Below are 72,089 nucleotides of genomic sequence, written 5' to 3' on the forward strand. Positions count from 1 at the left end.
TCCAATATCCATTTCATTACATATATAAAAGTTATCCTTTCTGGTTTTTCAGTTTTTCCATGGCTTTTATGAATGGTCTTTCTTCTACCTTAACTAATATGGACTTTCTCTTGTTTTCATTTCTCAGATTCCATAATTAGTATTAAGAATTTTTTTCCCATATATCTATTTCATTCTTATCAGTCATCGTTATATCTAACTCTTCTTTTAAAAAAATAAGTATTTTTCTACTTTTCTGCTTAATTCATATTTCATCTCTGCTTTAATATTTTAATAAAATTGATGCCTACATTTAATATATTTTATGATACAGCTTGTTTGTGCCACAGATGACTTTAACACATTCAGAATCGGAGCTTCGAAGGGCTCAGTTGAGGTGAAATTTTGTAGTTAATTTGGTTGCAATAATTGGGGATATTTTATGAATAAAATTATCACACCATCAAAAAATGTTTTAAATGGGTAACTTTGTTTTAACTTAAATTGACATAAGGGAGTCTATGAGCTGGCCTAAGATTCATAGCATTTTTTCTCTAGGAGAATCCCAAGAGGTCAGTTTATAAACAAGTAATTATTGAACACACCCAGGAGAATCTGGATCTTATTCCCAGATCTGCCATTAAGCAAATTGCTTAATACCCTTGTCTTCATTTGTACAAGGTTGCACTGAGGATAAAGTTAGAGACAATAGATGAAGCCGTACCTCAGAAAGCAAAAGAGTGTGCAGTGATAATTTGTCACATTAATAATAATAACGTTATTACATGATGCTTCTCATGCATAATTTACGTGATGTAAATCTAAATCATATTTTCATTGTGGAATTTCTTTACAAGGCTAACAGCCCTATTGCAGCATATATAATGAAAGTCTTCTTATTTCATGACCTGTTTAGAATCGTCAGCTTATTGCAAGGAGGGTTTGGCTTAATGGGGACCACTCTGTCCCCTTGTTCATATGATAGGGTACATTATTAAAGAAACTACAGTCTTTTCTTTGATTCTTTTTTGTTGCTGTTCATTAAGACTACAGTTTGGTGAAAAAAAGTAGCAATAAAATAATGAAGTGAATAATACATAAGTGATGTTGGGTAATGATCTTTTTTAAAAGATTTTATTTATTTATTTGACAGACAGAGATGACAAGTAGGCAGAGAAGCAGGCCGAGAGAGAGGAGGAAGCAGGCTCCCCATCGAGCAGAGAGCCCGATGTGGGGCTGGGGCCCAGGACCCTGGGATCATGAACCGGGCTGAAGATAGAGGCCTCACCCGCTGAGCCACCCAGGTGTCCCTGTTGGGTAATGATCTTAGAGACTGCCATTGAAAAAGTGAACATGGCTGAGTGTCCCCTGCTAAGCCAGACTGCTCACATTTGAATCCCAGGCTCACTATCCAGGAGAGGTGTAGTCTTGGACAAATTCTTAACCTCTTCATGTCTGCTTCATAATCTACCCACTGTGGATAACCCAGTGTCTGCCCCTAGACTGCTGTTAGAAATCAACTAGTATGTGTAAAAGCCCTTAGTGCTTGGCACATTGTATTGGGTCTAGAAATGTTAGTGTTTCATGACTAATAAAATAGAAAATAATGGTCCTCTCAAATTTAGCCCTCAAAAATTTAAAGATTAAAAAAATGTTTAAAGTGGGCTGAAATATACATACTACAAAATTAACCGTTTTAACCATTTTTGAGTGTAGAACCCAGTGGCATTAAATACGTTCCCAATATTTTGCAAGCATCACCTTTGTCCATCTCTAGAACCCTTCATCACTCCAAAGTGAAGCTCTGTACCCATGAAATAGTGACACTGATTACCCTCCCACCCTCCCTGCCCATGGCCACCACTCTTCCCCTCTCTGTTTCTATGATTGGGGGTGACTCTAGGTATATCATACAATATTTGTTATTTTGATAGTAACCATCCTACTGTGTGTTTTGAGTTGCATTTCCCTGGCCATGAGGGATGCTGAACAAAAGATGTTTTGACACATGCTTTTTTTTATTTTTTAAAAGATTTTATTTATTTATTTGACAGAGAGAGACCCTAAGTAGGCAGAGAGGAAGGCTGAGAGAGAGAGAGAGAGAGAGAGAGAGAGAGGGAAGCAGGCTCCCTGCTGAGCAGAGAGCCTGATGTGGAACTCCTGACCCTGAGATCATGACCTGAGCTAAAGGCAGAGGCTTAAACCCACTGTATCAGGTGCCTGATACATGCTTTTTGACTATTTATATACCCTCTTTGGAGAAATATGATTTAAGCCCTTTGCCTATTTTAAAGATTAGCTTCTTTTGTTTTGTTGTTGAGTTGTAAAGACTTCAATATATTTAACTGAGAGAAGACTTCAGTTAGCAAGATGCCTAGTAAGGTTTGAGAAAATTCTGTTAAATAGAGGACAGTATCAGTTCTAGGTTCTTGTATTAAACTATATAAATTTCAAAAACAAATATTTTAACAGATATACTTTCTTTTGTCTGCAGTCAGAAAAACTTTTTTTGAAAAAACATTTTATAACACATATCTTCTCAAGTAGCTTGCCTTGATTTACAATTATTTTGAATGTTTAGCCAAAATTAGATGCTACCAAATAAAGCTTTTTTCTTCATTTTCTTTCATTTCTATATTGCATATATATTTGTCCAATAAAATTTTCCATCAAAAGATTCTTTAAGTGGTTGAGGCATCTCAAAGAGCAATTTCAGAATTTCAAATTTTAATCTTGTACACCATATTTATTTTCTTTTTAAAATTCATTCAGCCTCTCATCTACTTTTGTGGGGATGTATTGTGGTGACCTTTCATTTTCAAGAATTACAATCTGAAAAAAAGCTGCAAAAATCTTATATACCTGCTGGGTCAGGTACAGAGAAAAACATGACTTGCTCTTTGTGTTAGAGAATCTAACTACCTAGAGTAACAGGTGGGGTGGGGTGATGAGGAAGAATGTGGCAAAGTAAATGATTATAGGGAAATATGGTAATTAGGACCTACAAATACCGAATTCATGGTAGGAAAAAACATGAGAAACCATTTCTTCGTTTTCTAACTTGGCCTATCTATTGACATGTTATAATCCAGGAAATCCCATCCTTTTTGGAGTGATGATGTCTTTAGAGATTGAAGTTGACTACCAAGTATTACAGATGTTTTATATGAGCTGGGTTTTAGGGAATAGGTTTATGTATGTTAGTATGGAGACTAACACTGGAATGGGAGAGAGAAAAGGCAAGAAAACCATAAGCCTCGCCCTAGAAATGAGCCAGATTTACAATGAGGAGGCATTTCAGCTTTATCAAGTTAAGTGATAGAATTTAACATCCCATTTCAGAAGTGGAGGCAAATGAGGAATGAGGAAATCATAAGCCAAGGCCACTCAGCTGCTTCTTTGCTGGGAAATGTCCATCCTCACCCTCATAGGTTAGGATCTGTGTTTCAAATTGCATCACTTTGGTCAGTGAAGATTGGCCTAGGTCATGGGGACATGTGTCCTTGGACACTGAGAAGCTTCTGAAGGGAGACTGTGGCACACACTTCTTGTAACTGATTTCAAAGTTCTTTGAGGAATGTTCAACTTCTTCACAGCCTCTTTGTCTCTGAAAAGTGTTGTTACCATATATTTATAAAATAAGGTGTTTTTTTTTTTTCGTGAGGAATTGCTTTAGATAGTTTCAACAATTTTGTTTTCCCTAGAACTACCCAAGGTGGCCTCAAAAAAGAAATATAAAATCCAGGCCATTCTAAAGAAATTTCCCAGAACATTTCCTGACAGAAATTTGAATCTAGACCTCGTTATATTGTCACTGCTAATTTGTGACCTGTGAGAAAAAAAAAAAAAAGCATAAAAAGCAAAGTACTGTGTGGTACTCATATATTACTGTACTTTATTATTGATTTTAAACTAGATGTAGAAAATCCTTTGCCAGTGTAGACTAATTTTATGCAAGCCATGAATACATTCATCAAAAAGAAATTTGATTCTAATAGAAAGAACCAGTGGCCAACAGCAACAGAGAACTTTCAAGTTTTAGGCATGAAAATGTCATAGAAGAAAATGTGCTATGTGGCTTGTTGCATCTGAGTCATTAAGCTTAGGAAAAGCCACCCTCTTCATTCCTTCCTCCATCCTCCTACATTTCCTTAGGAATAAGCTTTAGTTACTGTAATTTGACATATATGTATGCTTTTCCCCCTTCCCAGTAAACATATTTGGAAAGTTTTGGCAGCCAACTCTGTGTTGTACCCATCAAATTATTCAGCTTTGCAATACTTGTGAAAAGCAAAAGAAATATAGTTTTCAAATGTGGGGAGATCTGGATTTATAGATGTATTTTCCCAAGGGTTTGTCAATTATTCATAAGCATCAGTAGGCAGTTTTACAAATACGTATGAAAATCAAACCTAAATCTATAAATCTTCAGCTTATTTGCTTAGAATTTGCTGAGCATAGTCCTTACATTGATTAGCTAACTAAAAGGAGAGGAAGAGCACGTATCACATGGCAGTGCCCACTGAACTAGGAGAAAATCTAGAGGAAAAAAAGAGCGGAAGTGGAAATGAAGACAAGTAGAACGACTTGAGAAAGATCAGGAGGTAAGGACTGAACCCTGGGTGGCTCAGTGGTTTAGGCCTCTGCCTTCAGCTCAGGTTATGATCTCAGGGTCCTGGGATCCAACCCCACATTGGGCTCTCTGCTCAGCAGGGAGCCTGCTTCCTCCTCTCTCTCTGCCTGCCTCTCTGTTTACTTGTGATCTCTGTCAAATAAATAAATAAAATCTTGAATTTTTTTTTAAATACAAGAAAATAATAACAGAAGGACGTCCAGCTTGGATACTGAAAAGTGTATTGGTCATATTTCTAAAAACAGGAAGCACATGGGAGAGCAGGTTTAGGAAGAATGACGAGCCCCGTTTTTTCATCTGCTGAGTTTGAGGGGCTCAAAGGATGAAGCAGAGATTTCCAACTAGCCCCGTTACTAAGCATATCTAAAGCTCATAAGAAAGATGTGATCTGGAGGAAAGCACTTGGGCTTCAATAGCTAGTGGATGGTAAATAGTCTTTGGGAATGATGAGATCATCCGGGGGAATATCTAGAGGACAAACAAGAAGGCACAGGAAAGGACCCAAAGAATACCAATATGTAACGGACAGTGGAACAAGAAATGTTAAAAGACACAGAGAAGGTAAGAGGCTAGAAAAGAGGACAAAAACCAGAAGTGGAGGGTTTAAAAAATAAAAACTACAATAGTTTGGGTTTTAGAAAACATAATGCCAAATCACAATAGCACAGGGATTAAAATATTCTTGATCTAAAGGCAATGAAGTGTTCCTTTTCTTGTGTGGATCAGGGATGTATGAAAACCCTTGCTTGATAAATCAGAGTGACCATTTATCATGTTTCTTTTAACATAGTTTTTTTAAAAAGACTTTATTTTATGAGAGAGAGAGAGAGAGAGAGAACACAACAAGGGAGCAGCAGAGGCAGAGGAAGAAGAAGGCTCCCCACTGAGAAGGGATTTCCCCCATGCTGGGCTCGATCCCAGGACCCTGGAATCATGACCTGAGCTGAAGGCAGACACATAACTGACTGTACCACCAAGGCATCCCATTTATCATGTTTCTTAAAGCCACAACACTAAACATGTGTTGAGTAATAACTCACAGATCATGAGTTAATTTATTTTGAAAAAGCCATAATTGACCATGACACCAGAGTACACCTATATGGATTAGACATAATTCCTTCTTTCAGGGAAGTTGCATTCAGGAGGGGACAGTAGACTTGGATAGAAAAGACCCACACAATCTGGAATGTGCAATGACACTTATGTGTGAGGGGGGACGAAAGGAGCATTTTTATGAAGATGATGCTGACCATAATGAACGGGAAGGACTCAGGTCACCACCCAGTCAGGTAGTTGCGCGAACGAGTGACGTCAGAGGGGTTTCTGCTGCGCAATCACCCTACTGCTCCTTTCAGTGCTTTTTTTGTTTGGGGATCATGGGGGACCTGCTTTGGCCCCCACATTCACCCTGACGTTTTTGTGACCCTCAACAGGAGTGTGTTCTCGTTACCCACTGTGAAATCTCACAGCTTGAGTTGCAATACTTATATTCACACAGCTGTGTATTTATCCCAAGGCAAAAGCTCTGTGCAGTTGAACAAAAATTTACCTTTGCTGTCTTGCCTAGGCCAGTTTTATTTAGGAGGGATATAGAAGTTCTACTGGGACCACCTGAGTATTGTCAACAATGTTCCTAGCTTCATAACTTTGGTGTTCCTCTGAAATCTACTGGGGGGGGGGGGGCTCTGGATTTGGGAACAATAGTTAAAAGAATAATGTGAGAGGACTTTTATTCTCTTGCTATCACACCTTTAAATGGAAGACAATCTATTTTGGAAGAGCCATCTTTTCTTTAAGTGTTTGCTGCTTTTTTGAGATTTTCGAGGTTCTACTTATTGTCACAATTGATTTAGACCTTTAGATGTCTTAAACACAGAAAATGTTACGGTAATACACAGCTTTCTGTTTAAAATTGAATCTTTAAGCAACCCTATTTTTCCTCTGCAACCCTGATTCTTCTCTGCTAATTTCCTGTGACAGTGCAGATGGAGAGATTATAGCAACATGAAAAACCAAGCTAAGAGACCACATGTTGCTAGAATCAACAAGAAAGTTTTAATTTTTTTTAAAGATTTTATTTATTTGAGAAAGAGGGAGAGAGAGACAGAATCCTCAAGCAGGCTCCCAGCTAACCAGGGAACCCAAGGCAGGGGCTCGATCTCGTGACCCTGAAATCATGACCTGAGCTGAAGGAAGACGCTAAACCAACTGAGCCACCAAGGTATCCCAAGATCTATAAAAATTCTATAAAATGTAATTATTTTGTATTAGATGCATATTTTAATCCCTAGAACAATAATACACTTTCACCCCCAGGAAGTAAGGAGAAAGGATCCTTGATCTCTACCACACTGTCTACCTTGAGTTCAGAGACTCAGGAAGGAAAAAGGAGAGAGAAAACAGGTACAGTTGGGGAGGGCCATGGACCTCAATATGGTCTTAGTCATGAGAAAGTAGAGGGGGAAGGGTGGAGGGTTGGTCAGTAAGAGACTCAGATCGCATTGCAGCTCTGAAAAATTCACCATGAGGAGGATGGGGTGTCTCGGAGCAAAGATTTTCTATTAGAGCAGGAATGGCCTTGCTTGAGTATCTCCACCATGCTCAGCATTGACTGAGAGGAGTTGGGGAGAGTGTGTCCATGGAGTGGACAGTGCAGCGAGGCCTGAAGTGTGGCAGCTGGAATGTGCCAGCTAAGGACGCTGCAAAAACAACAGGTTCTCCCTGGAACATCCATGGCTGCTACACGGCTGGACACTTTGCTTCTTCAGCTTATTTCCCTTTGCTCTGTTACATGGAGAGAGGAGAGCATAATCTGCTTACATTTCCGAGAGCTTTATGGGAGGTAGTTTGAAAGCTACCGGCCTATATAAAACACGGACAAGTGATGAAGCGGCCCATTCATTTATTTAAGAGATATTCACTGAGCATCTATTGTGTGTGCTAGGCACTTGGAATAAAAAAAAAAAACATGATTCCTACTCTCATGGAATTTATGGTCTAGAGTAAGAAACAGACCATGTATAAGCAAACAAAAGCATAGGCAAAATAATTCAGAAAGCAAGTTATAAATGATGATGATAGAGAGGATATAAATATTTTGATAATAACAGGGAACATAGATTGAAAATTTATTAGGACTGCTTTATATATATTATTACATTGTTTAAATCTTACATTGGCCCTATAAGATGGACACTATTATTCTGGCTGTATTTCAGATGCAGACTGAGAAAGGCTGCCTTGCCTAAGGTCCCCCAGCTACTAAGTGACAGAACAATGATTCAACTCAGGTAGTCTGACTCCTTAGCCCTCTTAACAATTAGCTATAACTTGTCCCTACCCTCTCCCATCCCAAGCACACAGATACAGTGTGTTTCTACTCTGATGATCTGGAAAGGGGGAATTTGTTTTCTCCCCACGGAGATTTTCCAAGTGGTATTCAACCGAGGCCTGAGGGTTTAAAGAAGCAGCCACGCAAATATCCAGGGACAAGGAAGTAAGATTCATTCTCTCCTGCGTATTGGTGATGAAGTAGGTTGTTCACTGGTGGTGTACAAGTGGACAGTCTCCAACCTTCTGGATCTTTCTTCCATGTGGATGACTCTGACAATTTAAAAAAAAAAAATGTGTTATTTGTGGTGATGAGAAGAAATATAAAAAAAAACTAAAGCTGGGTCAGCGGGAGGGAGTGGGAAAAAGGGGCTCTGGGAGCTATTTGAAAGAGAGTTGCCATTGTATGGGGAGACTAGAAGTAGTAGAAAATCAGTGCTGTCCTCACAGCGGCTCTCAGGATTCGTGAATAATCACCCCAGCGACCTCTTTCTTGATCGAGATAGCTCTGAGGTACATGTTCTACATCCTCTCTCCGAGTGTCCCAGTGGGATTAGGCTCCAAATGTCTACAGTGATATACTGTCTGATAAAGTACACTGTCATAGCTCCTATGCATTCTTATCCTACTACCTACCTCTAATATAAAGTACCCTTGAATCCCTGTCAGGGTGTCCTGAATTAAAACAATAAGCAGTACATCTGAAAAGACGCAAAACATTCAGACTAATTTTCTTCAGTTGACCGTGGACTGAAAGAAGAAATTCTGGTGTTTCAAATATTCATTAGGCTCTCAGTATAATTTTCTGTGGAAGGAGAAAGCTTATCCACCATGGTTGAATTGGTGGCAGAACCATGTCGGAGATGTGACTGTGCTCCTTGATTTTTCTTTTTTGCCCTTGACCCCTCATTTCTGTGTTCTACTCAGATTGGTCACATGGATGTGTGGTTGAGTTCTGTTCTGCCTCCCATCGTGTCTGCCATCCACATCTGCGAGCATGCAGTTGGCAAGGATATACAATGTGAACTCCTTCCCTTTACATAGGAAGTTCAATCTGTCCAGCCCCCAAATCTCGAATTTTAGGAATAGAGTATTTTGATCACTTTCTATGCAGCCCTTGGTGAAGGAGGAATCCCCTGACTTCAATGTTATCAGGATGACCAAACATGCAACATTCAGCTCTGGACAGGTGAGAGTAACAGAAGTTTATTCGTCACATGTATTCACAGTCTAGGGAAGGATTGTGCTACATGCCATGAAAAGCCACATGGGGTTACACTCAGGAGTAAAGGGAACCAGAGGGGCTGTGAGATGTAGGCTTTGTAGTAACAAGTGGGCAAGGTGATCTCTGCTTCCTGCAGGTAGATGTGACTGCCTTGTTTGAATAATTTGTGGGCTGGCTGGGAAGTAAAACCCAGGAGACTGAGGACCTGGCAGAGTGGGATGGACCTAGCCTTTGGGAGAACCCAGGTGGGTTGTATGCTTTTCCACTGGGGGCAGCGATGGCATATCTAGCAAGAGTGGCTCAGTGGGTTAAGCCTCTGCCTTTAGCTCCGGTCATGATCTCAGGGTTCTGGGATCGAGCCCTGCATCAGGCTCCCTGCTCAGTGGGGAGGCCTGTTTCCCCCTTCCCCTCTGCCTGCCTCTTTGCCTACTTTTGATCTCTCTCTCTCTGTCAAATAAATAAATAAAATCTTTGGGGGAAAATACAACAATAGAGGAACTCAAGGTTAGGCCTTGGGAGCCTTGTAAACTCAACAATGTCAAGGAAGCACATGAAATTTAAAAACTTACAATACTGAGAGCTATTCAGAGTTTGTTTGAGCTGTAAAAACTCAAATGAAAATGAGCTACGTTTATTAGAATACTCGCTTAAATATGGCAAGGTATAACTTCAAAAAGCTTAGGTGGAATATTTTAATTTTTTCCATATTTGTTATTTTAAATCAAGTCATTGTAGGGAAGGGGGTTGATCTTACACTTTACTATGAAGTTTTTTTTTGTTTTTTTTTTAATGAAGAGGAGGGTGTTTTACTTAGCTTGTGAATATTTCATATTGTAGGTAATCATGATATTCTGTGTTTTCTAATTTTAGTCTAAAGATCCATAAAGATTAGTGTCTATGACATTGAGAAATTGTAAGAGCCTCCAGGGATATTTCAGATCTAAGAAACTGTAGTGAGCCTGTCCGTATAACTGATCACACCTCAACCTGGCTGCTTATTCAGAAATCAATGCCACACACAGATACAGCGGTATGATTTCTGATGAGAAGGGATTGGAATAAAAGATATGCTCTAGATATTTGGAACATTTAGATTTACATATGATAGTTAAAATGGGTGCTGCAATACCTTCCAATAGGGAGAGAAAGCAGGTCTGGGTAATTGTCCCCACCACTTTGGTTTATTTGCATAGAGAAGTACATGAGCAGAGCAAAAGAGTATAATAAAAATCAACAATTGATTCAAAGTCTTTACCCCAATATTGCAACCATATAAAGTTGAGCTGTCTGAATTTTTTTTAAAAAAAGACATCTGGATAGGGTGCCTCTGGTTTTAATCGGATAAGTCGGCTGATTCCCTGATAAAGTGATGACTAACATGGCAATGGCAATAAACATTAGTTCCCTTGCCTCTCCTTCTCCCTTTCAACAGATCGTAACTCCCACAGCTTTTCCCGTACCTACTGGAATTGTAGTACGATTTTAAAATATTTTCATCCATTCATCTCCCATAGATTCCCTGAGACCTTACACGCAAGCACAGGCCTCCCTAACTGTGCACGACAAATGTGCTTCTGAGAAGTTATAAATTGAAAGATACTTTAAATGCACTCAGAAAACTAATTATTTGAAGGCACGCTGTGGTGAATTCTTTTGTAATTCAACTGTTATGTAGGCTTGTGCAACCGTGCATTGGATTTTATTAAAACAGGGCATTCTTAGTGCTAGCACCGATGAGAGGAATAATTCACAGTAGACTCTAAATGTTCAGTGGAAGTAATTGAAGTGCAGAGTATTTAAATAATAAAAGGAAACTTTCACCTTTAAAAGATGTTTAAACACCTGCTTGTATCATAAAGGAGACAAAGTCAAGTTCAGGTTTACATTCAGCCTTCCCAGCTTTGAAAAGATAACTTTCTCAGTGGGTTTATATATAGTCCTCACAAAGCAGGGGCTTGTCCCATGTGACTTTATCTCACCGTGTTTTGTAATTTTACCACGGTTTGGAGAAAGAAGTTTTTTAAGAAGACTTCTTTTCACACAGGGCAGAAAAAATGAAACCATGCCTCACCTTCTAACATGGTACCTAAAGGAATCTTTTTAAAAATTTATTGCCCTCATTATTATCACTTCACCCCCGTTTAATTGACAAAATGAATGTTTTGTTGCAATTAGATTTCAAGGCACCTTAAAAAGTAGCAACAAGCACTTTCAGAACTTTGTTTACGAAAGGACCGGAAGCTACTAACCAGCTTGCACAATGCTACAATGAAGGACAATGGATTTAGGGAAGATGTTTTTAAAACTCTAATATTACATCCTTTCACATTTATCTTACCAATAGGTTGTAAGAGATAGAAGTGAATTATAATTGCAACCTAAGGGGTCACTTTATTCACAAATTTTTCAATTTAAAATTTCTTTCTAAAGGAGACTATATCCATCCATTCAACAAATAATCATTTAGGGGAGTCTGGGTGGTTCAGTCGGTTAAGCAACTGACTTTGGCTCAGGTCATGATCTCAGGGTCCTGAAATCGAGCCCTGTGTTGAGCTATGTGTTCAGCAGGGAGTCTGCTTGTCCCTCATCTCTCTTTGCCTGTCCCCCTGCTTGTGCTCTCTCTGTCTCTCTCTCAAATAGATAAATAAAAACAAACTTTTAGAAAACCCCAAAAACAACCATTTTATTTCTGCCATGTCATTTGTTAGATACTGTGGATCACACAATGATGAATATGGCATGGTACGTACCTTCAGAGCACATGCATTCAGTCTACTGGTGTATTGGCAGAAAGAAAGCACCTACACGAATAATAACACTTTACTGCTATTAGGGGGTGTAAATAAAGTGCCAGAGAGAAGGAAAAAATTATCTGCATCTGCAGGAGACAGGAAAGAGTTCTCACATCGGTGGGGTAAACATTCTCTGTGGAGAACATCCTATGGGCAAAGGCTTAAGACACATAAAGCAAGGGTCCTGCAGAGAGTGTAGATGTTTCTGATTCCCTGGTGTACAAACAGGTGGGGGAAGTGGGAGAAAATTCAGATTATACAGGACCTTGAATGGCGAAATGAATAATGTAAACACCTTCCAGTGTGGCGGGAAGTTATAGAAGGTTTTGAGCCAGAGAGGATCATGGTTACATATATATTTCAAGAAAATGAATCCTACACTGCATATGACGTGGATGGAGAAAAAAAAAAAAAAAAAAAAAGAGAGAGGCTCAGAGGTAAAGAGACAGATAGGAGATGCCACCACCATTTAGGTGTGAGGAAATGAGACCTTGAGTAGGGATAGGCTGGATAAATATCCAAAGAATTAGGTGTTAAGGGGCATAAAAGCATGTTACAGGGAAGTTGGAGGGCAAAGCTAAAGACATTTAAACATTCATTTCCACACCTGGGAGAGTGAGAGAGGCACGACATTAATAGAAATGGATAAAACAGGGCTTGAAACAGGCTTGGGAGTGAAATAGTAATCTTACGAATTTGTAATCTTCGGTCACATGTGCTACAGAATGATTGATGTGGGTGTTTCATATTGCTGGAAAAAATAATGATTTTCATAATTTGTCATCCAAGCATTTACATGTTTAAGCAATATTTTTCTTTCCAAAATTATGTGATGATTGCTTTAATTTGCTAATTTGTATTGCTGGAATATGGCAATTCCCAAATATTGGGAACTAATATTATTACTCTTCACAGATACTCATTCCCACTCAATGCCCCAAATCCCTAGCAACTAAACTCTTTAATTAGAGAAAATAATAAAATGAGTATAGATCATATCCTATTTTTTGAAACTCAGTAATCTATGTGATTACTGATTTTGGAGTATAGACCAAGAAGAGGCTGGAAGGCAGCCCAAGGTATTTATTTGAGGTCTTAGAGATCACAATCCACGAGACAAAGAGTTGACATGGAAACATGTCATGGAAAATGAGCTCCAAATTGCCAGCAGGCAAGTCAGGCTATAAAGACAAAGAACCACATGGTTACAGAGCTTGTTCTGAGAGAATTTTGATTGGTATGGGCAGGGTTTAAACTACCTTATACACTACTGACCATTTAGCTAACAGAGGTTACATTTTCTCTATTTCAGCCCAAAGTGGAAGGATGTGTTCCAGAAGGTAGAGCTGCAATGGACAAGTTGTAGCTTAAAAAAGTGGAGGTTCCTGGTGTTCTAAGAACAGAAAGAGATTTGCAAAGGCCTTAGTTCCTTGATGTCTGCCGGAATCTTCAACATCTTTCTGTAAAGGGACTAATATTAGTTTCTCTGAAATTTTTTTTTTGATGAGTGAAAAATAGAATACAAGATTAAGAGTATTGATTATATATGTAATTTTTGCATATAGATTCATCCATGAATTTGTTGATCATTAATATTGCTGAGTTAAGTCTAAACATTGGGCATAAATTTACATGTCACTTTGCACAAAAATAATAAAGATGATAGTAAATATCCATTTACTCAGCAGAAAGCCCAAGGAGCTATTTAAAAAAGTCTGGCTAAGCATATTTAAAAAAAAATTAATATTTTTAAATACCCTTATGTATAACCCTAACATAATTAAGTAAATTGGAAGTTTAGGATTATGATTCTTCATTTAGATAGGATAAAATACAATCATTATTGATCATGATAGACTAGCTTTGTCCTTTTCTTTATATTCTTCTTATTTCCTCTTATTTTCACACATTTTTTTTCTACTGTAGAGGCCAAGGGCAGGTTATCACTAAATGTGCCACTTTGGCATATTAATTATTCTAAATAAGAGTTATTTAAGAAACAGAAGGAACAGGACACTCAGATTCTCCTCTGTCCTCCTGAAAACAGGAAACAAATCTCCCATATGAAAAATACCCTCCCTGTACTAAGAGATAAAAAGACATCCTTATCCCCTGAGATAGGGACTTTAAAGCCAAGAAAGCTGTAGAAACAAAAGTTGTTACTTTTTTCCTACTCTCTTACCTTGGCCCAAATTCTGCTTAGAATTCCTCATGAATTAAAGCTCTGAAATGTCTGTTTCTTTTACCAGTCAATTACCCACAAACTTCTTGTCTCCTTGTCGAAAGAAGAAGCATAAAAACTGTCCACCTTAATCATTTCTTCAGGTCTCAGTTTCATTATTGGGCCTCCATGCACAGAGAAAAGCGTTTCCCATCCTGTTTATCTTTCTCATATAAACTTAATTCTTAGTCCTGCTGGAAGAACTGGAGGGTAGGAAGAATTATCTCTTCCTTTTACCATCTTCCCACCCCCCCCCCCACTTCTTTTGCTGTTGTGAACATGTACTGACTTCAGATGATCAGGTTCTATCACTGGTTCTTTTGCAGGAAACAGATGTAAATTACAAGACTTTCCTAACCTTAGCCCTGATCTATAGACCATGTAGTCCAATTCGATGGGTCTACTTTGAGACATTTCACAAAACTCTCTGAGCCACAGGAGTGACATTTATAGGATCTTCCAAGTACATTTGCTGTCTTAAGACAAGTGTCCCCCTGAGCAGATTAAGGAGGGCACTTGTGATAAGCATCAGGTGTGGCATCAAAGTGTTCAATCACTCTATGGGACACCTGAAACTAATATTGCACTGAACATTAACTAAATGGAATTTAAATAAAAACTTGAAAAAAAGACAGTGCCTCCCACCCAAAGATATACTTTATGATAATTGGGGAAAATAGCCCTATGTGGTACATCTGGCTCTGGAATGTCTTTGTGTGGAGTTCCTGAGAATTCACAGATATTTTACAACTAACCTCATGGAGAGAATATGGAAACATGATCTCTTACTCACTTTGGGAACCTTGGATTGACACTGCATTAAAATTGACTAAAACAAGCTCTCACTTATTAAGTGCCTAACTTTTTGTAGTAAATGCCAAAAACAAAAAACAAAAACAAAAACAAAAAACTGGAATAATGATGTCCACCGCACCCTGAAAAGCTTACCAACTACTCTTGTAATGTACAAAATCTGATATGTTCCATAGATAATGTATTTCGTTGCTGAAATGCAGTTGATCTATCTGAACATAATTCAATGAATGTGATACTATTTTTCTACTATTTCAATTATATTTTAGTACGGAAAGAAAAGTGTGAGACTTAGTCAATTCTGCCATGATTAAAACTTAATTCCATATATTAATAGCCATTGTATTCTATTAAATCTGGTAGAAAAGATTTATACTGCCATTTATTTCCATTCTTACTCATTAGCATAAAAGAGAACATGCTTCTTAAAATACCCTTGGATTATGAATTAAATACAAAATTACAACAAAAAGAAACAGCACAGGAAGATGTTTTTAAACAGTTCATTATAAAATTAACAAAGAGAAAATAATAAGGCAGTGATGGTCTGAGGTTTGATTTTTTTTTTCTTCCTTGACCTCTTTCTTCTTTCCCTGAAAACGATTCCAAACTCTCACAGTGTGATGTAGTATGTTCTAGAAGTAATATATCACACTACTTAGCTATTACTTAGGCAACAAATAGAAATCATTGCACTTGTTAATTTTTTATTTTTTATAAACATATATTTTTATCCCCAGGGGTACAGGTCTGTGAATCACCAGGTTTACACACTTCACAGCACTCACCCAAGCACATACCCTCCCCAATGTCCATAATCCCACCCCCTTCTCCCAAACCCCCTCCCCCCAGCAACCCTCAGTTTGTGTTTGTGAGATTAAGAGTCAGTTATGGTTTGTCTCCCTCCCAATCCCATCTTGTTTCATTGATTCTTCTCCTATCCACTTAAGCCCCCATGTTGCATCACCACTTCCTCATATCAGGGAGATCATATGATAGTTGTCTTTCTCTGCTTGACTTATTTCGCTAAGCATGATACACTAAAAAAAAAAAGATAATAATACTTCTTGATCATCTAGCATAGTTCCACAAATGGATTTTTATGTATACTGTTTTCATGTATATTATTTAATGCCTAAAATTACAGAGTTCCTTTATTATTTTTCTTTGCTTTATAAGTCAGTAATTCAATTAAAAAGTATCAGAAAATTAAAAAAAAAAAAGAAATCATTGCACTTGGCTTTAGACACATTGAAAAAAATAATGGGGTTATAACTGGCACATATAATTTTTTTATTTAGCTTTTAAATTTTGAAATAATTGTAGATTCCCATGCAGTGTGAGGTGTAATAAACACAGGTCCCATGTACCTTTTACCCAGTTTCCCCCAAAGGTAACATTTTACAACAAGATAGTACACTCTCACAGTCAGGGTGCTGACACTGATTCAATCAAGACAGAATATTTTCATCACTACAAGGACTCCCTCATAGCCTTTTTTTTCTCCATTTCCCTCTCACCCAGACTCTCTTCTTTATCTCTGTAAGCCACTAGTAATGTGTTTATTTCTATATATAAAAGATTGAGCTTTGGAGAAATTAAATAACTTACACATATGTATGTTGAATTGGAATTCAGATCAGCCATGACTTGAAAGCTCTTGCTCTTTCTCTTATATCATGACTAGAGAAATATTAAAAATATCACCAATAACTCCCAGCCTTGCTAGATCTTTTTCTACACCATAGGATTAGTGTCCCCAAGTTTTCAACCCAAGGACTAGGCAACTCTAGACTACATAGTTTAGAGGCTCATTAAAGAATATTCTAATTTTGCTGTCACAGGGCTAAGGACAGCATAGAAGGGAAATCCTCCAATGGAGAGATTGAGAACATCACTATTTTGTGAAATAAAGAGGCAAATCTCTCAGTCAAGAGATATAAGCTACTTGGGAGAAAAAAAAAATAAAAACAAAACCAAAAAGACTCCTCTGGGGGGGGAAAATAAAAAAGAAGGGAAGAAATGAGATGTAGGGAATTGGCAAATTCAGTAGGCATACAAGAGATAAAGAACCCTCTAAATGTAGTCAGCATTTTGGCAATTATTTTCAACCTTCAGAGATGTGCTCATATCTGAGCACACAGAGTAAAGAAGCCCTGTCTCTCAGGCCAGCTCTGAATGGTCCAATATGCCAGGTAGGCTGAAAGAAGAAACCCAGTATAGCTTCAACCCTTATTCCCCACAAATATCTACTCAAATATTTTAAGGGCCACCATTTAATAAAATACAGGGAGAGATAAAAACACTACACTTGTCAATGTCACTATATCTATTTCTTCTTCAGTAATACAAGATATTATATCCATTTTTAAAATTTATTTTGATTTTTTATTAACATATAATGCATTATTTGTTTCAGGGATATCGATCTGTGATTTATCAGTCTTACACAGTACACAGTGCTCCCCACAACACATACCCTCCGTGGTGTCCAACAGGCAGCCACCCCATCCCTCCCACCCTCCTCCCCTCCAGCAACCCTCAGTTTGTTTCCTGAGATTAAGAGTCTCTTATGGTTTGTCTCCTTCTCTGGTTTCATCTTGTTTCATTTTTCCTTCCCTTCCCCTATGATTCTCTGTATTATTTCTCAAATTCCTCATATCACTGAGATCATATGATAATTGTCTTTCTCTGGTTAACTTATTTTGCTTAGCATAATACCCTCTAGTTCCATCCAAGTCTTTGCAAGTGCAAGGTTTCATTTTTGATGGTTGCATAATATTCCATTGTATATATCCATTGTATACATCCAATACAATATTCCACTATATATATACATCTTCTTTATCCATTCTTCATTTTATTTTAAAATGACATAATTACATAAAACTTTTTGTCTTTTGTGGGAAATATACAGTTTGAATTAAGTGTTACTGCATACACCCCCCCCAAAAAAAAGAAAAAAAGAAAAGAAAGACTCCAAGAAAAAAAAAAAAAAATCCTAGAAGTAGAAAGGATTTGATTTTTTCTTAAAAAAAAAAAAAAAATCAGACTGAGCACCTTTTATGAAATCATTGGTTTCCTGCTATCCACCCAGGCTCTTCCTAGCTTCCTACATTGTCACTCTCAGCATGTGGTTTCAAATCACAAGACTGCCTCATAGTTCAAGGTGGCTGCTGAAGATATGGCTATCATATCCACATTGAAGACACCTGGAACGGAGCAGCAAAAGGGGAAAAAAAACCCAAAACAAAAGAAGACAAACAAACATTAAACAAAAAGCATGAACTAAGTCAGCTCCTCTTTTTAAAGGAGACTTTTCAGCAGTTTCGTAGCACCTGCAGAATGACAAATAACCTATGGTATGGATCAAGAGTTAGTCCTTTGTTTACATCTCACTGCAAGATGTACAACATCCACAGTTCAGTCACTGAGGAGAAAGAGGTCTTGGCTATTGAGTGGACAGCTAGCATTTCTGACAATGGGGACATATGTGGTTAACGTTAATAAATGCAAAGTTTCTCATAATTTAGTTATTACCTATTTATTCTTACTCACCACCAGAAATAGCCACATGTACTGTTTGGTTAATACTCGGTTAATGACATGCATATGATGAATATAGTTTAAAAAAAGTACAATTCCACATTTCAAAATTCACTTAGTTTTTGTATGTTCTGATTTTACTTTTTCAACAAAGATAAGACTGGCTTTCCAATTCTAACAATCCACTTTCTGTTAAATGGAACAGCATGAAGTTTCATTTTAGAAGCTCAGAAAAAAAAAAATATTTAAAAAGGCTTTTGTGTGTTTGTGGTTCACATTAAGTAAGTGAAGACTATATTTTTCCATTGATTATTGGCATTGTTCAAGCAATTGAATTATAACAGTCTCATCTATCATGTAACATACTCGGGTTTATAGAAGAAAAGGTCAAGTCCAGACAGACAATGGATAAATATAAAATTTTTAAAATAACCAAAGCACAAAGTCAAATCCACAAATAAGAAAAATAACAATCACCTGATTGTTCTGAACCATCTGAATTTAGTTTTTTAGATATTGTACTCTGAATAGACAAAAAATGAAATGACTCCTGGGGTAAGAAAAGAAGCAATAAAATCGAATTTTTTTTTTTTTTTTTAGATCCATTCATTGACAGAAAGAGATCACAGCAGCAGGCAGAGAGGCAGGCAGAGAGACAGAGAGAGAGAAGGAAGCAGGCTCCCTGGAGCAGAGAGCCCGACGCGGGACTCGATCCCAGGACCCTGAGATCATGACCCGAGCCGAAGGCAGCGGCTTAACCACTGAGCCACCCAGGCGCCCCAATAAAATCGAAATCTTAATCAACTGTTGTTGGGCTGGCTTTATTGGAACGTTCAGAAAGTTATTTATTTATTTTCTCCAGGTCTCAAATGTTGCTTTAAAGACCTCATGCAGGATATAATTATATTCAATAATCTCATATTGCTAGAGATTCGAAGCTAATAACAAATATTTTTTATCCTCTTTCTAGATGAAGAATAATATTTTCATTGATTGACAAAAGGGATTCTTCTGAGCATGGATTATGCCTTGAGGCCCTAGAACGATGTCTTTTTAGTGTCTACATACAAACTTTAGTTGAAATCACAGCCCTAATTGACAGAACTTTTAAATTAGAGCGCCCACAGGCCACTTTGCTACATGGTACATGGTCATTTTCTTCTACATTGAATTAATTTTCAATCAGCATTGTTTAAAAAAAATGAGCAAGAGTAGAAACAGGCAACCAATGCTCTAACGTTATTTCAAATCCCGAAGCACAAAGATTAATTAAGAACCAATTAATATGGAGCGTATACGTCAAAAAGAGGATAGAGAAGATAAGATGAGGTCAAGAGAAAAGTCATTTTTGTTTTCTTCTTTCAAAGCTTAGATATATCACAAATAAGAAATTGAGGAGAAAATAGAACATATTAAATTGCTAAGTCTGTATTCCATTTAAGAAATACAGTAGATTACCTTTGATGTTATTTACTCATAAAATCATCACAGAAGAGAGAGCAACAGAAGCATCCAAGAAACACCTTCTATACTTTCATAGGGAATCAGCATAGTGGAAACCCTGGAGAGAAACTACCCTGGCTCAAATTTGTCTCCACCTATGTGATCTGGGGCAAGTATCATAACTTCTCTGTGCCTTGGTTCTTTACTTGTAAATGTGCTCTTAGTTTTTGTACCCAGAGTCTTTGTGAGAATTGAATGGGATATCCATGTGAAATATTCAGAAAAGAACCTGGAATACAGTAAAACCCAATAAATATTATTCTTGTTAATTAATTCCAAAATACGGACTTAATGAGGACTGTCTAAGGATATTACATTCTGTTGAACCAATTGCCCTGCTTTCAGAAGGGCTAGATTTATTATCATTTTATTAAAAATTTAATTCATTTTAATTAAATTTACCATATCTGAGGTAATGTGAAAAATACATCATCCTCTTGTCACATTTAGGCAAACAAATAAGAAAATGGTCCAGTATTAGTTTGGCAATTCCACTTCTACTGTATTTATTTGTTACAGGCAAGTTTGCAAGGTAAAGTGCAAAACTGGGGAAATCTGTCTCAGATTGTGATATCATGCATGGCATAAAATGGAAAAAAGCACCATTGGTGGCAAATAATAGCGAAGCAGTCATCATTTTAAAAGAAGAAAATAAAGGAATTGAGGAGATATCAGATAAAAATGAGATTGAAATGTAAAAGAAAACTGCATTTGGGTATTCAATTTGTGAACAGAAATGGTTAAATCTTTAGACATTAATGGGTGGCAGACATTCTGTCTGATCAGCGGAGATTCCATCTGTCTTCACAAGAAGAGCACTAGACTGACAACAATTGGGGGATTCGAGTTGTATATGTGGATAAGGCAGCTCTCTGAACCCCATGTTTTGTTTTGTTTTTTTTTTAAATCTGTAAAGCAAGACTAGTTCACGTCATAATTTCTAGGATTTACTATTTCAACTGGAAAAGAAAAAAAGAATGGAAATGTTGATGCATAATCATATCCTTGCTCCTTCTCCCTTTTTTTTTTTTGAAACTTGTCAGCTTTGAGGATGATCTTCCCGGACATCCGGTTTCTTAAATGGCCCTTCAGGAGCCGCTAGGTTATTTTGCTCACCAAGAGCTTCAGCAATAGTGGTGGTAATGGTGGTGGTAAAATGCGGGGCTGAGAATAGCACCAGGATGCCGAGCATCAAGACACACTCTGTTAACTTACTAGAGAGGGTGGCCCCACTTCTGACCATAGGTAACTCTAGATCCAATCTGAAATCAACCTCACTCTTGTCACCTGACAAGCCATCTTCATACATCACTATGTTTATGTGGTATAAAGCCAAGAAGGGCTTTTTCCTTGAGTTCTTTTGGCTTGAGAGTACATTGATGTTTCATTATAAAGCATGTAATTATAGTGTAGCAAAACCACAAGTCCAGCCACATTGGCCTGTGCTTGCCCTTGGTTGATGCATCTTCTCTCTTTTATTCCCGGTACTCAGTGCTATCTAGTTGCCTCTTTATACGTTCCCTTCCTAAATGGTCTCTAGCAAAAATCTCGGAGGGTGGATAAAAGTACATTTAAGTCCTTGTATTTTCCGCTTCCCTTGGTGTTGCTAAATTTAGTCAGCCATTCAACAGATACGTACTGCACATTGTCTTCTTGATACTATTGTTTTTAAAGATTTTATTTATTCATTTGACAGAGAGAGAAATCACGAGTAGGCAGAGGGGCAGGCAGAGAGAGAGGAGGAAGCAGGCTCCCTGCTGAGCAGAGAGCCCGATGCGGGACTCGATTCCAGGACCCTGAGATCATGACCTGAATTGAAGGCAGAGGCTTAACCCACTGAGCCATCCTGGAGCCCTTCTTGATATTATTTAAGTTGTACCAAGGAGTTGATTTTGAGTTGACATGTGGAAGGTGAGTAGGAAGTTGCTAAGTAAAGAGAAGGGGGAAGAGCTCACCGGACTGAGGAAACAGTGCCACGTCCCCGTGGTAAGAGGCTGCAAGGCAGCTTTGAGGAAAGGAAAATTAGATACCGAGGTGGGAGGACCTAGGGTGAGAGGGAAGGTGACAGACCATGAATGAGAGTCCGGAGACAGAGACCAGAAGGTCATGTGGAGGAGGTTGGTCCTTATTCTAAGATTAATACAAAATCACTAAAACATTTTAAGCAGTGGAGTGATATGAACAGAATTGGGTTTTTCAAAAGTCTCTGTCTGGCTGTGAAGAACAAAATGAATGGCAAGTGAGGACAGGATGGGCGGGGGTGGTTGCAGGGTTGATGAGGGGTTGCAGTTTTTCAGGACAGAAATCAAGCTAGTTTGGTATAGAGTTTGGTTATAATATTGCAGCAAACAATGTATATTATTGAGGTGTATTTAGATGGCTAAATCGGTAGTGCTAGATGGAGTTGATACAAACATCAAAAAATTTTTAAAGATTTTTATCTATTTATTGGCACGAGAGAGAGATAGTGAGCAAGAGAGCAGGAACAGGGAGGAGAGGGAGAAGCGGCCTCCGTGCTGACCAGGGAGCCCAATGCAGGACTCGGTCCCAGGACCCTGGGATCATGACCTGAGCTGAAGGCAGGCACTTAACTGACTGAGCCACCCAGGTGCCCCAATAAGCATCAAATTTAATTTCTCCATATTTGATAAATCTCAGTCATCATTGAGAAGGGGTATAGTCCCCTTAGTTTGTTTTAACTCGTTTATCTGTTTTGTTGGGAGGAATTTCTGGATGCTCCAAAGCGTTTCACTGAGGGAAGAGGGACTCCTGACACTGTCTGTGTGCGAGTCATACATTTTGTGATGCAGGTAGAAACACTAAGGAGCAGTTCTTCTGACAGTGGAACCACTTCCCTAGTGACTGATGTGGCACAGGTGATGGGGTTGCCCTACAGACCCAGGGAGGTGGGAAACTGAGGAAGAGGTAAAATGCCAAGAAAGTGAGAGAAGGAATTTGGAAGTTTTCTAGTGAAATCAAAGGGATTAGACCACTCGCCAATATAAAATTATCAATTCTTCCTATCATTGTGTTTAAGACATACTAGATTTTTTAAGAATCTTGAAGTCTTGGGGCACCTTGGTATCTCAGTCATTCAGCGTATGCCTTCGGCTCAGGTCACGATCCCAGATGGAACTCCACATCTGGCTCTCGGCTCAGTCGGGAGTCTGCTTGTCCCTCTCCCACTCCCGCTGCTTATGTTCCCTCTCTGGCTGTGTCTCTCTCTGTCAACTAAATAAATAAAATCTTTTTTTTTTTTTAAGATTTTATTTATTTGACAGACAGAGATCACAAGTAGGCAGAGAGGCAGGCAGAAAGAGGGGAGGAAGCAGGCTCCTCTTGGAGCAGAGAGCCCGATGTGGGGCTTGATCCCAGGACACCGAGATCTTGAGCTGAGCCGAAGGCAGAGGCTTTAACCCACTGAGCCAACCAGGCACCCCCAATAAATAAAATCTTAAAAAAAAAAAAAAAAAGAATCTGGAAGTCTTCCTGAGAGTGATCATGACATGAGTTTTTTTACAACCAATTTGGCAACTTAATTTGCATTTAAGAACTATTTCATCGCAGTGTACCATAAAATTGGATTGCAAAGGTTATTTTCTATAGAGACAACACTCAAAGGTATATTTAGTTCAGCTTTTTATTATATTTTATTTTGTATTTGTGTCATTAATATTGGTGATGTTACTTTTCTGACAGGTCAATACCTAATTATTTTCTTTGTGTTGACTCTCAGAATCTAGGCTCTCACAAACGAATGTGAACATTTTAATTGTTACTTTTTAGATAAAGGTTAGTTTAAATAATGTTGAAGTGTGTGTGTGTGATACCATAGATGAAAATTGTTTTCCTGAGTTTGCATGAGGAATAACTAGGGCATAAGATTTGAGGCTGTGATAAGATACATTTCTTCCTATATACTTGTGCACTGTGGACAATGGTAAACATATAAACTTAACAAATGAATTATATTCTAAGTTCTTATCACATTCTAAGTGTGTTTATCACAGAAAATGAGAGCCAGATGCCCAGAGTATCTCTTAAATTTGGGAAAGTGTATAATCACTTGACAAAAATTCTAGCAGATTCCTATGACTGACTTCAAATTAGTTTCAGTATAATAGAATTTAAGTTTGTACAAATTTTAAAAAGTTACAAACTTTTGTTCCTTATAGTTCTTATATATCTATAAAATCATAAACACTATAAATAATAAAAATCACAAAACTCTAAATCAAATTTATATAATACTATGAAGCGATAGTACTTGAATTGCTAAGATTTATTCAGTATGGAAGATAATGCCATTCTGCTGAGACTAAATCACATTTTGCAATGTGAACATGGAAGTGGGTGATGGTACAGAAGTTCTTTCAAGTTTGACATACTTGTGTTTGCTAGTGGTGAATCGATTCTCTCTCCCTTTTGGTCTGCTGGAACAACTATGGGACCTAAATATTTGTTCTGTGTTGCCATGTCCTTTAGCCATCACTTGGGCTTAAGTTCCATATTAAGTGCACCTCTGTTCTTATCTTTCTAACTGTGACAATGAAGGTGAACATATGTATTGTCGATGAGCTTTTCAATGCAGAAAAAAATGAAAATCAAATGAGTGTGGTGAATTCAAAGTCAAATGAAGAAAATGTTTTAAGGGATTGGGAGCAATTAAATGTACCATCTAGTATGATAAATCCTGAAAATCCATTGGTTTCAGAATGTGGAGATTAGCACTGAATTTGAGCCATTTGGATAGAGTAGAGAAGGAAGTGATAAAACTTAAGTGTAGTGACTGAGCTAGAGAATGGGAAGAGACAATTTAGGGACAGAAAATGCAGACATCTTTTCTGAGGATTTTGCAGCAAAGTGATCAGAGAAGAGTTGGCTGTTGAAGAGAGAATAGGGAGAACAGAAGATGGGAATAATGGCATGTTCGTAGGTTTGGTGGAGAGGAAAATAATTCAGTAGAGAGGGAAAAGTGGTTGGTACAGGAAAGAGAGGGTCAAATTACTAGAACAATGACTTTGAGTGGGCCTAAGGGGAGGGTATCTAGACTACAAATGGAGGCGTTGGTTCGAAGTGATTAATTGATAGTTCACCCATGGTACCAGAAGGAAAAGCAGAGGACACGCCAACGTAAGCTAGTTTGTGAGTAGATGTGGATGTTCTCCTCTGAGCGATTTAATTTCTTTTTTTTTTTATATTTTATTTATTAATTTGACAGAGATCACAGGTAGGCAGAGAGGCAGGCAGAGAGAGAGGGGGAAGCAGGCTCCCTGCTGAGCAGAAAGCCCGATGCGGGGCTTGATCCCAGGACCCTAAGATATTAAGGCAGAGGCTTTAACCCACTGAGCCACCCAGGTGCCCCTGAGTGATTTAATTTCTAAGTGAAAATCTCAAACGTCATCATCCGTTAGCAGTGAGGATGGAGGAGGTGCTGTGAGAGGGTTGAGGATCAAAGGGAAGTTAGAAAAGAGTTGTCTAGGGGAACTTGAGAATGAATGGACAAGGATAGGGGGTTTGGTTTCAGAGCTAGATGACATTAAAGGCACAACTGAGTTTTGTAGCTGTCCATTTAATGCAGGGGTTGGTAAAGTTTTTCTTTCTTTCTTTCTTTCTTTTTTTTTTTTTTTAAGATTTTATTTATTTATTTGACAGAGATCACAAGTAAGCAAAGAGGCAGGTAGAGACGGGGGGGTCGGGGGGAAGCAGGCTCCCCGCTGAGCAGAGAGCCCGATTCGGGGCTCCATCCCAGGACCCTGAGATCATGACCTGAGCTGAAGGCAGAGACTTAACCCACTGAGCCACCCAGGAGCCCCAACTTTTTCTATAAAGAGCCACACAGGAGACGTTTAGGCTTTGTAGTCCCTACAGCCTGTGTTGTAACTACTGAGCTCTGCTGCTGCAGTCTGAAAGTCAGCAGAGGCAAGAGGTAAACCAGGGCTGCCATGCACCATCCATAAGCTGTGGCAGAGAGAGATCTTTCTTTGGGACCCAACTTAGATGTCAGTACCTTATTAAATTGTTGCAGACTGTGGCTGTGTTTACTGTTCAATTAATTTTTCTCTTTTCTCTAACTACAGGATTGTGGTGGATGTAGTACATGCCAAAACCTGTTGAATAATATTTGACATGTTCTATTCTTTCCCTAATTAAAATTTGAAATCCACAAAATTTCTTCCAGTTTATTTATCTACCCCAAAGTCACTATTAACACAGTATACCAATCCATACCTACCAGGACAAAGGAAGGCATTAGGTGTTTGTGAGATTAACCTCACATTGGTTTTGAATTTATTCTGTTGTTGTTTTTTTTTCCTGAATTGACTTTTTATTTTAATCATTTATTGCCCAACTGGCTCTATCATCATTTGCCTGGACATATATATGTGCTTCATGTCTTGATGGTATGGTTCACAGTCTTTAAGAACATAAGGTTTGGAGCCAGAATATCTCCTGACATTGGGAAAGTTGCTAAACATGCTGTTCTCATTTGTATAGTGGGGATAAAATGGTATCTACTTTGTAGGGTTGCTGTGTAAATTAAATGAATTAATCCACATAAGACACTTAGAGCAATATCTTAACAATGTTAGAGTGAATTTTCATTATTAACTCATATTCCAGGCTTCCACTTTCCTGTCCAAAGTCCACCCTTTACAAAGCATCTGGAGTGACCTTTAGCAAACAAAAATTGGATCACATGATTCCTCTGCTTGAAAACCACTGATTATTTAATCACGCTGAGAATAAAAATCCACTTTCTTTTTCATGGACTATAATCCTTATATGATCTGCCCCTTTGTCATTCTCTATACTGTGCCCCTCTGATTCCCATAAGCTTTACAGATATGGTTTTCTTCCTCTCCTTGAATGTGCTAAGCCTTCCTTCTAGCTAGGCTCCCTTTGTCTGGAATAGTTTCTTCCTAGAGCTAAGCCTATCACTTCTTCTCGTTATTCAGATCTTGGTCCAGAAAGGGGTTTCCAGAGAGATCTCTCCTGAGCACTCTTTGCAAAGGAGCTCAACTTACTGTCATTGCTCTCGATCACATCTTCCTGGTTTATGGCCTTTATGCCATTTATTCATCTATCAGTCATATTTATTTGTATTTATTTGCTTCCTTTATTTTTGTCTTTCTTTCAACTGGATATAAATTCCAAGAAAGTAACATTTATATTATATACCTATATTTTTCATAGCTGAATATTTGATGCCTAGAACAGCATATCTCAAAAATTATTATAGGATTAATAAGTGACAGGGATAAATGCATATATTATCTTGCTCTTCTAATTTAAAAACTGAGTTGATCAGCATGGCCTATTTTGATAAATAGCATCATTGTCTATCTATTGCAGAAGCCAAAAATCTTTGTGTCATTCCTTTTCCTTCATCATCCAAATAATCAACTCTTATGTTTTGTCCACACTGATCCTAAAACAGCTCATGAATCCTCTACTTCTTTCTTTTTTTTTTTTTTTAATATTTTATCGATTTGACAGAGAGAAATCACAACTAGGCAGAGAGGCAGGAGGAAGCAGGCTCCCTGCGGAGCAGAGAGCCCGATGTGGGGCTCAATTCCAGGTCCCTGGGATCATGACCTGAGCTGAAGGTAGAGGCCCTAACCCACTGAACCACCCGGTCACCCCTCCTTTACTTCTTTCTATCTAAAAATTATTTTGTTTGGGTTTCTGGTTGTCTCCTACCTTGCTCAGGTTTGATCTGTTCACTTCACGACAACCAGAATAAACTTGCCAAATCACAATTCTGACTGTGTCCCTTCATTGCTTAAAGCCCTTTAATATTAAAAGAGTTCTGTGGTGTTGCAGAATTATTAATACCCGCAACCCACCCTGTATCATTCATACCCACCTGAGTTGCTTGAAGTTGGGGACAGTTTCTGGCAAGCCATTAACTTCTAATGACTTTCCATATCAGGTGTATGATCTGTATCTCTCTATTTCTCTGGTACCATTTCACTTGCTCAAAGCTCAGCAAGTCCTTCAGAGCATCCCTCAGACAATGGGTGGTGGCATCAGTGGATAAATGTCCCAGCCATCCTGGCTTCCACAGTGTCCAGTGAGATGATTCTCAGATCATTAGAGGCTAAACCACTCAAAGTGGTATACCATGCAGGATTGAGGCCCATTGCCCACAGCCATACCTAACTCATTAACAGACATTTTTCTGGATTTTCTTTCTTTATGTCTTCCTGATTGTGCATCCTGAAAGCAACCTCTAGATGTACCTCTACCTGTATCCAAGACCTCATCTCAGAGTCCATTCTTTGGGGAAAGCAACCTCTAGATGTACCTCTACCTGTATCCAAGAGCTCATCTCAAGAGTCCATTCTTAGGGGAAAAAGTCCATGAAATATTGCTGGTAATATGCCCTTTGATCAGCCTTGACTTTCTTCTACAGGCTGTTTTCCCTAGTTAACAACCACTGTTTGCCCACAGAAATCTTGTTTTTTGGCCATACTAATTCCTTAAGTATATAATGCTTATTCTAACTTTATGTGCTTTTGCTTCCTTTTGCCTACACCTTAAATGTTACCTTCATTTCCCAGTGGCTAACCAAGTGCCCTTGTTCAAGCAAGAGTCCAATGAATAATCAAATAACTAGAGTCTAAAATTTATTCCTGCTCATGTACTTCCACAGAGGAGTAAAATTATTTGTATATTTTTACATAATATGTTATGGGACTATTGCTAAAATCTGAGAAGATATAAAAGCAAAATAGTAGCAAACAGTAATTTTAAAAATTCCAGATACATATTTTTCTTTTTTTTAATCAGCTTTAAATTAACCAGGTGCAAACTATCAACTATTTTCATTTGGAAATAATGGAACATCCAGCTCTTCAGAGAATACATCTGTTTGAATAACATAGGTTTTAATAAGCCAATACTAACTGTAATTTTTCTTTTTCTAACAAGTCAAGTTCTTTTTGTGGTAGATTATCGCATTACTATTCTTAATAATGGCCCTTTTGTCAAAAATGTTCCCTGAAAGTAGCATTTGCTTGGTTTTAAATAAATGTTTAAGTTGTAGCAGCAAAGTGCTGATAGAATTAAACTCAGTATGCTTTTATTTTATTATAATACTCTTAGCAAGAGATGTATCTGATCTGAGCATATAATTAGAGCATTTGAAGTAATCCATGCTTTAACATGATTTGAGATGATAAATACCAGTTACAACAAAACATGTTACTGCTCCTTTTACTGTTACTGTTACTACTTACTTCCTTTTCTCTTTCTCACAACTAATCACTCACTCACTAATAACATGGGTGTCTTTTTCAACAATGCTTTAATTTTGATAAGATTAGCAAAAATCCAGAGTTTCTGAAAACCAGTAATATCTATTGATTTGATGAGATTTGGAAAAACAGATGGTTTGCTTGCTCTCAGGTAAAAATCCACTAACAATATTACTTATACAGTAAGTACACATATTTTGTATTATATATATTATATAACTATAACATATAAATAATATATAAATATATAAATTATATATATATATGTGTATGTGTGTGTGTGTGTGTATATGTAAGTTTTAATTTTTTCATTCAATTTAGGTCTGAATAATTCCCACTTATTGTTCAGAACTCAATGAAACATTCTATGGTGTCCTGCTCTAGAATACTTGTGTTTCCATGCACTATGAATTTCTTTCTCACAGTCTATTTTAGATACTGGTAATTTTGCCTTTTTAAAAAAGATTTAATTCATTTATTTGAGAGAGAGAGCAGAAACAAGGGGAGAGATAGGGGGAGAGGCAGAGGGAGACAGAGAAGCAGATTCCCTGATGAGCAGAGAACTCAGCACAGGGTTTGATCCCAGGACCCTGAGATCAAGACCTGAGCCAAAGGCAGGCACTCAGCCCACTGAGCCATCCAGGTGCCCCTGTAATTACGTCTTAATGAATCTCTTCTCCACTAGAGCTACAAACTAAGTGAGGATCCAAGCCACATCTGTGTTTTGCATCACTCTATCCCTAGTTCTTAGCATAGAACCTGATGCATGGTAAGTACTAAAAAATGTTTGAAACTTCCTCCAGGATACACCTATTCTTATTTTTCCAGCATACTTAGAATTTCAGTTAATAACTTCATTCATCCATACATTCAAGCATTTAACTTTACTTAAATATCTATTTATTCTGCAAACTTTCATTAAGCTCCCAGTGTATGCTAATGGATTAGGCTATGTACTAATACCTTAGAAATAAAAGACAAAATCTTTTTTCTTTTTTCCAGAGACAGAGGCGAGTGGGGGGCATAAGGGGCATTGTAGGGAGGGACAGTGGGAGAGGAGAGAGAGAATCCCAAGCAAACTCCCTGCTGAGCACAGAGACTGCCCTGGAGATTGATCTCAAAACCCCCAGATCATGAGCAAGCCTAAACCAAGAACTGGCTGCTTAGCTGACTGAGCCACCCAGGTACCAAAAAATCTCTTTTTTAAAAAAGGAGGGAAATAGGTAAATGTTAATTAAAATACAGTAAAATAAGGAAGGAAGCCAAAACAAACTAAGCACAAAAACAAAAACCTGTTTCTAACTTCTTTTTCTCTTCTGATTCAACTATACAGATTCAATGTCATCTTTGTTTTCAGTGTGGGTTTTGGTTTAAAGTAAACAACAGTGACTAACTGCTACACACAGTTTAAATAGGAAAAAGAAGGAATACTTCGCTGAGACATTTCAGAAATATTGAGAAGAATGGCGACATAGTCTAGCTTATTTTTATGGACAGGGGTCTCCAAAGTGGATTTACCTTGTCAAAATGTGCTGGAGGAGACACATCCCCTGAGAAGTTGTTAAAAATGCAAATATTAGGCCCTTCTCCAGACCTACTGAGTCACAGACTCCAGGGGAGGGGCCTAGAACTGTGACTTAACAAGTCCTCCCAGAGGGGCGCCTGGGTGGCTCAGTGGGTTAAAGCCTCTGCCTTCAGCTCAGGCCCTGGTCCCAGGGTTCTGGGATCAAGTCCTGCATTGGGCTCTCTGCTCAGCGGGGAGCCTGCTTCCTCCTCTCTCTCTGCCTGCCTCTCTGACTACTTGTAATCTCTGTCTGTCAAATAAATAAATAAAATCTTAAAAAAAAAAATAAAAAACAAGTTCTCCCAGAGATTCTCCCATACACTGAAACATTGGAGAACAACTGGTCTAGATGTTGCTCCCCAATACAGATTTCCTCCACTGGCCCATACTAGCAAATCTGGAGTGAATTAAGTAGCTGATACTTTCAGCAAATAGTATGACAGGGTTAAGGTAGTGACATGAATGTGAACCCATTTAAGATTTTGTCAATTTTTACTTTGTCAATTTCAAGGTTCTCCACTATAACTCTAACCCATAACACTCTGTGAATATGTAGCTATAATCAAGATGGGAGTAAACGAATCTGTATACATTAGCACTGATTTGTTACTTCCCGGAATATCCAGCAGACACACACAGTGGTAGACACACACAGTATTTTTGTTCTTTAATATATAGAGTTTTTTAAAAATGTATTTTTGAGTTAGCTTTAAGGTTTTAATAATTGTTTGCTTTGTAATGGGTGGCCTAGAAAATTTTAGTTTTACCACTCTGGAAATTCTGACTTTTCCTTTATTGCTCAATTGTGGTTTTTTAAAGAGGAAAGGCTTGCTCTTTTCCAGCTCAAAGCAAATAAAGTTATGGTATTGTTTTATTTTGTGTACCTCCTCAAAAAATACATTTGATAACAGTTAAATGGTTTCTGAAAATTCGAATACTGAAAGTATAGGAAGGCTTTCAGTGAAAAACACGTTACGTTGTCCTTATGTGAGCTATTTTGTATTTATTAGGATATTATTTAAGGTTGAAAAAATTAATATTAATTCCCTCTAGAGAACACAAATATTTCCATAAAGATCATTGGACTATCTGAGGAAATTCCAGAGAATATCAACCTGTGAATCAATCAATCCATAAATGTTTCTGCCAAGATGCAAGATACACCTCTGGATTCTGGGGTAGAACTGAGGTAGTACTTAAATTGAATGGATAAATATATATGAAAAGCCAAGTAAGAGCCCAGGACCTGATGGATTCCTTGGAGAATTGTATCAAACATTTGAAGAAGAAATAATACCTATTCATACCTATTCTCCTGTAGCTGTTTTAAAAAATAAAATAGAAACAGAAGGAAAAGTTCCAGAATCTTTTTATGAAGCCAGCATTACCCTGATCCCCAAACCAGGCAAAGACCCTACCAAAAAGGAGAATTTCAGACCAATATCCCTGATGAATATGGATGTCAAGATTCTCAACAAGATCCTATCTAATAGGACCCAACAGTACATTAAGAAGATTTTCCACCATGACCAGGTGGGATTTATCCATGGGATGCAAGGTGGTTCAACATTTGTTGTAATCAGTGTGATAGAACAAATCAGTAAGAGAAGAGAGAAGAACCACAAGGTCCTCTCAATCAATGCAGAAAAAGCATTTGACAAGATACAACACCTGTTCCTGATTAAAATCCTTCAAAGTATAGGGATAGAGGGAACATTCCTCGACTTCATAAAATCTATCTATGAAAAACCCACAGCAAATATCATCCTCAATGGGAAAAAGCTGACAGCCTTCCCTCTGAGATCAGGAACACGACAAAGATACCCACTCTTGCCACTCTTGTTAAACATAGTACTAGAAGTCCTAGCAACAGCAGTCACACAACAAAAAGAAATAAATGTATTCAAATTAGCAAAGAAGTCAAACTCTCTTCACAGATGACATGATACTTTCTATGGAAAACCCAAAGACTTCACCCCTGAATTACTAGAACTCATACAGCAATTCATTAATGTGGCAGGATACAAAATCAATGTACAGTAATCAGTTGCTTTCTTATACACTAACAATGAAAATACAGAAAGGGAAATTAGAGAATCAATCCCATTTACTATAGCACCAAGAACCATAAGATACCTGGGAATAAACCTAACCGAAGAGGTAAAGGATTTATCTGTACTTGAGGAACTACAGAACACTTATGAAAGAAATTGAAGAAAACACAAAAAGATGGAAGAACATCCCATGCTCATGGATTTGAAGAATAAACATTGTAAAAATGTCTGTACTGCCTAGAGCCATCTATATTTTCAATGCCATCCCGATCAAAATTCCACCAGCATCTTTCAAAGTGCTGGAACAAACAATCCTAAAATTTATATAGAACCAGAAGAGACCCTGAATTGTTAAGGAAATATTTAAAAAGAAAAACAAAACTGGGGGCATCACATTGCCTGATTTCAAACTTTACTACAAAGCTGTGATTACCAAGACAGCATGATACTGGTACAAAAACAGACACACAGACTAGTGGAACAGAGTAGAGAGCCCAGATATGGGCCCTCAACTCAAAGTTAAAATAATCTTTGACAAAGCAGGAAAAAATATACAGTGGAAAAGGGACAGTCTCTTCAATAAATGGTGCTGGGAAAATTGGACAGCTATGTATAGAAGAATGAAACTTGACCATTATTTTACACCATACACAAAGATAAACTCGAAATGGACAAAAGACCTTAACATGAGGCAGGAATCTATCAAAATCCTACAGGAGAACATAAGCAGTAACCTCTTCGACATCAGCCACAGAAATTTCTTTCAAAACATGTCCCCAAAGGCAAAGGAAACAAAAGCAAAAATGAACTTTTGGGTATTCATCAAGATCAAAAGCTTCTGCACAGCAAAGGAAATAGTCAACAAACAAAGAGGCAACCCACGGAATGGGAGAAAATATTCACAGATGACACTACAGTCAAAGGGCTGATATCCAAGATCTATAAAGAACCCCTCAAACTCAACACACACAAAACAGATGATTACATCAAAAAATGGGCAGAAGACATGAACAGACACTTCTCCAAAGAAGACATACAAATGGCTAACAGACACATGAAAAAATGGTCATCATCACTAGCCATCAGGGAGACTCAAATCAAAACCACATTGAGATACCACCTTACACCAGTTAGAATGGCCAAAATTAACAAGACAGTAAACAACAAGTGTTGGAGAGGATGTGGAGAAAGGGGGACCCTCTTACACTATAGGTGGGAATGGAAGTTGGCACAGCCACTTTGGAAAAGAGTGTGGAGGTTCCTTAAGAAATAAAAAACAGAGCTACCTTATGACCCTGCAATTTCACTAGTGGATATTTACCCCAAAGATACAGATGTAGTGAAAAGAAGGGCCATATGTACCCCAATGTTTATAGCAGCAATGTCCACAGTTGCCAAACTGTGGAAAGAACCAAAATGCCCTTCAATGGATGAATGGATAAAGAAGAAATGACCCAGGGGCTCCTGGGTGGCTCAGTGGTTTAAAGCCCCTGCCTTCAGCTCAGGTCATGATCCCAGGGTTCTGGGATCAAGCCCTGCATCAGGTTCTCTGCTCAGCGGGGAGCCTGCTTCCTCCTCTCTTTCTACCTGCCTCTCTGCCTACTTGTGATCTCTGTCTGTCAAATAAATAAATAAAATCTTTAAAAAAAAAAGAAAAAGAAGATATAGTCCATACATACAATGGAGTATTACGCCTCTGTTAGAAAGGCTGAATACCCAACCCTTTGTATCAAGATGGACAGGACTGAAGGAGATTATGCTGAATGAAATAAGTCAAGCAGAGAGAGTCAATTATCACATGGTTTCACTTACTTGTGAAGCATAAGGAATAACATGGAGGACATTGGGAGATGGAGAGGAGAAATGAGTTGGGGGAAATCAGAAGGGGAGACAAACCACGAGAGACTGTGGACTCTGAGAAACAAACTGAAGGTTTTGGAGGAAAGAGGGTGGGGGGATGGGTGAGCCTGGTGGTGGGTATTAAGGAGGGCACATATTGCATGGATCACTGGGTGTGGTGCATAAACAATGGATTTTGGAACACATGCACAGAAAAATTAAATTAAATAAAATTAAAAAACCACAAAATCTACTATACCATTAGTGTGTTTCCAAATAACCTACCTAAGTACAAACAAATCAACTATGTGATAACAATAAGATTGTTTGACCTCTTCATTTCACTGACTAGTTTTTGTAAAATTTCTCCTAAATAAAGAAAAGCTAAACTATTATATTGATTTAATGACCACTTGGTTTTGTGTAGCTTATTTACTTTATACTCTTTCAGTCTATAATGCAGAGAGGGAAAGAATTGTTATCTTCATTTCTAAAGTAGTAAAACTAAGGCTGAGATTTGCAAACATCAAGTGCCTTACCCAAGGTCATGAATCCCTACTCAAGTGACAAAGCCACGATGAAGACTAGCTATTTGGCCTCCTATTATGGAACTTGTTCTATGACTTCATGTTGCCTTCTATAAAAAACAAACAAAACAACAGCAGTTACCACTATGAGATGGTGCATGATTGGATTTGAGAGTGAATAATACAGTTATATCTGCAAAATGATTTTGGTAGCAGTGCAGATTGTGAACTCTCTCTAATGAAGGAGAAAATGATGCATCTAGTTTTGGGCCAACTGACCTAAGAGTAAAAGAGCCCAGTTTTGGGGAAATGGATGTAGGCAGGCCTACAATGGATCAATAGTCTGCAAAGAATGAATGCACCCTTAGACTTTGGTGGCTATCCCATCATTGCCTAGTCCTGGCCATTTATTTGCAGGGACTCTTGTTAACTGCCAAGGTCTGGTATGGTTCAACCTTGAGGGACACATTAATGCTAACAAAGTGTGGTCAGTTCCAGACAGCTTTGTTTTCTACAATTAAAACAATAAGGCAATGATTCTCCGTCAGAATCTCTTAGGTCTGTTGTCCCTGGATGTTATTTGGTGGTTCTGATTATTTTTAAAATCAGGACTATGACTTTTCTTCCCTGCATGAAGTCAAACCATGTGGTTTGGGTCTCTGCACAGTGAGAAGTAGTGTCGTTGGTGAACATAAAAACAATTGGTCTCAATTAGCATTAAAATTGGACTCTGAAAGGCGTAGATGACTAATGCTCAGGACTCCTGAAAGATTGGTGCAAGCCCTTTTTTCTTTCTTTGGAACACCAGGCATTAGACAGTAGATGGCAGTGTGAGATGGGGAATTTCAGTGTTGGCGGTGATTTGCTTGAAACTAGCTCAGTAAAAATGGCTTTTTGACTTGCGAGCATTTATTAAATGAACCTTCCGTCAGAGTTTTGTCTGGCAGCCAGGAACCCACCCTGGAAGGTGCTGGCAAACCACAGGTGCGGCTGTGTAACTGCTTTGTTTGAACTGGGTCCCTTGCCCTGCTGGGAAGGAAGGTGGGCAGCCTTTGTGCACAATTCATTGTCACAGAGCCAGGTAAACCGCCACTCAACGGTCCTGGCACTCCTGTGCCCCTGGGAGAAGTATGCGCCTCCCCTCATCATCTTTCGGGGAAATTCATTGTATTTAAATGTCGAGGTAACAGCTTTGATATATATAAAAGGTTAATGGTGCTTCAGGTTTTTACATAAGTTTTTCTCCTTCCTTTTGTCCCAAACCTCTTAAAAATCAGAGGCAGGGAGTGAGGGGATTTCCAAACCCAAAAGCAAACTATGACATGAGAGAATTTCTCAGTCCAGCTGAAAAGATACGAATCCCCATGGCTTACCAAATGATGGATTCCATTTAGAATTTGTAAGAAATCCTGGAAAACAGGAAAGGGTTGAAGCTGAGTTGGGCTTCTTTTCTATTACAGACTCTTAGCAGAATTTGGTGTCTATAATTAGTTACCTAAAGTTGTATCCCTTTAGAACACTTTATAATAAGAAATTGTATTTTAAGCAGGGAAGAAATAGCTAAAAACATTTGATTTACTCAACATTTTACTTAATAGAAAAGAGGTCAATAATTCTGTGAGGATCCTTGTTCTATATGCAGTAATTAAAGGATTAAAATAAAGCACATTATCAAAGTATCATAAAATTGTAATTTTTTTCTGCTTCATGGACCTATGTAAATCTATACCTCTTTAATTTTAGGTGTAATTTCTAACTGGTTACATTTTAGCTCTTGTGTGGTATAATATTCATTACTTAACTTCAGTAAGCTCCACTTTTTTCAACTATAAAATGGAAGTACTCATTTGTGTAGCAGGCACTAACCTTTATAATAAACCTTCTACAATAAATATTAGCCATTGTTGTTTTATAGACAATTAATGAATATAGGCATATTTTCAAACAATTTTTTTTTCTCATTTCTCCAAGTAACTAAAAATTTTAGTGAGTACTACTAGTAAAACTCCTAAACAAACAAAATTCGGTAGGTAAATCTGCTTAAAATAGAGTACACACCAAATGAAATGCAGGAAACTTTGGGATCATCTATACAAACAGTAATTTTAATCAACGTGCTTAAAAGGAGAAAGATAAGATGTTACATATGCCTTCATATTTGTATGTGTGCATGTGTGAGAGACAGAGAGATAGAGGAAGAGAGAAAGGATGTGTGTGTGTGTGTGATTTTATTTGAGAGAGAGAGCTCCATTTAGGCACACAACAAGGGGGAGGGGCAGAAGGAGAGGGAGAAGCAGACTCCCCACAGAGCAGAGAGCTCAAGTCAGGCTTGATCTCAGGACCCCGGGATCATGACGTGAGCCAAAGGCAGATGCTTAACCAATGGAGCCACCCAGGCGCCCCTGTGTTATATACTTTAATTCATTACTTAACCAATGCCTTGGTTAACCTGTGACAAGGTACGTTTTCAGGAAGTGGAAATAAAGGTATGAGAATATAAAGTATTTGTCTGAAGTCACAGAGACCTCTTCCTTTTAATAGGCAGAACTTCTTTTAATTATGTGAAAATGGGGAACAGAACTTGAAGGACAAGTGTTTGGACATGAAAATGGTGGTCACCTATGTGAAACTGAAAATTCACATTGAGAGAAATGCTCAGTGAACAAACTTATGTTTATCAAGAGGAAAAGAAAGTTCAGAGGAGTTGACCAATGAGTTGTGTGTAAGCATCAAGAAGCTCTTTGCCAACTTCACCACTTCTTACTTTTTTGTATTTTCAATTTTTTTTTTCATTTTTTTTTGGTTTTGTTTAGATTAACCTTTCCAAGTCTACATATCTGAGTTCTTCTCCTAGCTATGCCATTGCCAGGGTCTGGAATCTTGGGCAAGTTGCTAAATGGGTCTGTCTTCACCTGTAAACCTATGGAATAATAACAATTCAAGTTCTTGTGAGATGAAATGAGGAAATACACAGAACTCTTGCAGCTCTGTGTCAGGATCTAGTAAATCTTCATTTAATGAAAGGCTGAGAAAAAGACCATTCGATTTGACAGTTACAGAATGAGAAAACTATAGAATAGAGTCATGGCTGAAAGAAGCTTAGGATAAATCAAAGCTCCTTATTTTCCAGATAAGTAAAATAATGACTAGAAAGATTTAATAAAGGCTTTGAAGATAATTTAGTATTTTGAACTGAATTGGAAAAGATCAAGAATTTTTCAGGAGAAGGAATTGGGGAGGAATGTTCTAGGGAGAGGGACCAGCAAGGGTAGAGAGACATGCAAACAGACATGGGCTACTGGAAAAATTAGGCAGAGATTAGGAAACAAAAGTAGAAAGTGGAGATTTAAATCTGGGGTAAAAGAATTATAGCCAGATCATGAAGGACTTTACAAATTATTCTAGATATTCATGGCTAGAAGATTTAGTGTCATTTATCTTCTCTCAATTCTAGGAAGGAGGAGATGCAAATGATCTCAAGTTTATGACTGATCAACTGATTAAAAAATATCCAACTAAATACGGACCTTCTGATTTCTGAATCTGTGCACTTAAACTACATTGCAAACAATCCTCGATTTATTTGAACCAATGTTCCAATAAGTCAAATCATAAATAAGAGTTAGTTGCAAAGAGCAAGGATTTTTGCTTAATTTGTTTACTGCTCCATCCACAATTACTAAGGCAGTGACCATTTCAAAACTGGTAGAACCGATGAATAGCAAACATTTATTGAGTCCTTATAAAGTATCAGATTTTTAAAAAATACCTTTATGTGGCTTAACAGATTAAAGCACTATTATGGGATTTTGTTACATTTTGGTGCATTATTTTACAAATTACTGCAGGACATGGAAAGGGTAATATGATATTGAAAGCTCTGGATAACATAATCAAATGTATTCTCAAAAGACTCAGTTTATAGAGATGAAAAGATTTATTTAGAGAGTGAAACTTGTCTTGAAATATTAGAAAACCCATCATGTCAAAGATGTAGACCTATTTTGAAGAATAATCACCAGAGAGTTTACCTGGGATCCATGTGTTGGTATTGTAAGGAGTTAACAATTTGATTTACGATTTGAAGGAATTTTCTAAACTTTCTGACAATTTAATTTAACCAACTATAGAGCTAAGCTAGCTTGGGATGAAATAAGCTTCTGTTTACTCGTGATAGTCATGCGAAAACTTGAGGGCCCATTGATCTTACAGAACAGATTGATTCTTTGAATGACAGATTAAACTATATGATATCCAAGGTTTATGAGTCTACTAGGAATTTAGTAGACCAGTTGGATTATTTTGATTCAAGATTGTAGAGAACCAGTCTACTAACATGTATGTTTAAAAGGAGTTGGCCTGTTTCAAATCAGCTTGGAACATCAGTTAAAGAAAAAAAATCTCTTTGGCCTTTACTCAATGTCCTTTCCAAGTCAAAGCAGATTATTCACAGTTTCCTTTAATGTCTGTTATACTGTTTATGAGGAATGACTCAAGGGAAGTTTTTCTTTAATTCAAAACAAACAGATTGCTTACATGTTGAATGGCTGACTGATAGTTAGATGTTTCCTGAGAATGTTTACTGCTTATCAGGTGTTGTGTTACCTGAACTTTTGGTGACTCATGAGAAGGCATAGACATTAGGTCACGAACTCTTGCTACTGACTTTCAGATCACTCCTTGGGCTAAATACGAATTTTCTGAGGGAAAAAAAATCATTCATAAAGCATCACAAGTAACTGGTAGTGTAGGAAACCATTAAATTGCAAAGTAGACTCTCGTGTCTTAGGGTATTGGTAAGGGAATGATTACACCTCCATTTGGGGAGTTTCTCCAGCGGGAGGTTCTGAATAACAGGGCCATGTTATTTTTCTGAGGAGCTATATGAGCTAAAGGTTATGAAATATCAAGTTTGGATCAGAGCTTCTTTCTTTCTGTTTCCTGTTTTCTCATTTGAGATCTTATTTCAGAAGCTACTGCTAGCCTGCTCCCATTCCTGGCTGAAGGGGATGGAAGCTAAAAAACAGATGCCATTATATCATGTGAACGCCTCAGAGATGGTGACCCTAGGCACTGTTTCTTCTGTTCTGTTCCATGCATGCTGTTAGACGTAGAAGTCAGGATTCCCCAGTCAGCCCAGTTAAATTTCAGTTACTGATAGAGAATGGAGAGCAATGGAGGCCCAGCTAGAGGAGTGTGCTGGTCTCATGGCTTAAGGCTGTATGATTTATGGATTGCTTGGTTGATTTTTAAAAGATTCTATTCATTTGTTTGAGAGAGAGAGAGAGAAAGGGAGAGCATGAGCAAGGGATGAGGGGATCAGAGGGAAAGGGAAAAGCAGGTTCCCCGCTGAGCATGGAGCCCAGCGATGCAGGGCTCCATCCCAAGACCCAGAGATCATGACCTGAGCTGAAGGCAAATGCTCAATCAACTAGCCACTCAGGTGCCCTAGGACTGTCTGGTTTAATAAAGATAACAACTTTCTTCATTGTTTTGGATAAGCCTGTTGGACATTTAAAATCTTTTCTTTTACTTGGAAATTCAATTCTTACATAAGAAAATTTAAAATTCTTAAATTTAATCCCTTTTAAGCTCTAATCAAGATACATAGAGGAAAAAAATCAGAGGAAAATTTAACCCTTGATTTTTGTAGGATTAAAAAACAGAACAAGACTTCTAGTTGGATTAATTAATTAATTCATATAATCAGAAACTATGCACTCTTAGGTCTTTAGAATACTAGGTTTAGGGCCACATGATTGTATTAAAGGGTTATGGTTGGAGTTTGGAAAAGCCATTTTTGGGGCTTGAAGATTAGAAAATCAACAATTCTTAAAAGTCTGTATTTCCCAAATATTTTTTCTATAAATGTAACTTTCACTCGCTGGTTCCTAAAAATAATCTGCTTTATTTTTTGGATACTGTATGACTATTTGGAGGTTAGGATATTGGCTTTTTATCCCCAAAGTCGTTGATAATAGGTGTATCCTTACTTCTGGAGGGAGGGGGCATTCTTTCATGAGTGCAGTTTCTCTGTTAGCAAATAGTCTCATGGATAGACCAGGGAGCATGGATTCAGTGCACGTGAACCCCAGTGTCTTTCCTGCCACCAACAGACAGTGTGACAGGATATAAATCACTACCACTCTGGGCGGGTTTTTTCATCAGCAAAAATTCGAAAGTGAGTATAGATGACTTTTAATCTTCCTGTAAGCTTTAACATCTATGTTTCTATATTAACAGTATTTTTGAAAAATAGTAAAGACACCGCTTGAGAATAGAATGGATTGTATAGCCTTTTGATAAAGGACTCAAAGAATGTGCTTACATTTAAATAAAATTTTAAACAAATAGTCTTTCCAAGTAGTAACATAATATAGAAATAATTAAGTTTGGAGATATATTTCCCTAGATTTGTTCATTTTGTGGGTCTTCCATTTTGTTTTCACATTTTTAGAAAAACAAATTAGTACAAAAAATGAAGGAAGTTAATATCTTTTCAGATCATGTTTTTTTGGTGGAAGTTATGACTGTGGCTTGACAGTTTCTTAAGCTCTACTGCTTTAGCCAGTTTCAGAGAATTTCATTGGCTTATTTCAGGTTTATTTTAGGCCATTCCCTCTGAAAAGGAAAAAAAAAATCAAAAGGAATCAATAAATGTCCAGATACAAACTTCCCCTTGCCTTCCTACATGTTTTAGTTGTTTCTCCTACAATCTTACTTTTTCAAATATGCCAGTGATCTATGCTGAACCTCACTTTTTCCTCCACTGTGGGACTAAGAGCATTGATTGATATTAGCTGAAAGTCTGCCTCTCTGACTTACACAGTATGTGGGTGTGGGTACACAAATGTATCAGACTGCACAGGGTTTGGCCCAAGAAGTAACTGCAAGTACATGACCACCCATAGTTTTCTTTGGGAACATTTTTGAGCCTCTTTTATGGCTTTACGTTCTCTTAAATTTAAGTCTGTTTCTTTCAATTCTCAAATCCCCATTTCCCCTTGGTTGTAAATTGTCACTCAGGTGTCTGGTCTTTTTTGGCAAAACTGGAGCATCACTTTGTACGTGGTGATGGGTGTGACTCACCTGGTATTCTGTCCCCTTTATCTCATGCTGGCTCTAAACACTCCTCCACTTTCTCTTCCTGAGTTTGCCTTAATTCACTCTGAGTTCACATTCTGGCCCATTGCATCTGTTTTCACTTGCCATTTTCACTGTTTTGAGAACAAAATAATAGCTCTGATCCCCATAGGGGTCAATTACCTTCACTGTGTTCACCATCGCATATTTCATTTCCAACCGAAAATGGCATTTTGCACTCGACTTGCCCACGTCATGGTTAGGGGAGGCAATATGGGTCAGAGTCACAAGGGAGGCAAATATTTTGAATAGATTTATACAAATCCATCAGTGCACCTGGAAAAACTGTACAGCACAGTGGACAGAGCATAGGTATTAGAATCAGAAACTAGCATTCAAATCTACGCTTTCCTACTTATTAGCCATTTGACCTTGGATGGTCACATAACTACTATAAATTCAGTTTTTATGCATACATAGGCAATAATCACAATCTTATTGAATTGTTATATGGAACAGAGAAAATGGGATAACATATTAAAAATGCCTTACACTTGAGAGAAGGGTACTATGTAAATATTAATTATGATTATTATTGTACCACAACAAAGTTAATGCATCTCTTTATTTATAAGCTAATGACCTGGTCCTCAATGCAATTTGACAATTATTCATGGATTCCAAGTGGATACTCTAGTCTATGTGTAGGACATATGAGAGGAGTGGAACTCTCTTCAACTTTCCCTCATCATCAGCTCTGCCTACTATACACAGTCCAACATTTCAGTGAAATATTAGAAGTTCTTCTCATCTTGTCAAAGTCTGGCTCTTGGCCAGACTTTCCAGTTCCTACTCTTCCCTTGCACCAACAATCTGTATTCTTGCATTTATCCGGACTGCTCACGTCCATATGCCTCTTTGTGTTTCTTTATGCTGAAGACAGACCAGCACGAGGCAAATCCTACTGATTTGAAGACCCAGCATAAATGTGACTTTCCTTGTGAGTCTTTCTTGAGCTGCCTTTCTACTCCATCTTCACGGGAAGGGTGCCTTATTCCAAACACACAACATATTAAGCCTTTCACAAATCTTGCTCCTTTTCTCTCTTACCTCTCTTACTGATCTTATCTATCATTACTGTAAGTTTCAGCTAGCAAAACTTGTGGCTTAGATGTCTTCTTTGGGAGATGGAGCAAGAAGAAAATTCTGGCTCTAATACTTACTGTCTGTGTGACTTGGATATATTCAGAATCTGTCTTTATATCTCCCAACAGAGGTTCTCAATGCAGTTGGCTCATAGTAAATGATTACTTTTTAAACATGATGATAGTGGAACCTCTCTGTTGATTTCTACATGGTGATGTAGGTTGCCTGTTACTGGATTTGAGCTCATCAAAGCCCAGGTTAATACTTCTTGCTGTAGCTCCATTTTAATCCCAGTGCCTGCCAGCTATTGGCTGAGTGCACCCTTGACTGTTTTCCTTTTCTCCAGAAATCTTGCCTCTCTGGGGGCTTCTAGGAGCTTCAGCTCACATCTAGGTGCCTACATACTTCCTTCTTCAACACAGCATCTCTTCTGGGCTCATAGTGTCCTCTGGCACTTTTGGGTGGCTTTTGATCATTCTTTAAAGCAAAATGAGAGGGTTTAAGATATTCCTCATATTTCCTTTGATGTTGGCCCATTTCCTCCACTGGCAGACCTTCTCTTTGGTTCTCCAGGCAGAATTCATATATCTAATTATCCACCTTCCACTTGATGGAAAACTAAAGTCTTGGTGTAAGCTATGTAATAAGCTGCAATGGAGAAATATAATTCAAAAGCAAAAAAAAAAAAAAAAGGACAGGCTGATTGATTAGCTCATTATAATAGGAAACACTTTGGCAGGGGGGGCAGGACTAGATTTCACTGAAAGAAAACCATACCGTTTTTTGCATCTGTGATTGGTGAGTTTTATGGCTTTGTTTTGGCTTTTACAAGATGATTGCTAATCTAGTAGGAGAATATGTGCAAAACCAGAAAACAAGGAAAATACTGCTAAGAAAATCAAAGACATTTCTAAAAAGATGTTAAATACACAACTTGTCTTTGGTTCGGATATGTTCATTCACTTGAATTGGGTCACACATTTTGAGGATGTCGGAATGTTTTTTCTCTTAGGTGGAATTAATACAAGATCTGGGGCTCTGAAAACCTAGGTAGTTTCCACTCGTATGTTTTTCTTTAAAGGCCTTGAGTTGATTCAATTAATTATGGTGCCCCGCTGAGTTCCATTTTCATCTGAACCCACATGGCAAAGCTGTAAATGGTACGTGCAAATAAGGATCCATCTCTGGGGAGAGCCTCCTTACAGGAATGCCTGCTCTCACTTTGTGAGTTGCCAACCATGTGCTAAGCTGGGTTTCAGGGCTGTGACCCCAAGAAAGGGAGCTTGTCTTGTATTTTCTCTTCTTTTTTGATATTAGTGCCAACATCTTCCATTTTACATAGATTTGAACAAGGGAAGATGTGAAAAATACATTTTTATTAAAATGAAAATCAAAGATTGCCATTGCAGGAATTCTCTTGGGAGTTTATTCTGTTCTATCTTAATAATGCCAAGGGATATATCAGAATGTCTTTACTTTCACTCAGGTGTCATGAAAAAAATCAAGCCTCCGCTCAAATCTTCTTTATTATTGTTTCATTTCAATTAAAATTATATTTCATTAAAATAGGATAGGAGTGTATTTTACCTCAGAATGATTCATGAAAGGCTCTTCTATGGAGAAATATTTTTCAAGACTCAGATAAAATCTTACATCATAAACAAACAAAATCTAATGTTAAATAACCGTCTTTTCCATGCTTCATGGGTCTTTATTTTGATTTTTGGTTTTAGACAGCGCCTCTAATCATGACAGAGAACCTCCAAGTTTCACTTCCTTTTTGACTTGCTAACTCAAATAAATAGCATGATCCTATAGGTATTTCACTGGAGCCCAATACTGGCCTACATTTGTCACTGAATTTAAGGCTGGAATGCTCTTTAAAATATAGTACATACCATAGTGAGCTCTCTTCAAGCCAGGGTTCAAAGCCAGGTCTGCTCCTGGGGAACTCTGAAAACTTTATCAACATTTTATGCCTCCAGGTTTCACTTTTACCGTCATAAATGGGTATATGAATGCCTACCTTGCAGAGTGACTTTGAGAAACAAATATTTTATGATACGTAAAGATTTTCAACTATGCGTGGCACATAGTACCATGTGTATCCCTGGACCAGCAGCAGAAACATTACCTAGGGAGTTTTCAGAAATGCATATTCTTGGCCCCACACCAGATGTACTGACTCAGAAATCTGGGTGTGCAGCCCAAGTATCCTATTTTAACAACCCTTCTAGATGATTCTTATGCATGCTCTCGTTTGAGAAAATTGTCACAGTGTATAATAAGCTATACAAGGACAATTGCTGACTCAGGTAAACAGTAATTTATTTATTTTTTTTAAGATTTTATTTATTTATTTCACAGAGAGAGAGAGAGATCACAAGCAGGCATAGAGACAGGCAGAGGGAGAGTGGGGAAGCAGGCTCCCCACTGAGCAGAGAGCCTGATGTGGGGCTTGATCCCAGGACCCTGGAATCATGACCTGAGCCGAAGGCAGAGGTTGAACCCACTGAGCCACCCAGGTGCCCCGGTAAACAGCAATTTAGAATTATCCTAGAAACTCACTAAATGAGGTAAGTCATTCTTTCTTAAGGAACACTCTTCCTTACAAATACAGCATCTTCAGGTATAAATAACAATATGTAACAATTATTGACAGCTTATTTTCTCCTAGAGCACCGGAGAGGTGCAATACTCCTTATTTTACTTAATCCTCATACAACCTCAAGAGAGAGCTACCATGAGCAGCCACAGTTTACGAAAGTAACTAGGATTACAGAATGTCACTGGTGCATGTAGAGGTAGATCTCTCCCTCAAACAAACTTCAGAAACATAATGCTTAACTACAGTTAGAAAAGTACCTTGTGCAGTCACCCTGCTCATAGAATTTTATTTTGACAATTGCTGAACTTTCACCATTGTATTCCAATTCTTTTAGTTTTTGATTTTTTAATTTTTCAAACAGCTTCGTTGAGCTTTAACTGATATTCAAAAATGCACATATATTAAGTATACCATTTGATGAATTTGGACATATACATACATCCGTGAAAAAGTCAGCACAATCAAGATAAAAGACATATCCCTACCTCTAAAAGTTTCATCGTGTCTGTTTTTCTTTTATGTTTTGTGTTTTGTTTTTGTCTTTTGCTGTTGTTGTTTTAAGAACATTTCAGATGATACTCTCCTAGCAAATTTTTAGGTGTACAAGACAATATTTCATTATATTCCAATTTTCTAAAAACATCAGTTCTATAGAAAGTCATTTTCACCATCTATATTGTATTTCAGTGTTTACACACACAAATATATATTTCTATGCATTTTATTACATATTTACATATGTATGCACATGTACCAAAGTAGAAAATTCTCGAGAGTAGAAACCACATTTATCTTTTCACCCACTGCATTTAAGTGCTTAGTACCTGGCATATAAGTATATAATTTGAACTCAATAATTACTAATTTAATGAATGAAGGAGTGAATCAATGCTCTTCTACTAGTCCTGATAAAAACAAAACAAGACAAAACAAAAAAAATAAAAACAACAAAAAAATCCTACCAAAGACTTACAGCTCTAGAAGCCAGGATATGTTTTTCTAGTCCTGTTGAACTAAAGAAATTGTGGCTATATCTCCATTTAGAAAGCAGATACATTCGTTTTAGTATTTTTAACATTGATACGACCAACCTACTCACAAGTCATTAGATCAATGTGACATTTCACTCAGCCATTAATCATAAAGACATAAATTTTGAGGTTGAAAAAGACCTTAGAGAACATCTAATCTCTCCTTTTGCAGGGTGGGAATTTGGGCCCAGAGGTGAAGTGACTTGTTCAAGGTTAAATGCTGGATAGGGGTGAGGCTGGAAGTGATGCCAGAAATCCAGGTAGGCTGATTGTTGGCCCAGCACTTTGTCACCCTGGATTCTCTTCATATACTTGTGTCTGGCTTTGGCTGAGTTTGGGCAAGTAATACATGAAATGCGATTATATGCTACCCTTCTACAATCTCACATTTAATCCGACTGAAAAATGCAAAAGCAATTTTCTTCTTCTTCTTCTTCTTTCTTCTTCTTCTTCTTCTTCTTCTTCATCTTCTTCTTTTTCTTTTTAAATTAATGTCTTTATTTTAGAGAGAAATGGAGAGAGAGAGAGAGAGTATGCACGAGTGGGAGGAGGGACAAAGGAAGGAATCTCAATCAGGCTCCTCAAAGAATGCAGAGCCTGATGCAGGGCTTAATCCCAGGATCCTGAGATCATGACCTAGGCTGAAATCAAGAGTCAGACGTTTAACTGACTGCACCTCCAAGGCACCCTGGGAAATTTTCTTCTAAACTGGCTTTACCACCAACAAACTGCATAATCACCAACAGATTGACTCAGTGTGCCTCAGTTTCTTCATCTCTAAATCTTAGAAAAAGTATAGTTCCAGCTCCATGAGATAGCTATGAGGATTAAAGGAGATTAAATGAGTAAAATATTTAGAACAGGATGCATCCCGTGGTAAACTCTTTCCATGTGTTAACAATTCTTCCTCTTATTATTTTGGGGAGGAAAGTCTGTTAGTTGGGCATTTTCCTTTGAGCTGGGGTGATAAACAGATAAAGGGAAAGCCTGGTTGAGTGATGATTTCTCATAGGATGCAGACCAGCTAAGTGGCCCCAGTTCCCATCTATGACCAGACAAGCAGGCAACACTCCTTACTCTTCTTCCCACTTAATCTGGTAAATAGGGAGTATTAGTTCATGTTATTTTTTGTAAGTTTGTGACTTGGACAAATGTGACTGAGTACAATTGAGCAGGCTAAATGGAATGACTTAAATTCTTACCGAAAGTTTTGGATTATAAGCACAAATTCAATTTGGAATGATCAATTCACATAAAAGTGATCGATATGTTCAATAATACATAGCTGATACCTGGAGAGGAGAAATCTTCGGGAGGTCTGCAGTTTGTGATGAAGAATAGAAAGGTGACTCTTGCTTGAAGAAATGGTTATGTTCTTGAAAACTTGTTAATAAATTAAATCTTTAAAAAATCAGCTTTTATATATTTCAGTGAAACTTCTTATTTTCCAAAAATCATAATGGAAATGCAGTTTATAGTTTTTTTTTTTTTTTAAAGATTTTACTTATTCGTTTGAGAAGAGGGAGAGAGTGAGAAACAGAGAGACAGAGAGACAGAGAGAGAACAAACAGGGGAAGAGGCAGAGAAAGAGCGAGAAGCAGACTCCCTGAGTGGGGAGCCTAATGTGGAACTTAATCCTGGGACCTGGAGATCATGACCTGAGTCCAAGGCAGACGCTTAACTAATGGAGCCACCCAGATGCCCCACGCACTCTATAGTTTTCTCTCTATTCTAGAGCTAAATCAAATTTAGTCTGTTTGGATAGATTATAAGAGTACCTTTTATGTAGCATCATATATAATATGTAGACTGTGTATATATATATATGTGTGTGTGTATATATATACTTTTATATATGTGTGCATATATAATTATGTATAATATATATAATTCATGTAGTTATTTATTTATAAATATATATATACATATATATGTAATTCAGGTAGTGTATATATATATATATTTATTGTCCATATACATGCACACATATGTATGCTTGTGTTTGTGTCAAATTTTATTTTATTTTATTTTTTTATTATTATTTTTAAAGATTTTATTTATTTATTTGACAGAGAGAGAGAGAGAGAGAGATAAATCACAAGTAGGGAGAGAAGCAGGCAGAGAGAGAAGAGGAAGCAGACTCCCTGCCGTGCAGTGAATCTGATGCAGGGCTTGATCCCAGGACCCTGAGATCATGAGCTGAGCCAAGGCAGAGACTTAACCCACTGACCACCCAGGCACCCCAACAAATTTTAAAATGCACCCATACCCACTGCAAAATAAATTCCTTAAGAGAGCAGAGGCAATGAGCTCATTTCACTGATCACTAAAAATTAGTCTTACAACAAATGTAACAGATTGATGGGGTAGAATTAGAAGACAACAGACTAAAGTTCTCTGGTGGCATTAGCCACTTCCACTATACTCTCCTGATTAGGGGATTGTAACTATTTAAATCATTTACAGAATGGTCAATAAAAGGCAAAATTCACAACAGAAGAACTTCTTATAAAATGGAAAAGTATACTCTGAACATATAATGGGTTGGTCAGAATCTGGCTTAGTTCTTTTCTTAAAAGAGAAAGGCAAAATAGTTTTTCTTGTTGATTTTAGGTTTTTATCTATATAGAAACTGGACTTCCTTTTGAGGACCCAGAAAAAGGCACTCTCATGTCTCATAGGAAGATCATGCCTCCACTCCAAGACAGAGAGAAAAGACTTCTCCTAATGGCTGCATTTTACCACACTGGCACAAAATGAAAACTTGAAAATTGGTTCTGCAGCTTCCATTAGAAGAAAGGAATGGTCAATTATCCTTAATTAATATTTACTGAGGACTCACAGGGATTTTAGCAGGTAAGAGGAAATGTCAAACACACCCACAAAAAGTTATGTTATTTCAAGTTAAATACAGATTTGACTGCAATGTTTTCCCCATAGTACCATTTTTTTTCATTCCTTTAGAAATCTAGTTATATATTTTTAAAGAAGGGTTGACTGTATATTCTTTAACTTGTTTCTTTTTACTTCTCCCTGCGGCAAAAAGAAGCCGCGACAACAAAAATAAAAGTTTTTATGATCCTGCTGAATCAAGATACTAAAACATGAGTTAAATGAAGAGGCGTGGTGGTTTTAATGAAGAAAAATAAAACAATTTAAGCGTTGCCAGGTGGAAAATGAAACAATCTCTTTACATGGAATGTGTAGAAGGAGATGAGGCCCATGGATGCCTGGGAAGACAGTTTCCAACGTCAGAAATTTTTTGCCATGGTCTTTGATCTGCAGTCCAATTTTCGTTTTGGTCTAAAAGAAAAAATGAAGAGGAAAACTCTACTCATTCTAATGAAAAAAATCTCAGTGAACCGAGACTAACTAGGGAAAAACAACCCAGGAAAAAGGGTGTTGATTCAAAAAAACAAACAAACCTTAAAAACAAAAATCAGAACAAAACAAAACCAAAATCCACCCCCCTCACACACAGAAACAGACCCAAACATCATAGCCACCAAATACTTAACATGCGGTTCATCTAATGTTATGTGAGTAGGACTTTTGCCTCTTTGAGAATGAACCATTGGTTCTGATAACTATATTATTCACAGAAGTCAACTTCTAAAATTATGGTAACAATCATCTGCCTAAGAATAAGGTCTGTGGAAATGTTTCCTATTGCCATGTTGCTGTTAGAATATATTCTGACCTTGTTGAGTGGAATGATTTTTATAAGTGAAAACCACACTGATGTTTAAGAGAAAGAGACAGTAGTATTGTTGCTTCCTTTTGTCCCATAGCAGACAGAGCTGACTTGGGAGCGTACTTGGGAGGAAATTTTTTTACCCCCAGATGGCATAAATAGGAATTCTGGATATAAGGCTGGGTTTAAAAAATTGCTAGAAATGAAAAAACACTTAGAATCTGAGAAATGCATCATAGATTGGGTTGGAGATCAAGGTTTAAGTCACTCTATGGAACTAGGAAGGGCTTTTTTAATTTCTTAACTAAATTCTAAATTTAGTGTTTCAAAACACTAAATTTTCAAAACACTAAATTTAATGTGTGGGGAAGTCTCTGGGAAGCCAATTTCCACCATTATTCATAGACAGAAACAGAATCCTCTGTGAGAAACTAGAATTTTAAGCCCACTGTGAGAACAGATGAATAGATTCAGTAACATGGCTGGGAAACTAAAACTATAAACTAAAACAAAAATCCGAATGAAAGCTTAAGACCACATGCAACCAGTATGAAAATTTATACTCTTGGGACTGCAGGTAATAGAGAAATATGAAATGGATCTTTAAATAATAGGATTTAAAATGTTTATAAATGAAGGAATGGACGTTATGGATGTTATGGGAAGAAAGTACATCAGAAAATAATCCAAATAGAAATTTTGAGTGAATTTAAATTAAAAAAATTTAAGAGTAAGACATTAAATATTTTTCTTTGTGTGGGAGATGGTTGGGGTAATGGAAACTAAGCCACTATTTACGAAGAGTGTTACCTACCCTATAGACTAACATTTACTTAGTTGAGGCTTTTCACCTTTATTCTCTGTAGAGCCATCTAGGCAACACAATGATTTAAATTATTTCTTTCCTTTATAGTTTTCATATACTAAAAGCTCTGATTTCTCATGACTTCCATATATAACATTATTTCTAATAGATTAAAAAAAGAAAAGAGAATCAGAACATGATGGCGCATTTTCTTCTCTCCCACTGCTGGGTGTCAGTCCTGTGGTTTGGTTTTCTTCCTGTTTAAAAGCTGTTACCACTACACAGATACTTGCAGAAGACATGAGACTCATGGGTTCGAGACAAAGGACTTTATTACTCACAGCACAGCAAAAAGCACAAGTTTTGGTATATCTGTATGAATTGTACCTTACTCCTGAGTTTCATGAGGTGCTGAGGAGAGCCTGGATATGTATCTCCAAGTGTAATAGGTTGTGTTATAGGAGAGGAACTGTAGGCTTGATGAATCTACAACTCTGTAGCAAGCGATCCAGTTCTTTGTCCTGAAGGAAAAAACGTTACATCATCCCTTAAGCCTTCTCACAGCAGATGTGGAAGACTGGTCAAAGTTTCCCAGAAAGATGGACCTGACTTCAAGGCACCCATGGAGGTGTGTCTTCTGCAGTGGGAACATCACTTAACTTCTTAAGCATTCAGTGCCTCAGTTCCTACCTTGGTTAAATGAAGCAGTAGAAATTTGTTGCCTCCAAAAATTGTATCAGCTCTAACATTCTATGACCCTTTTTGACTGAAGTTTTCATTCTTAGAGAAAGGATGTGGGTTGGAACTGGGGATGGAATCTCCGGTTTCTGACACGAATGTTGAAAGGAGCTAAGCATTCATAAGGTGACAGATCTAGGGGCGCCTGGGTGGCTCAATTGGTTAATCTTCAGACTCTTGATTTCAACTCTGGTCATGATCTCAGGATCATGGGATTGAGCCCCATGTTGGGCACTGTGCTTGGCCCAGAGTCTGCTTGGCCCTCCACTTGCACCTCCACTCACTGCTCTCTCTCTATCTCTCAAATAAATAAATTTAAAAAATTCTTCTTAAGGTGGCTGATGTAGGAAGGAGGGCGATGGGATCAAATATTTTAAGAACACATGAGTACAATTAGTAAAGTCAAAGCCATGAAGATTTTAATCAAAATTGTTAAAAATAGGATGTGATACATTTATTTTAGTGTCATTATGGTTTGGATCTATGTACTCTGATAAATGACTAATATAGAATATTATTCTCTCTGGGATCAAAAGACTAAGCTATTAAGGACTCTGATTAGACTATTTTTTTAATATGGGACAAAAAGTATAGATGCTTTGCTTTGCGATGGGAGGCTTTTCCAGTTACCTTTTCCAGGATTGGTTTGCATGTCATATACCATTTGCTTTTTCACAACTTACAAAGCTGCAGGTTCTTGCCACCATCTTTTGCTATCTTGATGTCCCTTCTGATGACCTCCTTCAATTTTCATGTCTTGAGAGAAGAGTTTGCTTGTCCCATATCACATACACTCCTCCTTGTTTCATTCCTCAGTGCCACAGTCATCACCTCTTTCCCCAGAATGATAATTTAGTGGTACCTGTGTTATGATAAAGGAATTCTTATAGGTTCAGGGCAGTCTCTTTGTTCCCATCTTCTCTGAGGACAGAGTCTGATTTCTTTCTTTACTCTACAGGTTATGAAAACATGCTCAAGAGCCTATTACTCATCAATTCTCCAGATATTGTTTTTCTGTTCCTTTCTAATAAACAAGGGAACTGAAATAAAGCAAATCTCCTGATACTGCATGTCCTTGGCTATTATGCCCATTTCTATAGAAAAGGTTTTGGTGTGACCGTGTTTAGATCTATATTGTAATCAATGTTAAACAGCTCCTTCTAAAATAGCTCTCCTATATGCAGGCTCTTCTTTCCTCTCTTTTTCTGTTTGTTGCTGTTTTTCTAAAAGCACATAACCAGCCTCCTGCTTTCACTTTCCTGAATACCCATTCTGCTCATAGGTTCACTCTAAACAACCCTAACATCATTTTTCCTGGACATCAATAAATCTGATATATTTTGACTACTTATCTTTCAGGCAATAAATATCCTTTTGCAAAATGCATTTCACAAATTAGCTCAAATTACATTTGGACTGCTTAAGAGCTGCAGAGAAGGTGCCAAACATTTGATACAACACACCATTGTATTTAACTTCAGGGGAGATAAAAATTTCTGAGTCCCTCATTAAAAGTAAAGGTGAAAAGCCTCTCTCTCTCTTTCTCTCTCTCTCTCTATATATATATATAAAACCAACATCAAGCCATTTGTTTTAATTTGTCACTTTTATTAAAGGGTTTCATGATAATATACATTCCTTGAAGTTTAGGTATGAATCAAAATGAACCTATGTGTTTATAAGTATATATCAAAACATTTTTCAGATGGTTTATCATCCATAGTAGATTATGAAAATCAAAGTGAAAAATTAGGAAACATTGGTACAAGCTGTGGCTTTAGCACACCTTAAGCCTTGCTGCCTTTTATGTCTGTCTTCCTTTCATTTATTTGATATTTTCTGCCTCACCACACACTACTTTAGTTGATGAGACAGTGATCATGAAGTTATCTGCCAGCTGAAAATTTAAAACTTGCTCTCATTATGATTTGTAATGGAAGGGCCTAATAATTTCTCCCAACCAGCTCTCATAGATGAGGACCATGGAGGCGTTGTGAGAAATTCTTTGCTTCTGGATCTGGGGGAGGGTGAGTACTGTGTTGTTGTATCATATCACTGGTATTTCTAGTTCATCTTTTTTGCAGAATTGGAGTTTTCAAATCAAAACGTTAGCCAGCAGGCATTTCCCAGAGAAAAGGAGTTCAAATTTGAGCTCTGCATGATGTGGTATGTAGTTTCTAGAATTCATGGGACTTTTAGAATCAGTATTATCTTTCCTCTCTAACCATGATCCTCATAGATTATGACAGTAATGGGCCACCCAATTTGGAATCTCTTTCTAGACATGGTAAAAAGCAAGCATAAAAAGCTTGTTTTATTATGGTTCAAGTGAAAAATTACATCCTGCGGGCTTTTCCCCCAACAAATTAATGAAAATTTGTTGAACATCTAGCATGTGAAAAATATTGTGTGCACTACTAAAGAGGAATCTAGATGATAGTTTTAGATGGCGAAGTAGCAGGCTGAGACTTCTTCAGCTAGCCGGAGATCAGCTAGATAGCTTATCTAAAGATTGCAAACACCTGAAAATCCATCGGCAGATCGAAGAGAAGAAGAACAGCAATTCTGGAAACAGAAAAACAACCACTTTCTGAAAGGTAGGACCGGCGGAGAAGTGAATCCAAAGCCTCGGGAAGATAGACCCCGGGGGGAGGCGCCGGCTCCCGGCAAGCGGTGGAGCAACCGCGCACAAAATCAGGACTTTTAAAAGTCTGTTCCGCTGAGGGACATCGCTCCAGAGGCTACCTGGGGCAAAGCACACATGGGGTCAGCGTGGCCTCAGGCCCCGCAGGGTCACAGAAGGATCGGGGGTGTCTGAGTGTCGCAGAGCTTGCGGGTATTGGAACGGGAAAGCCGGCTACAGAGACAGAGCCGACAGTAAGCTCGCAGCTCGGGGTGACATTGAACCGGTCGCAGGCTCGGTGAGCTTGGAGCGCGGCCGGAGGTCAGGCAGACGGGAGTTACTGTGCGCTGTTCTCTGAGGGCGCACTGAGGAGTGCGGCCCTGGGCTCTCGGCTACTCCCAGCTGGAGACGAGGAGGCCACCATTTGTATTCCCGTCCTCCGGAACTCTACGGAAAGCACTCAGGGAACAAAAGCTCCTGAAAGCAAACCCGAGTGGATTACTCACCCCAGGCCCCTGGTAAGGGCGGTGTAATTCCGCCTGGGGCAAAGACACTTGAGAATCACTACACCAGGCCCCTCCCCCAGAAGATCAACAAGAAATCCAGCCGAGACCAAGTTCACCTACCAAGGAGTGCGGTTTCAATACCAAGGAGAGCAGCAGAATTCCAGAGGAGGAGAAAGCCAAGCACTGAACTCATGGCTTTTTCCCTGTGATTTTTTTTTAGTCTTGCAGTTAATTTAATTTTTTTCTTTTTCATTTTTTGTTTTTTTTTTTCTCGCCTTCGGGTAAAAATTTTTTTTTAACTGTTACCTTTTTCTTTTTTAACGATTTTTTACTAGTTTATCTAATATATATATTTTTTCCTTTTTATATTTTTCTTAGGTGTTTTCTTTTTTGTAAAATTCTTTTCTTTTCTTTTCTTTTTTTCTTTTTTCTTTCTTTCTTCCTTTTTGAACCTCTTTTTATCCCCTTTCTCCCCCCTCACGATTTTGGATCTCTTCTAATTTGGTTAAAGCATATTTTCCTGGAGTTGTTGTCACCCTTTTAGTATTTTACTTGCCCCTTCATATACTCTTATCTGGACAAAATGACAAGACGGAGAAATTCAACACAAAAAAAAGAACAAGAGGCAGTACCGAAGGCTGGGGACCTAATCAATACAGACATCGGTAATATGTCAGATCTAGAGTTCAGAATGACAATTCTCAAGGTTCTAGCCGGGCTTGAAAAAGGCATGGAAGATATTAGAGAAAACCCTCTCGAGAGATATAAAAGCCCTTTCTGGAGAAATAAAAGAACTAAAATCTAACCAAGTTGAAATAAAAAAAGCTATTAATGAGGTGCAATCAAAAATGGAGGCTCTCACTGCTAGGATAAATGAGGCAGAAGAAACAATTAGTGATATAGAAGACCAAATGACAGAGAATAAAGAAGCTGAGCAAAAGAGGGACAAACAGCTACTGGACCACGAGGGGAGAATTCGAGAGATAAGTGACACCATAAGACGAAACAACATTAGAATAATTGGGATTCCAGAAGAAGAAGAAAGAGAGAGGGGAGCAGAAGGTATACTGGAGAGAATTATTGGGGAGAATTTCCCCAATATGGCAAAGGGAACGAGCATCAAAATTCAGGAGGTTCAGAGAATGCCCCTCAAAATCAATAAGAATAGGCCCACACCCCGTCACCTCATAGTAAAATTTACAAGTCTCAGTGACAAAGAGAAAATCCTGAAAGCAGCCCGGGAAAAGAAGTCTGTAACATACAATGGTAAAAATATTAGATTGGCAGCTGACTTATCCACAGAGACCTGGCAGGCCAGAAAGAAATGGCATGATATTTTCAGAGCACTAAACGAGAAAAACATGCAGCCAAGAATACTATATCCAGCTAGGCTATCATTGAAAATAAAAGGAGAGATTAAAAGCTTCCAGGACAAACAAAAACTGAAAGAATTTGCAAACACCAAACCAGCTCTACAGGAAATATTGAAAGGGGTCCTCTAAGCAAAGAGAGAGCCTACAAGTGGTAGATCAGAAAGGAACAGAGACCATATACAGTAACAGTCACCTTACAGGCAATACAATGGCACTAAATTCATATCTCTCAATTGTTACCCTGAATGTTAATGGGCTAAATGCCCCTGTCAAAAGACACAGGGTATCAGAATGGATAAAAAAACAAAACCCATCTATATGTTGCCTCCAAGAAACTCATTTTAAGCCCAAAGACACCTCCAGATTTAAAGTGAGGGGGTGGAAAAGAATTTACCATGCTAATGGACATCAGAAGAAAGCAGGAGTGGCAATCCTTATATCAGATCAATTAGATTTTAAGCCAAAGACTATAATAAGAGATGAGGAAGGACACTATATCATACTCAAAGGGTGTGTCCAACAAGAAGATTTAACAATTTTAAATATCTATGCTCCCAACGTGGGAGCAGCCAACTATATAAACCAATTAATAACAAAATCAAAGAAACACATCAACAATCATACAATAATAGTAGGGGACTTTAACACTCCCCTCACTGAAATGGACAGATCATCCAAGCAAAAGATCAGCAAGGAAATAAAGGCCTTAAATGACACACTGGACCAGATGGACATCACAGATATATTCAGAACATTTCATCCCAAAGCAACAGAATACACATTCTTCTCTAGTGCACATGGAACATTCTCCAGAATAGATCACATCCTCGGTCCTAAATCAGGACTCAACCGGTATCAAAAGATTGGGATCATTCCCTGCATATTTTCAGACCACAATGCTCTAAAGCTAGAACTCAACCACAAAAGGTAGTTTGAAAAGAACCCAAATACATGGAGACTAAACAGCATCCTTCTAAAGAATGAATGGGTCAACCGGGAAATTAAAGAAGAATTGAAAAAAATCATGGAAACAAATGATAATGAAAATACAACGGTTCAAAATCTGTGGGACACAACAAAGGCAGTCCCGAGAGGAAAATATATAGCGGTACAAGCCTTTCTCAAGAAACAAGAAAGGTCTCAGGTACACAACCTAACCCTACACCTATAGGAGCTGGAGAAAGAACAAGAAAGAAACCCTAAGCCCAGCAGGAGAAGAGAAATCATAAAGATCAGAGCAGAAATCAATGAAATAGAAACCAAAAAAACAATAGAACAAATCAACGAAACTAGGAGCTGGTTCTTTGAAAGAATTAATAAAATTGATAAACCCCTGGCCCGACTTATCAAAAAGAAAAGAGAAAGGACCCAAATAAATAAAATCATGATTAAAAGAGGAGAGATCACAACTAACACCAAAGAAATACAAACTATTATAAGAACATACTATGAGCAACTCTACGGCAATAAATTTGACAATCTGGAAGAAATGGATGCATTCCTAGAAACATATAAACTACCACAACTGAACCAGGAAGAAATAGAAAGCTGAACAGACCCATAACCAGTAAGGAGATTGAAACAGTCATTAAAAATCTCCAAACAAACAAAAGCCCAGGGCCAGATGGCTTCCCGGGGGAATTCTACCAAACATTTAAAGAAGAACTAATTCCTATTCTCCTGAAACTGTTCCAAAAAATAGAAATGGAAGGAAAACTTCCAAACTCATTTGATGAGGCCAGCATCACCTTGATCCCAAAACCAGACAAGGATCCCACCAAAAAAGAGAGCTATAGACCGATATCCTTGATGAACACAGATGCGAAAATTCTCAACAAAATACTAGCCAATAGGATTCAACAGTACATTAAAAATATTATTCACCACGACCAAGTGGGATTTATTCCAGGGCTGCAAGGTTGGTTCAACATCCGCAAATCAGTCAATGTGATACAACACATCAATAAAAGAAAGAACAAGAACCATATGATACTCTCAATAGATGCTGAAAAAGCATTTGACAAAGTACAGCATCCCTTCCTGATCAAAACTCTTCCAAGTGTAGGGATAGAGGGCACATACCTCAATATCATCAAAGCCTTCTATGAAAAACCCACCGCAAATATCATTCTCAATGGAGAAAAACTGAAAGCTTTTCCGCTAAGGTCAGGAACACGGCAGGGATGCCCATTATCACCACTGCTATTCAACATAGTACTAGAGGTCCTAGCCTCAGCAATCAGACAACAAAAGGAAATTAAAGGCATCCAAATCGGCAAAGAATAAGTCAAATTATCACTCTTCGCAGATGATATGATACTATATGTGGAAAACCCAAAAGACTCCACTCCAAAACTGCTAGAACTTATACAGGAATTCAGTAAAGTGTCAGGATATAAAATCAATGCACAGAAATCAGTTGCATTTCTCTACACCAACAGCAAGACAGAAGAAAGAGAAATTAAGGAGTCAATCCCATTTACAATTGCATCCAAAACCATAAGATACCTAGGAATAAACCTAACCAAAGAGACACAGAATCTATACTCAGAAAACTATAAAGTACTCATGAAAGAAATTGAGGAAGACACAAAGAAATGGAAAAATGTTCCATGCTCCTGGATTGGAAGAATAAATATTGTGAAAATGTCTATGCTACCTAAAGCAATCTACACATTTAATGCAATTCCTATCAAAGTACCATCCATCTTTTTCAAAGAAATGGAACAAATAATTCTAAAATTTATATGGAACCAGAAAAGACCTCGAATAGCCAAAGGGATATTGAAAAAGAAAGCCAACGTTGGTGGCATCACAATTCCGGACTTCAAGCTCTACTACAAAGCTGTCATCATCAAGACAGCATGGTACTGGCACAAAAACAGACACCTAGATCAATGGAACAGAATAGACCCTCAACTCTATGCTCAACTAATATTCGACAAAGCAGGAAGAATGTCCAATGGACAAAAGACAGCCTCTTCAATAAATGGTGCTGGGAAAATTGGACAGCCACGTGCAGAAAAATGAAATTGGACTATTTCCTTACACCACAAACAAAAATAGAATTAAAATGGATGAAGGACCTCAATGTGCGAAAGGAATCCATCAAAATCCTTGAGGAAAACACAGGCAGCAACCTCTTCGACCTCAGCCGCAGTAACATCTTCCTAGGAACATCACCAAAGGCAAGGGAAGCAAGGGCAAAAATGAACTATTTGGGTTTCATCAAGATCAAAAGCTTTTGCACAGCAAAGGAAACAGTTAACAAAATCAAAAGACAACTGACAGAATGGGAGAAGATATTTGCAAACGACATATCAGATAAAGGACTAGTGTCCAGAATCTATAAAGAACTTAGGAAACTCAACACCCAAAGAACAAATAATCTAGTCAAGAAATGGGCAGAATACATGAACAGACATTTCTGCAAAGAAGACATCCAGATTGCCAACAGACACATGAAAAAGTGCCCCATATCACTCGGCATCAGGGAAATACAAATCAAAACCACAATGAGATATCACCTCACACCAGTCAGAATGGCTAAAATTAACAAGTCAGGAAATGACAGATGCTGGCGAGGATGCGGAGAATGGGGAACCCTCCTACACTGTTGGTGGGAATGCAAGCTGGTGCAGCCACTCTGGAAAACAGCATGGAGGTTCTTCAAAATGTTGAAAATAGAACTGCCCTATGACCCAGCAATTGCACTACTGGGTATTTACCCTAAAGATACAAACGTAGTGATCCAAAGGGGCACGTGCCCCCGAATATTTATAGCAGCAATGTCCACAATAGCCAAACTATGGAAAGAACCTAGATGTCCATCAACAGATGAATGGATCAAGAAGAAGTGGTATATATACACAATGGAATACTATGCAGCCATCAAAAGAAATGAAATCTTGCCATTTGCAACAACATGGATGGAACTAGAGCGTATCATGCTTAGCAAAATAAGTCAAGCAGAGAAGGACAACTATCATATTATCTCCCTGATATGAGGAAGTGGTGATGCAACATGGGGGCTTAAGTGGCTAGGAGAAGAATAAATGAAACAAGATGAGATTGGGAGGGAGACAAACCATAAGTGACTCTTAATCTCACAAAACAAACTGAGGGTTGCTGGGGGGAGGGGGTTTGGGAGAAGGGGGTGGGATTATAGACATTGGGGAGGGTATGTGCTTTGGTGAGTGCTGTGAAGTGTGTAAGCCTGGTGATTTACAGACCTGTACCCCTGGGGATAAAAATATATGTTTATAAAAATAAAAATTAAAAAAAAAAGAGGAATCTAGATACATGGAATATGTGGTCCTATTTACCACCAATTTTTCCAGTCATGAGAGGAAGATTCTCTGTATTTCAGAACATGCCTCTGTCTGGGAGCATTCTATTCTGGGAAGAATAGACTAGTCCTTTGGATTTGAGACATTGATTATCTGTCTAATTGAAGAGCTGTTTAAGAAGATCATATTCACAGAAGTTGCCACACGTTCTGCCCATGTTAAGCATTATTGCATGCTATTTGGAAATAATAATAATAATAAACAGTGATATCCAAAGCCTGCAGTCAGAGGTGTTTGCAACTGCTCACTAATAAATTTGACTGTTATTATGGAGAAGTCATATGGGATCGTTGGCACAATCTTTTGCTTACTTTTTATTTCTGGCATAATTGTTATTGAACAAACTAGGTGGTGTTTATTCATTTTCTATTATCCGGAACTGTTTATATATACATAGGCTTCTTTCTTTTTACATATTGGAAAAAACTCACAACTGAAGACTTCTCAGTCTGGTATTTCCATTTGGGAAGTATATTAATAGCAGATGACTCAATTTCATTTGTAGATTTATTAATTTTTGTATTAGCTTTTTAATTGTGGTTTTCCAGGAATCTGCCAATTTCATCAATATTTTCAAGTTTATTGGCACAGAAGTATTCACAAGATACTATCTTTTAAATATTAAAACAAAAAACTATAGGATTGTTGTGATAGTCTCTTTTCATTTCTGATATTGGTAATGAATTTCATCTGTCTCCTTTACTTATCAATCTTGCTGTGACTTTCTTTTTTATTGCTTTTATTTTCCTTGGATTTGATTTGATGGTTCCTTTTCTACTTTTTAATATAAATATTCAGATAATTGATTTCAGTCTTTCCTTTGGAGATCACCATAAATGCGTATAGAAAATATAATATTTATACCTACATACTTAGTATATGTTAATATGCTAAGTACAATGAAATATATATTTTCTTACATGTTTATATATTAGAACTACTTAAATATGTTTTTATGTATTTCTATTTTATGTAAATGGATATTTTAGCAAAGTATCAAACCAGTTACCTAACTTTCCATGTTAAAAAGTATTATAATATACGTAGATTTTAAAATGTGTAATATATCAAAACTTGTGTAACACAAGGGGAATTTTTATATTTATCCATTAAGAATGGAGTTGCCTGGGGGTGCCTGGGTGGTTCAGTGGGTTAAAACCTTTGCCTTTAGCCTAGGACATGATCCCAGGATCCTGGGATCAAGTCCTGCATCAGGGCTCTCTGCTCGGCAGGGAGCCTGCTTCCTCCTCTCTCTCTGCCTGCCTCTCTGCCTACTTGTGATCTCTGTCTGTCAAATAAATGAAATCTTTAAAAAAAGAAAATGGAGTTGCCTTGAGTCATGATGCAGTCTTGGTATAACTTTATTTTTTTAATTTAATCAATTAATTTATTTATATTTTTTTATTTTTTAAATTTAAATCTTTTAAAAATTTTATTTATTTATTTATTTATTTATTTATTTATTTATGTATAACTCTTTCTAATCCAGCCTCCAAGGGTTAGTCTTCTAGAGATTACAAGAGGTATTTACTATAGTGCCCAACTCCTTGGTGAGTTCTGAACTACTGTGTTTCTTTTCAAAGCCCTGAAAAACTGCTGAAAACTCTGATTTTTCAGAATGCCTCAGCTTAGCTTCTTAACCCCTTGTCTCACTGCTGTAGAGCTTGGTAAAGGCCTTGAGGATAAGTCACTTCTTCACCCATCCCATTTCTCCAGTCTCTTGGCCTCTTTCCAGGCTGCCTTGGACACCCTGAATTCCAATTTTTGTTTCTCCCTTTAATCTGAGACTGACAACACTCTGCTGGCCTTTTTCACTTCTGGTCCAGCTTCTATACTCAGATTTTCACTTTTTACCCAATGCGAAGAATCAGCAAATGGCCAAGGTGAAAATCAGAGAAAGCAGTAAGCCCATTTTAATCTCGTTCCTTTCTCTCCAACACCTTGGCTCCTCAATTCCTGGTTGTCTCAAGAATTTTGTGATGTTTTCAAACTTATGACTCATGCTTTAGCTAATTTTTCTAATTGTTCTTAGTAGGGGAATCCTTGTACTGTCCTCTGCTGACTATAGCTAACAGTAGAAACTGTGGCATAACAAACATTTTTCACTCAGCATTTCTGAGCAGTATTTGTAGGGTTAAGATCTTTCTTTAATTAACAAAAGATAGTTTTTTTGTCTTTTTAAAAAAGATTTTATTTATTCATTTGAGAGACAGAGCAGAGAGAGAGAGAAAGGGAAAGAGCACTAGCAGGGGTAAAGGGCAGAGGGAGAACGACAAGCAGACTCCACACTGAGCAGAAAGCCCAACTCAAGGCTTGATGTCAGGACCCTGAGATCATGACTGCGCTGAAAGCAGATGTTTGACTGACTGGGCCACCCAGGTGCTTCTTTTGCCTTATTATTATATTTGGGTGACTACTGTGTTACACATGATAATAGTGAACATGCACTATCCAAGCATATAAACAAGGTCTGGAAAACTTATTTATGGGTATATGTCAAAACACAATATATCTTGACATTTCGAAAAATCCTATCCTTGTCTATCAAACCATTCTAGTGAAAGACCTTATTTTTTATTAAAAAATTTATATTTAAAAAAACCACACCTAAACTCTTATTTGGGGTTATTATTATTGTTAAAATATTATTATTATTAACCAAACTTTTTCCTATCCCAGCATCACTTTTAGTAAGCAATATAATATCTCAATCTTTAAACAGTTGTCATATTGATATGAAAATTATTTATTCTTTCCTTATTAACATGACAGATTAGGAATACTATCAGAAAATACTTTAATCCCTGAGTTTTAGTAAAAAAACCCATCAAATCTACTTTACTTATATAAATGAAGTATTTGTTGTAGGCTTGTCAATAAATTTTGACAACCCCAGAAAAGTGATAATGAAGACATCATATTTTCAAGTCAACTATGTCTGAACCTGGGAGTTGGAAGTAACATTCTTCCTTACTTCCTTACTGTTCAAAAAGATTGAACAGCTTTATGTTAAATCAGCCAATGGCACAGTCCCACTGCTTTTGTTTGAAAAATATTGATAGAAGCTGACTGATGGACTTCACGGATGGAAAGAGAAACAGATTATGGGAACTGGATAGATATACTCATGAAGCTAGGCTCATTCAATAGACTGATAGAAATAAAAGTTTTACCATTTATATAGGCTGCTTGGCTTACATCAGCTATATTTTCATCTTAATATTTTTTAGTCCATTTACATTAGGTGGAAAATAGATACTGAAATATTACCTGTATGAGTAGAAAATATGGGGGGGGGTGCTGTGCATTAAACTGTCCCTTTAAGCTAGTTAGATATCCCCACAAGGAGGTGACTCTATGCTCATGCATGCTTGCCCTATCTGTTCATTCATCGACCCACCTCTCCTTTTGCCATTTCATTGGGGAAAATGTAATAACCATTAACACAGCTGTAATGGCATTTCCAGCAAAGACTATGCATCATTATTGCCATTTATGCACCAAATCAACCAATACTGGTACATTATGGAGCATCTGGTCATGCAATTTAAACATTTTCTGACTTGAACCAAACCACTGGAGAAGTGGGAGAAGATAATGCGGCTATCAGGTTTCCCTCTAATGTCTATTCAAGCCCTGATACTGTTCCATCAAGCCATCTTCTGCCTTCCTTGTCTTCTCATGTCCACCCATCCCCAAACCATGCTCAGAGTCTCTGAGAAAACCTTAGAGAGAGTTCAGGCTTCACTGGTCTGGAACCAGAAGGAGTGCAATGCTAGGGATGGTGTTCATTATGTTGCTACCTAAGAAGTAAAATCCAGGGGTATGCTGGTGTTTGAGGCAGTCAGGGAGTTTGAGATGACACATCTGGCAAGTTAAATTTCTGAGTTCATATTTTTTCTTTATTAATTAGAATTTTTGGTAGATGACCAGCAAATGAATGAAAGCGTGAGGAGCACAGAGAGAGGACGAGCTCATTTGTGAAGTTTCTGTGGCAGAGGAGTGAGGTAACAAAGTTTGAGTTCAAGTGTTTACCTAACATTTAATTTAATGGACGCTCGAACAGAGCTTGACTGGTATCATGCTCTACTCTTCACACTCTGTGAAAATTAACTAACAGCAACTCCAGGACATCGATTTTGTTATTGCCCCTGTTTCTAGGGGTTAGGCTGTTGACTCTAGAGGTTAAGTAGCCTCCCCCATGTGCAGGATCAGCAAGTTGCAGCGCCAGGTTTGAACTAATCAGACTGCCGCCAGCCTCCTTGGTTTCTGAATCGCTCTGCTATGGAAGAAGTATGCTCTGGAACGTTTGCTCACTAGCTTCAGGAAGAACCATTTAACCAAAAGTTAGGGGATAAACTTTGGGTTCGAGGAGAACAAGAGACAACTTCTCCAGGACTAACCGTGCTGCTGGGAGAATTAGGCCAGCTTTGGGCTTGGGAGTAGTTAAAGGCTCAAATCCCCAAAGAGAATCAGCAAGCATGAGACGTGGGGTTCGGTGTCAGGGGGTGAAATTAGATGTACCTACAAAAGGGGTTTAGCTTAAGATGTACTTATCGCATCCCTAGTTTACACAGACCTTGAGTCCCTGGTATTTTGACATGGGTCTGTTTTCAGAGTAACTCTTTATGGGAAGAACGTCACAAGACATGGGAAAAAAAAAGAGTAAATACTTTAAACTAAACAAGCACAACTAGGAAAGAAACAGCCCTCACTGACCTTGAAGAAGAGTAGTGATACAAGAGTTAGTCAAAAGCATTAGGGAGTGCTCAGGGTTCCTCAAGGTCCCTTCTGTCTGGCTCTCTGATGAATACCTCTTGTTAGCTGACTCCCCTGACTATTTCCTCCTAACCATCCTTCCCTCTACTGCCTCATCCATTTAAACTACTCTTCTAGCTACTATGGCCTTCCCTTGGGTCCAACAGTCCTTTAGCCCCCATCTACATAGCCTGACCTTGGCCTCCATGCCACCATGTTTATCTTTTAGACAAAGGTGTGGATGCTTACACGTGCTTTGTTTTTAATTTTTTCACCTTAGGAAGATAGGAATGAAACTAAACCCACGGAATACAGAAGATAAATGTATGGCAGTTGACTAGGTAAATAACTAGACAAAAACAACAACAATGTCATTTATATCATCATTGCTATTGCTATTACTTTAATTATATCATTATTTAACAGGTACCTTTATGAATAGTTACTGAAAAGTGTCAGGTATTTCACAGATAATGTTTACAGTAACCCTGGGATAGGCACACTCCTCGAATTTCAGATGAGGAAACAGAAACAAAAAAAGTTTAAATAACCCTTTGGGGTTGGGAAGTGGAAAACCAAGATTTGGACTCAGACCTACCTTATTCCAAAGTCTTGGGTCTCGGTCATTAGTTTATACTATTTTATCATATTTCATATTTTTAAAAATATTTTATTTATTTATTTGAGAGAGAACATGAGTGGGAGGAGGGGCAGAAGCCAAGGGAGAAGGAGAGGACAAGTAGTGCTGAACTCTGAGGCTGAAAAGGGGCTCGATGTGGGGACCCTGAGCCAAAGTCAGATACTTAATGGACTGAGCCACCCAGGTGCCCCAGGTTAAATTATTTTAGACGTGAATTTAATTTGAGAATCATAAGAACACATGCCTAAGAAATAGCTGTTGGTTAAGTAAAATTTATGGAATTTTCAGCAGTGCTAAAACAATGGTAAGAATTAGGTACCATGAAAATTTCTTATAAAGTGTAATTAATGGCCAAATATGACAACAGTGAGTTGATAGTGGCTATGGAAGGCAGATGGTGGGCATCCACATATGTATGCGTAAGGCAAACTTGAGATTATTATCTGATTTAATGAAGGAGGAACTCTTGGACCTCATGGTTTTCTTGATGGTAGTTGGCATTAACTTTGAGCAACTCCACTGATCACTATATAGGCTGCCCTTTTCTCTAATTCAGACAGTTCTCTGAATGATTCCATTTCAGTTCCAAATCTGCATGCTCTGTGTTATTTTATTTATTTGTTTGTCTATAGAATTTGAGAGTTAAAAAGTCTACAGCTCAAAGCAGAGATGAATAAAATCCACTGGGAATTTTAATATTATTTTTAGTCATACCTTTAATTTTCTGGAGCAGCACTTGAAATTTTAGTTGGCAGTTTTCAGAGACATGGCACCAAAGGTCCTTCACCTGTATCCCCGCCCAGCTCCTTTGCTGGGGAATCCTCTCTCCATAAACTTGACCTGCTTAGCCAAAGGTAAGAGGTATGAGATCTGGGCCTCAGAAATCCACACAGCAAATAAGCCATGAATGCTTACCTCTGCAGCTTCACAAGCTGAACCAAATCTAGGAAAGCCCTTGCTCTCCTACTAACAACCATTTTCCGCTTGCTACTTTCCTCCTAGCTCCTTTCTTGAGGGTAGTATAAAATGTCTTACAGAGCGGATGGTAACTCTCAGATTGTTTTCTGCTAAATGCAGTAAATCTAACACATTTTGCCTGACTCCTGCTAAAGGACGATTGGTTGCGAGCAGCACGTGAATCGGAAGATTTTGAAAAAGGGGTTTGGCAATTAGTGTGTGGCCCTGTTTTCTTCCAGCAGGTAGTCAAAAGAGAAACATCTAACAGTGGGGGTCATATCTCACCAAATACCAAGCAGACCGAATTACTCCGTTAGAATCTCGGCTTCCCTTGAAGTCTGAGATCTTGTAAGTTTCCCTCCTGGGTGCAGAGACAGTGTTCCTCTTCCCAGGGAGAAGCGAAAGCCCTGGTGACCACAGTTTTGCCCAGGGATCCCAGGGAGTCAGGCAGGCAGCCAGCCAGCCCTCATGGAAGTCACTCTGTGTGAGCAGCGCTGCAGGAGCGTGCGACCAAGGGACAGACAAGGACAGCTCTGGAAGCGGCATGTGGAACTTTATTCCTTGTAATTCTATGCGGCGTATCTTTGATTCTTAAAATCCCCTTCTGAAAATGTGGTGAGTCATTACCTCTGACCGTGGCTTGTCTGTTGGTACACTGTGAAACTGTTTGAATCATGGAGGAGAAAAGAAATCAGTGCCATTTTGGTTTTAATTAAATCTTGAAAAAGATTCAAACATATGCCGCTTCTTCCTGCCATCAGGGATCCTACAATTATTAAATTAGAGGAGTGGTGTCTGCTTTCAGCATCATGAATTTTTACCAGCAGATAATTTCTCTTTTCTATTGTTGGATATTTTCTTGGTGCATTTTAGGGCTGTCATCTTTGGCAGAGCTAATCTGGTTTTCTTCAGCCACAGTTCTGCTCGTTAATCCATTTATGGATTTTTGCGTAGTTTCTCCTTGGAAGGTGAGAGAGTACATTACCTCGGAGGTTTTCTTTCAAGCCACTTAAGAGAGACTGTTCCTTTTTTCTCTGTCCATAGCATGTGTGTGAACCACTCCAGCATGCTAGCCTTTTGAAAATTCATCGTAGGGCCTGGCTGGGATTGTGTTAGATGAACGTATTTGTATACAATAAAGATATTTACAAAAAGTTTTTTACTTACCCTTTAAGAAACTGACTTCTCCTTCTTGGCTTGAAATCTATCTGCACATTTTATTTATTTATTTATTTCTGTGTCTAGTGCCCTTCTAAGCACCGTGAAAGATACACAAATATGTAGGCATACACACATGCACACACAAACTGAAAAATGTACCATGTTTGAATTCTACTGAGTGTTTAAAGAAGAATTAACATCAATCCTCCTCAAGCTCTTCCAGAAAAGAATACCAGAAGTGGTGTCTGGCTGGCCTAGTTGGTAGAGTATGTGACTCTTGATCTTGGAAGGTCATGATTTGAACCACCTATTAAATATGGCAACAACAAAACAGAAGAGAGGGTGACTGGGTGGCTCAGTTGATTAAGCATCCAACTTTGGCTTAGTTCATGATCCCAGAGTTCTGGGATTGAGCCCTGTGTTGGGCTCCTTGCTCAGCAGGAAGCCTGCTTCTCCCTCTCCCACTCGCCCTGATGGTGTTCCCTCTGTCACTGTTTCTCTCTCTGTCAAATAAATAGTAAAATAAAAATCTATAAAAAACAAAACAAACTATAAAAACAGAAGAGAAACAATTCTTAACTCTATGAAGCCAGCTTTGCTTTGATACCAAAGCCAGACAAAGACATCACAAGAAAATAAAATTATACCCCCAAATCCTTAATGCATAGAGATGCAAAAATCCTCAAGAGAATACTAGCAAAAAGGTTATGACAGCATGTTAAAATTATCATACCACATGATCAAGTGGGACTTATCCCAGGAAAGCATGGATAGTTCCATGTAAAAACATCAATCAATGTGATTCACCACATTAATAGAATGAAAAAAAAAAACCTCATGGTCATCCCAATTGATGCAGAAAAAGCACCTGACCAACTTCAATACCCCTTCTTGATAGAAAACACTTCACAAACTAGAAATACAAAGGAACTTCATAAACATGATAAAGGGGGTTTATGAAAAACCCACAGCTGATACCACACATAATGGGGGAAAGAGTACAAGTTTTCCCCAAAAGATCAGGAACAAGACAGAGATACCCACTATGGCCGCTTCCATTCAACAGTTACTGAAAGTTCTAACCAGATCAATTAGTAAAGAGAAAGAAATAGAAGCCAAACATATTGGAAAGGAAGAATTCAGACTATCTCTATTCACAGGTGGTATGATCTTATATATAGAAAATAGTAAGAAATTCACTCCCCCCCCAGACTATTAAAGCTAATCAACAAATTCAGAAAAGCTGCAGTGTCAAAAATCAGTTGTGTTTGTATACACTAATACTGAAATCCAAAAATAGAATTAAGAAAACAATTTAACTCAAGATATCATCAAAAAGGAATAAATTTAAAGAAGTATAAAATTTAGACACTAAGACTATAAACATTACTGAAAGAAATTTTAAAAGGGGCATATAAATGGAATTGCAACCAGTGTTAGTGGTTTGAAGAGAGTTAATATTATTGAGATGGCAGTACTCTCCAAATTTGGCTTATATATAAATCAATATAATACCTATAAAAATTGCATTTCTTAGTACAGAAATAGACAAACAGTAAAATTCTTGTATAATTACAGGGGACCCAGAATAGCCAAAGTAATCTTAAAAAGGAACAAAATTGAAGGACTCAAGTTTCAGAATTTCAAAACTCACTATAAAATTACAGTAATCAAAACACTGTTGTACTGTTATAAAAATAGACATGTAGATCAATGAGAGTCCGTAAATAGCCCATATGTCTATGTGCATTTGATTTTTGAAATAGAAGTCAAGACAACTTCGTAAGGAAAAGAATAATCAGTTCAATAAATGATGCTGGGACAACTGGATATACAAATGCTAAAGAATGGATTCGGACTTTGATCTACTTTTTACAAAAATTAACTCTAAATAGATCTATGATTTATGTTCAGTCAGTTAAGCATCTTCTTTGGCTCAGGACATGATCTCAGGGTCTTGGGAACAAGCCCCATGTCAGGCTCCCTGCTCAGTAGGGAGTCAGTTTCTCCCTCTCCTTCTGCCCTTTCCCCTGTGCATGCTCTCTTTCTCTCTCTCTCTCTCAGATAAATAAATAAAATATATATATTTAAAATTAGATCTATGATTTAAATAAAGAACTAAAAGTACAAAATTCTTAGAAGAAAACAGGGATACTTCTCCATGACCTTGGATCTAACAATAGTTTCTTAGATATCACATTAAACACACAAGCAACAAATCAAAAAATATGCATAAATCTGACTTCATCATAATTAAAAACTCCTGTGCATCAAATGACACTCTCAAACAAGTTAAAAAGCAATCATCAGAAAAAAAAGGCAACCATTAGAATGGCAGAAAATATTTACAAATCACATGTCTGATAATAATTGATCATCCAGAATATATAGAGCATTGTACAACTCAACAATGAAAAGACAACAGCTCAACTTAAAAATGGGCAAAAGGCTTGAATAGACATTTCTCCAAAGAAGTTTCAAATAACCAACAAGCAAACAAAAAATGCTCACCATCATTAATTATTAAGAAAATGACAATCAAAGCTATACTTAGATACCACATCACCCCCCACTAGGATGCCTAGAATAATAATAACTAAAAAAAAAAAAACCCTCTGAAAATAACAAATGTCAATGATGTGGAGAAATTGGGACCCTGATAAGTTGCTGGAGGAAATGTAAAACAGTTTGGCTGCTATGGGAGACAGTTTGATGGTTTCTCAAAAAGTTAAACACAGAATTACCATATGATCTAGCAATTCTACACCTAGGTCTGTATGCAAGAAAATTGAAAACATAAATTCAAAAAACATATACACAACTTTTTATAGCAGCATTATTCATGATAGGCAAAACATAGAGAACAATACCCATTTCTTAATGAATAAACAATTTAAGGTATATTATATAGAATATTATTCAGCCACAAAAAGGAATGAAGTACTGATGCTTGACACAACATGGATGAAATGAAAAGCAAATGCTTTTGAACCAGATAGTGATAATGTTGCACAATATGGTGAACATACTAGAATGTACTCAATAGTGCACTTCAACATGGTTAAAATGGTGAATTTTATGTTGTATGCATTTTCCTCAGTGAGTATAATGATAAAAGAGTACCACCATTCTCAAGTAGTTCACAGTTTAGCTGAGAAGAAGATGAAACAAATATACATTAAAAAATCAAGTAGAGGGGCACCTGGGTGGCTTAGGCAGTCAAGTGGCCAACTCTTGATTTCAGCTCAGGTCATGATCTCTGGGTTATAAGATTGAGCCCTAGGTCAGGCTCTGCTTGGTATAGAGTCTGCTTGTCTTTCTTCCT

This window comes from Mustela putorius, unplaced genomic scaffold (assembly GCF_011764305.1).
Source record: "Mustela putorius furo isolate JIRA1106 unplaced genomic scaffold, ASM1176430v1.1 tig00003870_pilon_pilon_pilon, whole genome shotgun sequence".
Taxonomy (NCBI): domain Eukaryota; kingdom Metazoa; phylum Chordata; class Mammalia; order Carnivora; family Mustelidae; genus Mustela; species Mustela putorius.